Genomic DNA, 71,804 nt, shown 5'->3' with positions numbered 1-71,804 from the left:
ATAATGATCTGATTAAATATAAACAGTGTGCTCTCTTCAAACTCAAATATTTTGCTCAATCTCTAACAGTTTGTCAAAAAATATCTTGTTTAGCTCTCGTTTCTTTGAAGCATGAATTATTGCCCCCACGCTATGCAACATATTGAAGATGCAGCATCATAACGGCAGTAGATTCAGTTTTAGTGTTTGCCAGATATCCACAAGTGGGGAAAACTTAAAATGCATTTATGACCACTTTAAACTGCCAGGAAAAAGTACTGGCAGTAATCAAATACACTTAGTTGGAGTGTGGTTTAAAAGTGAGCTGGGAATATCCATAGCCACAATTTAATGTTGCTATTTGCACACTGCCATTTACAGTCTGTCTGTTACATATTGCAATATTATTTTATCCAAAGCCTTGTGTTTTTTATATAAATATTTTAGACTTTTGGAAGTCTAAACTATGGAGACTTTGGACTTCTTGGCAAGATTTGGATTACCATAATCTGAAATCCACCTTTGATTACAGTTAACCTTGTTGCTTCAACAAAAATTTTCATAAATACTGAGGCCCTATCCACAGTGTTGTGTATGAATGCATTCAATGAATGGCATTCACTGAATACGTTCATGTTTTAGTGAACAGTGACCTGAACGGATCAGTTTTGAAGTAACTCTGAGAATAACGAGAAACACACATTCGCATTCAATTGACGACACTTTTTGATGGATAACGTCAGGTTTTAAGGCATTTATTATGGCAAACAGCATGGCAGACCAGCATGTCTACTGCTTATACTATTCTGCGCAATTCAGACTCATTTGCTGGTCTGAATTGATGGCAGTTTTGCAGAGCGCTTGGAAGAGTTTTATGATCTAACAAATAAAAAAAAAAAAAACTCACATTTTTGTGTAAACTGTGCCCACCAGGACTTAACCAGCAAGTCAGTAAGTCAGGCATGTCCACTTCAAATTTAAAGCGAAACATCAAGTTAAAGCATTTCAGCTATCTTCGGAAATATCTGCTACTGAATGAGATACGTAAGAAATCATCGGGTTTTTTCCATTTCTTTCGATATATTACGATCACACATTTTAAAGGCTTAGATATGAGGTTCTATTGTGTATGATTGTAGCTTAATTTACCAAATGAACTTGAACTAGTTAATTAATAGGTTTGTGAAGCTTGTTCATTTTTGAAAACGTGAACTATGAACACAAACTAGTTCATTTTCAGCTGTGTGAACTGAACTTTAACCTTGTTCTTTTTAACCATGAACAGGCACAACATTGCTGACATGATAGAAAACATATTTTGTCATTCAAGCTGTGAAACCAAACATCCCCAGAGCAAATAAAACTCAGAAAACAACCCTTTCATCCCTCAGTGTATAGATGCAGCCTGCATCTTTTTTAACGATGTCATTGTAGGTCAAAAACCCCTTGTAACCCGCAAACACCTCTTCACCGTCACCAAAGGGCCTGACATTACAACATCTTAATTGCTTCATTCCAATGTGTACACTTGGGTAGACACAATATTTTACTAAGCCTTTTGTGCAAATATAGCGTGTTTGTCTTCGTGTGGACTAGGCCTGTGCCGTTTATAGTTGGGTTGTGTTGTTTGATCTCTTGCTTTTTGCAGGGTTTCACTGGCAGGTACCACAGCACTGGTATTCTAAATCAACTTCTCCCCATTTGGGCTTTATTATAGGATCATGAAGGAGGAGAACAGGTCTTCATCAGAGTGTTAGTGCTTCCAACATGGCTTTCCTTTTGAAAACTCTCTACTAGTCTTGATACTTACTGTTTTCACAATCTTCCCTCAGACTTCCTGGAGAAGTTCTGGTAGCCTTCAAGCTGGGGATTTAGTTTTGTTTTCCACAGAGTTGTCTCTGTGGTTTATTCACTCAGGCCTTCCTTCTATCTGAGCTATTTGATGCTAGAGAAGATTCTCCTCTGCTTGCTCATCCACCAGCCCCTGCCTGTCCACCCTCTGCTGCTCCCTGGATTCTCCTCACAACCATACCAGATCAGACCTCTCTTGCAGCCAATCTTGCCAGCCTCAGCGCAGTGGGTTGCCCACCGTCCCCTGGACTCTCCTCCTTCCAAACAGTAAGCCATGAAACAATCTTCAATCGGATACCATCTGCTATTTCTCCAGCTCACTAACCTCCCTTTTCCACTCTGCCGAGTCAATCTCTGTCCTGGTTCAGACCTATGCACACCAGTTTCTAAATAAACTTTTAAACTGATAGTTGTTTCTGTAGTTGCAATCATAATTCAGGAGTTCTAATCTAGAAACTTGGCATATAGCAAAACCTGTTTGTTCAATAATGTTTAACCAATCCCTTTTTGCTGATTTTTATATACAGCACATATTAATTGCTTTGAGTTCTTCTGACCCAATCTACTGTAGATTGACACAATCTAAATATTAGAGATGCTTTTTTTAGAGTATTGCATAAATTTATAAATAAAAGAGCACTTTTTCTTTTTCTTTACTTTTTTTGGATGAAATCTGAGTGTGGCACATATTGATATGCTATGTTTTGTGTTTATTGGAGACATGTGAAGGAAGGTTCCCTGCCCAATTATATTCATGACGTATAAGCAAAGAGCTGTGAACAAAAACTTACACCTTGAATATGCCAATTCCCCCCTGAAAGTGTAGCAGCAGCAGCACGCTGTTGAGTGGCTTTTTATCTGCAATACAATATGAAAATGGAAAGAACTGGAAATTGGGTAGTCCTGAAATAAAACCTGTTAGGCTGTAAATGAGTTGTAGCTTTAATGCCAGCTGACAGTTGATAAAACAATTTAATCTGGGTGCTGAATCTATATATTAAATTTAGGTGTCATTTAAAACAAAATATGGCACATTTTTGCTCTTTAAAGTTATATTCTAATTTTAACTATGCAGGGCATTACCTAACAGTATGTAAACATCTTAATACTTTCCCAAAATGTCTTTGTTATATTTATCCCCACTTGCTGTGTTTAAATGTTAATATACATCATATTACAGGAACATATACACTTACATGTTTTAATGCATCTCACTAAACATATTTGATACTTGTCTCATGAATGATGTAAATGAGCTGCTTTACAGTTGTAACCTTTTTTTACTAATTCTCATTAACATGTCCTATTCTTGTTAAACACTCCAGTAAAATAACTAAGGCCGAGCCTTTATAGTCCAAACAAAAAAAAAAAGCTTTTTAATCCTCTAATCAAATTTAATGATGCTGCCTCTAAGTGTCTCTCTCCAAACACTGCTTTTTAGTTGTAATTTATTCATGACAGAAACTTTTAGGATCTTTGCTCATACAATAAAGGAAAATACTCCAAATAAATTACAGTGGGGTCTGTTGTTTTCACTGTGCTTTCCTAAAATGATTTACCTAATTCTTAAAAATAGGGAATTGAAACAGGTTAAGCATTCAAACATGATGCAGACATTTGACAATTCAGGAGAGCAAAGGGCTTTTAGGTACAGTGATGGACATGGAGAGGCCGGAGCTTCTCAAACAAGCAGCACACCAGCTCACCAGTGGTGGGAAATAGAAGACATCTTGCCAGGTTATGACTTCAAACATGTTACAGCCTCAGCAGCTTCAGGCCAACAGAACAGATTGCTCCAATTACAGCAGGCCTCACGCACTAGAGTCCCCATGATACATGCGACGGTCTGTTGGAGTGGACTTTAGGCAGTGGCATGCTGCTCTGGAGCTCTGGGGCCAACACGTCCCACTGCCAATCTGTATTCTGTCTGAACCTGCAGACATCTCCTTTTAGCCCTGCTTTCGTTTCAGCCTCTGTTCCAACTGGTTGTTTTTGGCTGCCAGCACAGGTGATTGGCACCCTCTTTCTAAATTTATAACGAAATCAATTCTTTAGCAGCATCCCTAAGCACATCAGTCTTTGTGAGAGGCTTTCTGCTACCTTATTTTCAGCTTCACAGCCTCAAAGTGGTTGTAGATGAATCCCTCTGCACATCCTATACCCACATCAGCTGTGAGATTTTGCCTGAATTTGCAGTGTATAGTAATCCAGATGATGATAGGAAGCAGCATCAATGGGAATCACCACTTTAATTGAGGGCTGCTTTGAGAAATTGATCAAGGCCTTTACAAAGGTTGAAACACCATTGAGGGAGGAGCCTTGTCAGTGAAGATTCATTTGTCTCTTGGAGTAGACTCTCCATGGTCTCTTTTGTTCTGTAGGCGCAGCGTGAGGGGGACTGCATGATGAGAACAACCACCTTGTTTCTCCTCCTAAATCTGAATTAAAAAGGTGAGGCTGGTGCTGATAGGTTGCTTCAAATGATATAGTGTTGTATGTCTGTATGCCTCCCCAGATAGCTGCTGCACTCCCATTGCACCACCAAGACACAGGGAAGATATATAGTTGTGTTGTAATGAAAGCATGAAGGGGTCTTAAGTTGCAAAAGAAATATTTCCATCATACAGCTAGAGAGGTAATAATGCCCCTGTGTAGGGTACTCAGGAACAAAAATGAATTGTAGGGTTACAATATAAAGCTTATAAATTAAAGGAGAAGCAGAGAAACACCTGACTGAGACTGTGGACTTGTTGCGTTTAGAACACTGTCTAAAGGTTGTTTTTATTTTTTTCATAGCAAGCTGTTGTCTGGTAAAAAAAATAAGGGTGAGCAGGACTAAAATATGTGTTTAACAGTGTAAATACTGTAGAAATCAGGACAAGTGCCATGGTAATTTTTGTCTTTGTTTCCCAGCTGGCAGAATAGTTATAGAACATTCAGCTTAAACCAAGTGGTTAAAGATGTTGCAAACTGGATGCATATGTTGAAATTTAACCTGCATTTTTCTCAATTCACATTTGTCTGAATTAGAAATATACATTGACCAGATACTTGATAAGATTCATCTTTCAAACATCAGATGGGCAAAACCTTTGCATTCAAAAAAAAATTGATATCTGTTAGGTTTTTAGTTTATGAATTGTCAGAAGAGTGTTTGATCCATGCTGACACAAATCTCCCATTCAACAAAATCCCAAAGGAGCTCACTGAAGTCAGGTGACTGTGAAGGCCATCTAAGTACAGTCATTTTCATGGAAATAATCTTAGATTTTCTAAACTTTGTGACATGTTACATTGATAATCTGGAAGAAGGCAACAAAACATTGGTTCACTAAGGCGAAAAGTGAATGGACAAAGGCAGCAATTCTCAGGGAGGTCCTGATTTAAATGATACTTGGTTGTTACTAAGGAACCCATAGTGTATAACGAAGTGGGAGATTGGGGTCCTTTGGAGAAACAATGCACCATTAATGCATGGCAGGATAGAATGCATGCTTTCACATTGTTTACATTACATTTTGACACTTCCATGCAGTAGAAACAGGGACTCTTCAGACCAGACAACATTTTCTTATCTGTTATTGTGAAATTGGTTAAGCCTGTATGAACTGTAGCCTCAGTCTTCTGCTCTTAGTTGACAGGAGTGGCTTTCAGTGTGCTTCTCTTCTGTTGTAGCCAATTTGCTTCAGGGTTTGATGAGCTGTGCATTCAGATATGGCCTAGTACATGTCTGGGATGCAGTGCACGGTTATTTGAGCTGCGGTTGCCTTTCAATCATATTAATTCTGGCTCTTTTCCCTCTGAGTTTAATATTGTGTTTTTATCCATACAGTTGGCATTCTGTGGATATTAGCTGGGCTTTAAATTGTGTTTTAAACCTAAGAAATTGTTGAGTGGTAAAATCCTAGCATTTTCTAAAATATTACAACGTGCCCATCTGGCACAAAAATCATGCATTGTTTAAAGTTATTTAAATCCAATTTCTTCTCTATTCTAAAGCTTAATATGAACTTCAGAAAAACTAGGGAACAAACAAAAAATCCAAAATAAAATTTAATAACATTGCATAATTTTTTTGAATCTGGTTTTCAAACATATTTTCCTTCTTCTTTGTATACATGGTAGCTTAAATTAGTTGACTTTAATTTATTGAGTCAATATTGTTTAACTGAAATATGTTTAACTTTAGATGAGTTTTTTTTCAAAAACCCCCAAAATTTGAAAGGAAAGTGGGGGGAAATTTTAACCGCCGAAATAACCGGTTGAACAAGAATTTAAACAATCAAAACTTCCATGTGTTTCTAAAACACAGCCAGTAGGGCATGGGTTAACAAACAATATATGAAAGTCCAAATATTATCTTATTAAATAACATATTTATCACCCCTACTGGTGGCAATAAATATAAGATAGCTGGACAAAATTTCCATTAATTTCCCCCAGCAAGTGGCAGATAATACCATATAGTCAGTATTGTTCCAATTAGTGAGCTTCTGACATAGTTCTAGATTGAAAACTGCATCTGGATTTCAACTTTGAGAAACCAACCTTTTTAGGATCTTCAGCATGACAACAAAATATTTGACACTTTTGGAACACTCGTCCAAACAAACTGGCCACACAACTCAATCTCTGTCATGTCTGACCTAGTATAAAACTTTTCTTCAGGTAGCATATTGTTTGTCCTTATAGGCAGCTGCAAAAGCTGCTGCAGGTGCTTTTTTTTTTCTTAATCTGCACCATGCTTCCTTTTTTGCAGCCAAAAAGGATGATTTGATCAGACAATTGAGATGCAATTTCATGTTCTGGCTGGACAAAAATCTAAACTAATATTGAACGGATAAACCATGGATAAATCTTCTCAAATCCCTGACAGAACTTTACTGAAGATATTTGGTGTCTACTGAAAGTCCAGGAAGCCTGTTTGAATTAACTACCATTTCTGTAGGGTTGAATTGTTCAGTCAAAATAATGCCAAAAGCTTGTTAAAGGGCATGATATGGATGTACATTTAACAAAACCCAATGGACAGGGGATTCATATATTTAAGCACCTTGCTCATATGTGGCTTCTTTCAGCTGACTGAAAATTGCTGTACTATAGTTCTCCCTTGGCAAGAACATCTTTCAAAAGCCACCCTAAAGAGCCCCAGATAATCAATACATTTTTAGCTATAATGTCTTCCTGTGAACTACTAGATGTTTTACATTTAAAATGTTTAAGTATATCACTTGTCAGAGGTTATTTAACTGATGTACAGCATAAACATAGGTGTCAGAAGTATTATGTTTATTACTCAAGTAGAATTTATAAATCCTACTGTTTAAAAACACTTTTGTAGAATTTAGGGTATCAACTTAAGCATTTTACTCAAGTAAAAGTGTAAAAGTACCATTTTAAAACTACTTAAAGTGTAAAAGTAAAAGTAATTCAGGAAAAAATGTTGAGAACAGATGTTTTACTACACTAGCTTATCAACAATAACTTCCTTATACTTAGCTTTTTTAACTTTATAACTAATGGCAACAGCGACTAATTTAATTAGTTTCATCTTGAAAAAGTACTTATTTTGGTATGTGGCGAAGAATAAGTTGGTGCAGTACCTAGTCCAACCACAAAGAAATAAATTTTCTGGATGAAACAAATTTTTTTTTTTTTTTAGATACTAACGGGCTATAACAAAAATGAGCTTAAATCAAACAAAACTAACAAGTCTATTTGTAAAATGTAAGGAGTGGAAAGTAGAAATAATAGCTAAAAAAATGTAAGGAGTAGTAGTAAAAAGTTGTGTAAAAAATAAAACACCAGTGGTGTATAGATAGCCCAAATTTCTACTTAAGTAAGGTAACAAAGTATTTATACTTTGTTACTTGACACCTACATTCATTACTTATACATTATCAAAGGTCTCTAGATATTCATTTTCTTCACATGATAGATATTTAATTTGTTATGATATAACAAATGTTCTTATTCTGTGACAATGCCCTGTACAGTTTGCCATACTACTCTTAAAACTTGAACATTCTTTCTAGAGTGCAGATATTTAAAGTACTTCTATGAGCTTCTAAATTACAAGTTACAGTATATTACACCATATACGCCATCTTAATCGATTATGTTTATCATTGTTTAGTTCATATCCAGCTTGATTGTTACCAAGTAAGGCTTGACTTTTAGTGAGCTTTAGAGTGAATAAAAGTCTTACACAAAAAATAACTGGCCTTTTACCTAAGCTTCAAGAAAGCATGTGAGTCGTATTAACCTTATGATCCTGTTGAGTTAATTAGCTCTTTCACATATTGCGAAGAGAACACTGTAATAACTTTCAACCTTTAAAGCAGAAGCATTATTTAATTTTTCTTATATAATAAATAATTATAAGCTCAAGTTTACTAATTAGCATAAGGCAGTATACAGAGTGTATTTAAGGGTTTATTTGTAACATCTCAAACAGAACTTAACAGATCCCATTTTAGAACACCAGCCCCAAAAGCTCCCTGTTGAAGCTGATAATACGACCTGTAGGAACGCTGTAAAAATAGGTGACCTCCAGCAGTCATGAGAGAAGTCAGCCTAGATGTGAAATCTCTGGTGGACTGATCTACCCGGCAACCTAAAAAGTGAAGCTTTCCACTATGTGACAAATGATGTTAAAGAGTAACCTCATAACAATTTCCTTTGTATATAAACTTAAACAAATAGAGTTTTAATGAAAGAGAGCACGAACTCATTCGTTAAAATAGACAAATCTGATTTTTATTCACATTCCATAAATTAGAGGACTATTGACAAGTTATTAAGTAACCCAATTACTAAAATAAACAACTGTTACTGCTATACTTTATGACAAGCAACAAAAACAAGGAAAACAAAGCCAAATAAATAATGTATCGCATTAATTTAAAGAGACACTATGTAAGATTTTTTTGAAAATATCTTAATAATAGCGTTTTTATTTGCCTCTTTACAATTAAAACAGCATTGAATGAGCAGAATGACATCAAATTTCAGGAATTAGCTTTTTGCTGGAATATCCCACGCTGTTTGGCAGATGTGACAATAGGAGCGTCCATGTTAAATGGGTTCAAACTCACAAACAATCGAAGCATTTTATTCAAAATGGATATTGTGAATACAGCATCCAGCTCAACTGAGACACCAATGGCAACTTCATGTACGGGGAAAAAAGAAAAAAGCATGATCTAGGAGAATGAGCAGAAGAGTGCTGAGGATCTGTATTTTGGCCACAGGTGGCAGTATCATTAGAAACCTTACCAAAGCCTCTTTTAAGAAAATAGAGGGTGTTAAAAAACATTTATTGCAGAAACCCAGAATGAAGCTGGAGCGTGGTCGCAAGCAGGCGGCAAGTCTGGAAAAAATCTGCCACACCTCTACACGTCAGCTTTCTGTACGTGTGTTATTTGGGGAAAGAACAAGAGCAAGTCCCTGGCTTCTACGAAATAATGAAGGACACTTAAAGGTACAGTGGAGGATTTTCTTTTTCCGGATGGATCATCAAAATAAGTGGTCCTCTTAATTGTCAATCCTTCTGGTGATATGTTTACATAAGGTTGTCCTATGTGCTCATTCCCATTTTCTCTTACCAGTGGTGAGTCTGACATAGTGGAAAAATTGCAAATCCTCTTTTAGAAAGTAAGCTTGTATGAGCGATGCAAACAGCAACTTGTAAACAGAGCGTGCATGAGGAGTAATGGGCTCATGCATGCTCTTGCAGGCGTTTAATAGACGTTCCCTCTCAGGAGTGGGTACAAGGTTGTGCATATGCATTTTTTCTAAAAGTGGAGAGGGCGAAAATCCGCGAAAATCCTCCACTATACTTTTAAGTCAAAATGGAAGTGCATCAGCAATAACAATAAGTGCTATTCATAGTGATGTGTGCAGGAAATAAGAAAGGAGCTAAGAAGAAGAAGCAGGATGCTTCCTGTCAGTTGTTGAGCAAGCATAGAGACATCCTTTTAAAGGTTTATTTACATAAACAAATAATCACAGGTGATTCAGAGAGATGGGAATGGAACCCAGGAGACCATCTTTGTGGAGAAATTCAGGTGAGTAATTAGAGCGTGGAGCTGCAGGTTTGAATCTTGTAGTTAGCTTACTTGGATGGAGAACCTATGAATCATCAGGGAGAGTTGAATGGAGGAAAATTGGCACACTCAGTACAAAGGCAGCTTCAGGGACCTGGAAAGGGTGTGACGGGACCAAAAGGATTGTAACGATGAGGGTGGACAGGTAAGTCTCACAGTGGATGGTTAAGGATCGCCATGCGTAGGTATGAGCTCCAGGATAAATGATTGGCTCTTGAATCAATCACACATGCAATCGTACCTGTGCGCCTGTGTAATATCAGCCCTCCATTCCCACCCCCACGCCTTTAGCAGGCGTTAGAGACCAAGGCACAGAACTAGGGTTGAGGACTAGAAAAAAGAAGCAGATGTGAGAACAATCAGGAATAAGGTACAGCAGGGTAATCCAGGATCAGTTAGCAGGGCAGGCAAGGAACACTAGACATTTACTCGCCAAAGGCCTCAATTAATAGTGACTGGAATGCAGGTGGGATCCATGAGTGCTGATGAGAGGAAGCGTAGCTGGAACAGGTGGAGTGAGGGAGTGGACAAGCTGACAGGATCAGAGCAGGATGTAAACAAAACAACACTATTGGCAAAAACATCACAGTGCCTGCACAGCAGGTTACCTTTTAATAAACCTATTAAATGCTTACTTCTTTTGTTTGCTGAATTATCAGGTCTGGAAATCCTCTTCAGGCATTATGAAAAAAGTGGAATTTGCCCCCTTAAAATTGAAATGACAAGTTATATTAGCTTCCTAATTAGTCAGGCTATATGTTCAGGTAGCCAGTTGATTTACAGGTACAGTGAAGATAGATTGTCAGCTATTCTTAAGAAACAGGAATATAACTGAATGCTTGCAATCCTTTTTTTTTCTGAGGACAATGACTCTCCAAGTTTTCTATTTTCTATCAGTGTAAAGAAAAAATTTAATGGCCATTTTCCAGCCACTTAACAATTAGCGCTTGGCAACAAGGAGGGGTGGGGCAGTACTGCATTGCTAAAACTCTCATATGGATTGTAATGATATATCATAAAATTAATTTAAAGCATAATTGAAGCACTTTATGGAACCATATTCTTTAAAAGCCTTAAGCTTTGATACCTGTAAAAAAAAACATGAGGATATGAAGGCAGTGAAACCTTAAGTTAAACCGAAAACAACAATGCTCTAAGCTCTAAATCATTGCACACAGCAGGAACAGTCAAGCTGAGTGATGAATGTGCTGAGTAGGTGATGTTCAATGTGCTAAGCACATTTACAATAATAGTGTAGTGCTGCTTTTTGTACATTCATTAAAAATATAATAATAATAAAATCTAGTGATTTGGCAGATAACAAGAAAGAAATATAAGAAGACACATATTTTGGTGTGGCTCTCTTAAATTGTGTTTTAAATGGTAGTTTTTACATAACTGCATAACAAGAGAGAAGGTTTGAATTTATTAGAAAAAACACAAAGGATTTGGGGAAAAATAGTTAAATATGGAGAATTAACTCCTTTAAACTTTAATGCAACATTTTGTGTATTTCAAAGAAATATCTATTTTATGCAACCTTTTAATCACTAAGATACTCCAGTTTATTGTGGGGAAATCATGGCATACCCAGGCCAAAAACTAACTACCTATTAACTACCTTAGGCTCACTTTTTTTTTCTTTTGTTCGTTATGAGTGACCAGGTTTGTTTTTTGTTTTTTGGGGTTTGTTTTGGTTGTTTTGGAGGAGAAGTAACCTTTCTGTTTTAAGTGGTGAGGTAATATTTAATTGATAATGTCACACAGGCCACTCTCTAGCATAAATCGTTATTCTGAATCCAAATATTGCCTTTACTTAGCACTACCATCAAGATTAGAGGGAGTATATCAAGGGAGAGGCTTGAGTTTGAGCTTCCAGTCTATCCAATCTAAAACATAAAGCTTGCCAAGTTCGCCTGCAGTCAGAGAACTGCCAAATCTCTCACATCCTACAAGCAAATGATTCATCTCAGTCTTTCAGTGGCAGAAAATATGGAAACAGGATATGTTTTCTGCGGCCAGACAGAGAATCAAAGGATCTTCCCACTCATATTTTAACTTCTTTTATAGATTAGTGCACAGAGTGCACTATTGATCTGTGTACAGTGACTAAACTATCTTTACTTAGTTGGGGTTGTGTTAATGAAACAAAACATGTTTAATGAAGAAATGATTACCAATAGGCTAGCACAAAAGCATTTTTTAGAAAGTTGGGAAGACATTGAATTAGTTAACCCCTTAAAGGTTGATTTGAAGGATACAAAAAAAAACAACATTAAAATTTTGGACTATAAATATAAAATTGGAAAAAAAATCTGTTGAATTCAGTATAAGAAATATAAGAATAACTGAAATACGATAAAAAAATGTGTGATGCAAAAATCCTTTAGCCAATTCAACAGTGTCCTTGCTGCTGTTTTAGACATTTCATTGATGTCCTTTTACTGAGAAATTAGTTGAATGTAACCATGCAAGAGCCTCTTTTGAACAATTTATTAGATATTCCCCATGCTTTTTTTTTTCAGTCCGTGCAAAGTTGATTTACCACATTTCCTCCCTCAAAATATAAATCATGAAAGTTGTCAACAGTTAAAAGGGTCTGCTATGGCCATTTCAAACAAGGATACAGTTTCCAAGGTTACCAACAACGCAGTATTGTTGCCTTTTAGGTAGCAGGAAATTGGGAATAGATCATAATTTATTTTTGATTAGGAGTAAAAAAGGAGAGGACAATTTTGTAATAGGAAATATGTTGGTTAACTGAGGCTGGTGGAGGGAAAAAATGAAACAGAAAATATAGGGAACATTATGTCTGTAGATGCTGCATCATTTCTCAGTGAGACAATAAACATGAGGGCTGGCATCTGCCCACTCTGAGAGAAAAACAGAAATGTGCACTTTAGAAGGGGACACAAAATTGAAAATCAGCACCAAGGCTTTGGACACCTGACTCCAACAGATAAATCAAAGATTTATTCAAAGAGGTCAAAGTGTCAAAATGTGAACACAGAGCCTGGATGATGGATCAGCACCCATTTGACAGCTGGTTGTGATAAAAGCCCCAGGGCATGTTCTGCGATGTGTCCGTCTGCGTATTTGTTCATCAGAGAGGCAGGTGGCTGCAGAACGGAATCGCTTTGCTCTTCTTTTTGTGAGTTTTTTCAACAGCAATATATGGGGTTTTTTGAGGATGATGCTGCTTGAAAAGAACAATTTAAAACATTGACATGAACTATACAGCATCAAAGCTTATGCTGGCACAAGAGCCAGAGAGATAATCATCAATCAGCACCACATGTTTTCTAAATCAATACCATGTGCTGGCATTTTGGCAGCTCTCTTCACACCACCACCAGAGACAAAAACAAAAACAAAAACCCTGCCACTGAATCTGCAACAAGGTGTGCTCCTCTACTCCTACTTATTTACGGAGGCAGTTGTTTTTTTAACCAAAAAGGAGAGCCGGGTCACAGGTGCCACAAAAATGAACCATTTTCTTTCCTTGGCTGCAAACAAGTTTGAACATTTACGCTCCCATATCTGTGGATGCTTTTGACGTGTGCACAAATGAAGAACAGACTCCTCTTCACAGGTAAAGGTGACTGCTGACCCAGTTTGAAGTTGGTAATGTGTTCCAAGGTCACACACCCACAGTGTTTATTTGTTCACAAACAACCAGAAGGTATGTGTGTGCTCTTGTATAAGGGTGTGTGTTTACTTCAGGAAAAGAGCAAAGATGTTTTCTATACTTGCAGCAGAAGTCTTAAACTCAACTTGCAATGTTTTCCTTATGTTCAAATTGACTCTAATTCCTCTATAAATCACTTAGAAAATCAATTACTGATGACAAATACAGTTACTTGCATAAGTATTCCTAGAACTCCTAGACCTTCGTCATATTTTGCACCATATTTAATAGTCTTTTTATCTTGAAAGAGGAACATAAAAAAAGACACAAGGTTATCAAAACCTTTTAGAAATAAAAACTCAAAAAGTGCTGTATGTATTAACACTCCATGTCCTTAAAATCATCTACGTTTGCAGATACAGCTACAAGTTTAAAAGGTTGAACAGCTCTCTTTTCAAAACATCTCAAGCTCAGTCTGACAGAATGCAGCACATATGTGAATTTAACTATTCAGTCCTGCAAATGATGTTTATTCAGGTTTATGTCCAGAACTTTTTAGCAGTTGTAAAACTATCTCTGTATAACATTGTTGTCCTTCTAAAAGGTAAACCATTGCCCTCTGTTGTTATTTTCCAATTAATTATTACCTCTAACTCCATAACTTAGGCACTAGCTTTCTTTTATGGTCATTCCTAAACTGCCACACAATTTGTGAAAGTTGACAAGTTCAGTTCAGACTGAACCTGTCTATACATATAAAATTTTGCCGACACAATCTTTGTACATCACCCCACTACATGCCCTTACATTGATCACATAAGGCTTTTTTTGTTTTCTTTTTTGCAAGACAATTTAGAGTTCCTTCTTTGGAAGATCGGGCCTGAAGCATTTTTTTTGCAAGCCAAAACATTTAAAGCTGAGCTCTAACACTACTGCCCTCTCAATCACATCGAAGCACCATCTTATTCAGACATGTTGGCTTATATGGTTTGCAGAGGCTATTTCTCTTGATATTTTTCAGTAGTTCCACAATCTTAGCCCTTCAAAATAGCCAGATTTATGGAATACAACTGTTCTGTAAAAATATTGGCTGAAAATGCATCTTTACAGCTCCTTTAGTTACTATGAGCCAACAGACTGATTCTCTGGTTAATTTGGCCATATTCTCTGTATTGTGAGATGATGGATTGAACAGAATCCTCTGTTATGTTCAAACATTGGATATTGTTAAATAACCAAACTGATAAAAAATTATCTTCAACTGACCTGTACTACTGTGGGTTAGGAGTCCAAGAGGCTATTTGTTAAACAAAGTTCTTGAAAAAATCTCTGATATCTTCATAGAGCAGCTTTTTTGGATATGACATCAGAATACAACCAATTTCTAGTTGACAATTAGAATCACTTTGAAGTGAAGTTTGATTGAGCTTTGATTAGCAGTAAGAATACATCAAAAATATCTTTTTTTTCTAAAAAATAAAACAAATCATGATATTTTTAACTTAAAAAAATTGCTATATTTATGTTGATCAACCACAAAAAACACTATGAAATTTATCGTAATACATGCCTTTAATCCCACTAATCACATTTGAAGAGGTATTAATAACAGCACTAAGCTTCTATTACCCCTTTTTAAAAAACAAACAAAAAACAACTTTTGGAGCCTTTTAGTGTTCATAGCTAAAATGAATTTCTATGTCTTCACAGGGTTTTGAAGTCTTAATCTCCCCTTTACAGCGCAGCTCTGTGATGTTGAGGATGTCATTTATATATCTGACCTGATGAAAAGCCTTTGGAGTCTTTCAACAAAGAAAGCATGACAACTATCTGAATTTCCCCTTTGCATACTAAATTGCAAAGGAAGTGATAGGAAAACGTCTTTGCTGCCTCAATACTGCTCTCTGCTGGAGAGGAAGAAACCCTTTTTATAGCATTGACCCATGAATACATGCCTGACCAACGTGGAAAGAAAAACATAAAAGAATGAATGCTATCACCAAACCAGTATCGCTAAACTTTTAAGTGTGAAATGTAAGAGCTGTAAAGTCTTGATGTTAAAGGTTGTGTTCTCCTTAGTTTCTTTAACAGAGCCTTCACCTTATGACTTGTAGATGCACAGGCTTGCAAGCACAGTTTGAATGGCCACAGGGTCAAAGGACATTTGGAGCAATATCACTTTGTTCGGCTCCCACGGTTGCGTATGCTCGCTGACATGAGCACCTTGTCAGAAGCCACGCGCCTCCCGCAGAGCCCTCAGAGCTGACCACCCACCTCTTTTTAGCCCGGTTAAGGAACCAAAGGGAAATCATATTTCAGGATGATACTCTCTCTTCATCTGTGCCATGCTTATTACTGCATCCAAGAAAGATCAAAGCTCCCTAAACTACCCTCAGAGCTCGCAGCCCACTGAAGATTCTTCACAGTGCTAGAATAACGAGGTGAAGACTGCCTCCACTTTTATCCTCACCTTACTTAGCAAGTGAGTCATATTTGTCAGGAGAAAATCGTTTTCAGCAGAAGTGCCACACTCCCCTTATAAATGCGCTGAGGGAGACATGGAAGCATGGGACGATTCAAGCTGGCAAACACGCTCATCAACATTAACACTATTTTACTTCCCACATGAGGAGAAACAATTTATTTCCATGCTGCCTGCTATTGATTCATGTATCAGTATTACCCAAAGGTTACAGCTATAATAGGATGTGACCAGTATCAAGTGCTCCCATGGAGCCTCTGACTCTGAAACAGCTGTTTGAGCTCTAATTAAAGGTAAGTAGCAGGTGTCACCTGAGCCCCAACTGCAGGTCCACACCTGGCTGCATTAATTTGATCCAAAGTGGTTTTGACGCTCTGCTTCCACTCTAGCATCCCGCATTAAGCCACACAAACTGAACTCTTGTTCGGAGTGAACATGCAAGAAGACCGCTGTGCTAACATCACTCTAAGGAAGCACCGTAGCAGTGACCCAGGGGACGTCTCTGTCCTCCCTGCTTCTGACTTACTAGAAACATCTGTAAGCGAGCAGAGCTGTGATACTGACCTGTAGTCACACTGAGCTGAAGGCTCGGTGCGCTCCAGATAATTGTCTGCGGAAACCTCCCACAGGCTGTAAAAGCAGCTTGTTTCAGATCTCCAGATGATTTCACAGGACATTTAACTTTACACCTCTCATTTGTTACCTCTGCTGGGCATTTCCAAATATCCATTACCTCGTTCCCAAGGAATGTGGAAAAGCCTTAACTGCTGCTTGTTTTTTTTATGTATGCATAAATTGCCTTGGGGATAAATGTAGCTCTGGATTTGGGCGCAGTGACACGATGGTTGTTAATGTGCAGTTCTAAACAAACAGATGACCTCTTAAATTTCACTGTGAAAATTGTCGTGATGTGATTTTAAGTGCAACACTGTTCTCTCTGTCCAAGACTTAAGTTGCAAAAGGAAATCTCTGTGATCCAAGCATAAAGCACCGGTGATTCAAATAGTTACTGGTTCAGGTCACGCATCACTCTCTGTGGCAACAGTTTCATTGTGCCATGACAATACATTAATTTCATGAGTCAACAGGCTACGACTGGCAGTTTGTGTCAAGCTAAACAGTGTTTAATTGGATTCTGATCCATGGCAACACCACCAGAGGCTTGTTTCCATCTTTTATTTCAGCAGCACCTGGAGCGTAATGGTAGTGATTACATCCCTCCTGTGGCGTCCCAGTGGTTGTACCCTTGTGGGCTCCTGGGAGGAGGCTGCAGAAAGTCATAGTGCATACAGTCCTGTTTAACTGCTGGCAAACCCTGAGCTTCAGCTGCTGAGGAGTTTAGTTACAGCACTGCTGAGACAAACCTGGGTTCTAAAGGAATTATGACAAACACCAAATGAATTGCCCACTGCACAAAGTCAGACTCCTGCAATTACTGAGTGTAATTCAATAAACCCTTTTTTGCAGGAGTATATAATGAAAGCAGTTTACCTCAAGATGAAACTGAATTACAGGATTAGTGTACAACGTATTATGCTTAAAATCAATAATTCCCAATTTAATATGATTAATTCATGTATCAAGTAAATTTTATTTTATTTATTTATTATTTTTTTTACACTTGTGTAAACAAAATGACAAATAAATCTGTCTAAGTCTAAGTCAAATGTTAATCAATTGCTATGCTCACAGTGATTTTGCTGTTATTGATTAATAGAAACAAGTTAATTTCCCATATTTATTGGTGGATTTCTACATTTATGACAAAAAAAAAGAGAGCATGTTCTCATACCTTTACCAAAGAAAATTTTTCATGATAAACTGGCGCTGAAGATTGTCCAAGCCGTCATGAGAAGAGGTATACCAAGGATAAGTCTTCATCTCTTTGCAAGAGCAACACAACAAGATGCAAAAAGCAGTGCCAGTTGCATTTTGAGGCAGTTTAAATTATATTTGCTGGCAAAGTGGGACTGCTCCTTTGGTTTCAGCATCCATTTTATTTAAGTAGAATACTGCAATAAATTATCCATATTTTAAAATATCATGCATTCCTTGATATATTATATATATATATGATGATGATGATGATGATGATGATGATGATGATGATGATGATGATGATGATGATGATGATGATGATGATGATGATGATGATGATGATGCTTAAGAAAATGCCTCAGTAAAGGAAGGCTTAGTATAAAGAAGATGTAGTGACGATAGAACCAGGGATGACAAAGCACCTGAAAATGTTAAGATGCTAAGGAGGCTGTAGGTTTGCCAAATGACAAAGCTGAAGGATAAATGAAAGCAAACACTTAGAATCTCAAAACTAAAAGAGCAAGCTCAGAGACTAGCCAGAGTTCTATTCTTCTTTTTTTTCTATGTAACCAAAGCCCAAAAAGTAAAACATGCAGTTAGGTTAGGGGATGAATTTTTAATTTTTACATTTTTTTATGCTAAACTCCTTTCTAGACGGAGAAAAAATATGTTTTCCTAGATGAACTGATGTTGTAATTATGCTTGTCTACCACCACAATAAAAGCTTTTTACTTCCCCATTTTCTGGTGTATATACTGTACTTCTGTAGGACTAATTTGAAATTGCTTTTTTCAAAGATCTTAACATAATACTTCATTATGACAAGGAAGAGTTTTTTTTGGTTGTTATTCTAGAAAGATATGCAATTTATTCCATTGCCAAAAGCTTAATGAAGTAGAGTGTCATAAGGCTGAAATTTACTTGGGTATGTCATTTTACAGCCAAGATTGTCAAGCTTGTCACAACTTCATTTGGCATGTTTTTCCCTGTAGATTGTTTGATGCCCAGTCAGGTTGAATAGACATGGTTGGTAGATGGTTGGTATGATCTCATTTTAGTACTCTGAAAGCCAATACTGACAGTATTTCCGCTGTGTGCAAAGGGTAATTACTATACAGAAAAATGAGTAATAACCTGCTAAGGTCTAGAGCAGAAAGGTTTCTGTAATATTCTCTAAAGATTTCAATGCTGTTACCTTACTGCAAAAGTCAACTTAGCTGCTAAAAGCCCCGGCAATTAAAGCTCCAAGATTTTTATTTTCTCTGCAACATGAATGCTGGGGAATTTCATCAGAATGCTTTACCATTACTTTGAAGCTCCTGAACATTCAGCATAAGAGAAACTTCACTGCACCTTCAGCCCAATGGATGACATTAATGAGAAAATACAACTGGTTTTCTCTTTATTTCAACCAGCTTTAAGTAAATCCCTAAGCATAAAAAGTGTCATTATTTGACATCTAATTTTTTTTATGAACTTCCATCTGGGCAGAGTTCCTATATAACCGCTCACTGATTCATTAAAAAAAAACAAGATTTAAAAGTCTGCTATTTCTTGATAAAATTACAGATAAAGTTTTGAGGTGTACTTTCTGGCTTAAAAACATATTGAAACTTAGTTTGTGAAGAAACTAAAGGTCTGTAATATTTGTACACGCATGTTAATTGGTTGCTGCCGCTGCTGGTAGAACAAGGTGCTGCAGAGAGCTAGAAATGACCAGGGCTGTAGTAGGACCACAGCCACAGGACAGTGACAGTAAATGTGTATAAAATTGTTACCTGGGCTCTTAAAAGCCTAAAGCTTATGAATGACAATGGAAAAGGGGCTTAAGGTTCAATCAGAGCAAAGAATGTTTTTTTTCTGGTCTGAATCTCTTGTCCTCATTGGCAACATTCTAGCTGGCTGCCATTTTCCATCTGAGGAGGCACTTCTTCCAGGCTTCTCACAAAAATAGATGATTTTTTTTTAAGTGTAAAGTGCTTGAACTTTTAAAATGTTTCCTCTTGACCATTGGACCCTTTTTTCTCTGCTCTGAAAGCCCTTCTTCCCTGTTTACTCAGTCTGGTCTGCTGCCCAAATCAAGGATTTGAGTCCTAGTGTTTCACATCTTGTTCCATTTTAAATCACAGAGGCTACAGTGCTAGTCTTGATTTCCTCTGCTACTAACTGTTCTGTTTCTTTCTCCAGAACTGCATTTTGACACAGTTCACTTTCCGAGGTCTGCAGACGACTCCTGTCAATTTCATTGCATGGTTTTTGCTCCGATATACTCTGTTACCTCTGAGCCCCTATATAGAAAAGCGATTTACCTTCCATCGTGTCCAATCAGGGAAATTCAAAACAGAAAGACTGCAATCAAGCTGCAGTAGCAATCTAGAGGATTAGCAGTAAAAATGAAATGCACCTGACCTTACTGTGTAAAGTCCAAGAAAAGGGCATGAATACAAATTAACCCACCATGTTTAAATGATTACATATTTCACGGAATTACAAAAATGTCAGAAGACAAGTTTTATCCCTGTCATTATGGGGCTCCTTGTATAGATAAGTTGGTTTTAGAATAGGTCTGTTACATGAGAGGGCATTGGATTTTTTTAAGTACTATATTCTAGCTGTTTTTGTTAAAATATGTTAAAACAGACACAGTCTAAAGAGTCGAAAAGAAAGATAATTTAGATAAGGATTTTTTCTAATGCCGCAGCAAATTGGTGTAAGATCAAGATTTTTGTTCATTTTGCTCGATGTATGATATTTTAATTTGTTTTTCAGATACGTATTTTAAAGTCAGCATAGATACTTTACACCATGGGTCTTCAACGTTTTCCAGGCCAAGGACCCTCAAACTGATGGCGAGATGGAGTGTGGACTCCCAAATTATATATATTGTATGAATTGTGTTATATCAAACTGGTCTTTTAATCACTCTATTACAGATGGAGTCATGTAACGAAAGTAATTTTTCCCTGGGATTAATAAAGTTTTTCTGATTCTGATTCCTTGTTGATGGGACAGGTGTTGTGAATGAAATGATGCCCAGCTTGAAAGAGCTCCTGTGTGTCACTGAATGTGTGCATCGATGACTGAAAGACATCTTCTGCCTCCATTTATCTGTATACTACAGTCTGTTGAATTAATGTTAAAGTGTATTGAAATACATTTCAATTAGTGAAAAAAGTTGTAGGGGGGAATATTAAAAAAAAAGTCTAATAAACCAAAACTTTCGCGACCCCCATGCAGTACCTTCGTGGACTCCCTTGGGGTCGCGGACCCCCTGTTGAAGACCTCTACTTTACACTAAATGGTTTCTCATCTGAGTCGATATGGAGAATTACTATCAGAAGTACATTTTGAAAATACAATTCAAGTATAATTTTTTTGCTTAGAAAAAAAAAAAAAAAAACCTTTGTGCGGTTGTCGGCAACTATGGATGCAAGGGCTAAATGAGCCGCTGCTCATCTACATGGAGCGCAATAAGTGGGAATTTTGTGTAAAATTGCAAGGATGATTCTTTGCTGCCTTGGAGGTTTTTCATTCACATCCTACTGAGAAGATATTCCTGGAGAGACCGAAAGCTCATTTGTAGAGACTATATTTCTCTTCTTACCTGAAAACTCCTTCGGATCCCCCAAAATGAGATTCCTTATTTCTTCTGCACATTAGGGACCTTAGCTCAGATAAATGGGGGATGATGAATAAAGGGACGGACAGACATAAAGAAAGAAGGCACTAATAAAAGTTATTTTGCAATGTCTACTTAACAAAATTAAGTAAAAATTTATGCTTATGGAGTTCAGTTGCTGCCATTTTTCTTATTGTTGTCTGAACATTAAAAACTTTTAAGTAAAGAATTTATAAAATATTTAACAGCTTTCCTGTTTACAACAATTCCAAATTAAATCCTAAAATGTTATTTGAAAGACATCAACAAACAAAAGCCCCCTCGCCAAATAAATAAGACAAAGGTTGCCGACCTCTATGCATGAAGTGGGTCCTGACAGCACAGCAAGGGACAGCGTTGCCAGACTTGTAGCCTTTAGCTCGTCCCCACACTGTCTTACAGCCGCAGAGTATAACGTGTGTGAATAATGCATCAGTTCTCCTGCTGGGACCCCCTCAGTCGCTAACACAAGCAGATAGGCACATACACAGCATTTGTGTTATGGTGTGAGTTTGTTTTCCTTGTAGAGTGAAATAAAGACAGCATGTTTGACCAGCACAGGCCTGGCGTCTCTGTATAATATAGGTGCAGACATGTAGTGGCATTTTTTTAGCTGCACTATAGGCAGATTTTTTTAAACACGTCTTTATGTTTCAGGATCTAAGTTAAATCTAATTACATTTTTCCTAACCCTAATCTAATTCTGCAAGCTGAAAAGGCCTTTTCGATGAGAGGCAAAACATCTTCAATTAACAACAGAAATTTAATTGTCTTCTGCTTAAGCACTTAATGTTGTCATGGATGAGTGGGTAACCAATACCAGCATAACCTTAACTTAATTTCTAAGATGTTAAATGTTTTGTTATATTGTATCCCATGTAAAACAGCCCTATTTCTTGTTTTGGGTTTTGTTTTTACCCACTAATATAGTAGCAAAGGCATGATAAATTTCAGTGAACAAGCTGCCGTCATGGTTATCACAGTGATTTCTAACCTTTGTAAAAGCAAGTGAACAGTAGATCGAGACACAAGGATTCTGAATGTTTACACAGTGAGAGTGAATAGAAATGCTTGAGGCGTCTGGAATCCCTAGAGATTCCTGGAAAGGCAGCACATCTCTCTCGTGTTTCCGTCTGCCTTACATACAAGAGCAGCTCAGCGATTTCCACCGAGATTATTTGAATTTCACAAAGAGTTTGACATTTGATAATAATGCTGAGGGTTTATAGATTCTAGACCAATGAAGACTTCCTATTGTGTTTGTTCGTGCCACATCTCTGTGGGAAAAAAAGGCAGAGGATTATGAAAAAAAAGTACCAATGTAACATCAAAAGGATAAATCTTTTGTCTAAGATTTAAATGTTCAAGCTTCACATGAGCAGACATAAATATGTAATGCTTCAATTAATCTCTATTTGCACAACACATCATGACCAGCTGGAGTTTCGTTTGGAATGAAGAGGGGAGCAATTTTTTTGTGTAATAGTTGTTTTCCATGATTTATTATTAAAATGTGAGTTATCTTTATGCAGCACAATTATGAAGCTTGTCCACCTGTTGAGACAGATGCATCGGTGTCAACATTTATGTTAATAAGGGTGTGCTGACTGTGCTCGATTACCCTTGGTTGACAAAAGGGAAAAGACAGAATTCAGAGGAAAGAGATGAACAGATTTCCTGAGCTGCTACATGGAAGCTAAGACGTGGTGTGGACAAATGTAACTGTGTGGGAGTGTGATGTGGGTGAGTGTATAGATAGTAGGAAACTGCCTACACAAGCCAAACAAGTGTGAGCGTGAATTCATTTTGTGTTTTTTTTTCTGAAGAAGGGAAGGTTTCCTGCAGTTTTCTCATTATAGTACAAAAATGCGTATTATGCAGGGTCAGGAGTGGATTGACACGTCTGTATCTTATTTTTGACATGAATAGTTGTAGATCTATACCAGACACTGGGTTAATAATATTTATTTTGCTATCACTATAATATAATGAATAATATGACTCAAACCCGTCTATATGGTATCCAAAACATATTCATAACGCAAATTGGACAATTTCTCTGTATTCTATACAACCTGAAAGACAAGGCGGAACTAATGTTACTCATGGTCTAAGTTTCGATCGGAGTGTTTTGCTGTGACACCGGGAATCGAGCTGCGAATCTTTCCTCCGAGTTTTAAAATGGTTTTGCGGTTTATGTAAGGTTTTAACAGGTAAATATACCTTTTTAATTTGTAACGTCAAATTTTAATATTAGTATTGTGCTAAGAGGATGCTTATAGTTAGCGTTCTTCACTGATATTAATTTAAGATCCATGTTTATACGATTTAAACATTAGCTTTTTTTTAAACGGACTGTCTGTTATAATGAAATAATTTCTTTACTCTAAAGTCGTTTTTTATGTTGTTATTTCCTTTTAACTTTAGTCATTAGTCACAAAAAAAATTGTGAAGCAAATTATCCAGGTCCCCATCATGCATCAAGATATATGTCCATAACTTTAATATTTAAAAATTAATTTACAATATTTAATTCAAGAAAGTTAATACTGTTATGCTAGACCACCGTAGACATTCTGTGGATGTATTTATTTAAATGCCTGTCGTTTTGATTAAACATCTGTAGCTTTGGTCTTTAATTAAGGGAAAGATGTTGCCTTCTTTCATCCACCTGACTGTTGGTGCACAGTAGGGAAGAAAAAGAATCAGTTTTTAAAAAGTCTGTGTCTTAATCAATTCAGGTTAAATTGCTGCTAAAGGGATTCACATAGACAAGATAAGGCAAAAGGAAAAAAATGCATTCCTGATGTTATTACCATGCAAGCATTACCACTTATCTTTAAGGACTTGGCAGGTTCTGTGTATAGCAACAGGTGGAGCAGTGTGTAACTAAAGCTGCATACAGTCTGAATTAAATGTGGTATCTCCCCTTAACCCTTCAGATTAATACGGAAGAACATCATGGAAGTAGAAATAATCTGTAACTTATTTGTAAACATGTTTATACCTTGATACTGATAAGAGTCCTGTCTAAATTGATGAGGTGATTCCCAGTGAAGGGAAAGCTGGTCTGCTTTTATCACCCTTCAGCTGGTTTTTAGTCAGTAATACATTTTTTGGCTTTTAGGGGTCAAATATATTCACTGAGTAAAGTGATCTGTATATTTTTGACTATGATTGAAAAAAATAATAAAGCAGAATAGGAAACATTTTTGTCTTTCACTGGGATTTAAAGATGCATATGGGTCATCAACAAACAAGAACAATAAAATAATAATAAAACAATTAAATTAAATACGTACCAGTACACTTTTTGAGCTAGGTACACTTTAGCTCAAAATGTCTGTAACTAAAATAAAAAAAAATGAATTAAAACAGTAATTAATTGTTTTACTGTATGCTGAACATTGCACCTCTCAGACTTCAGAATCTAAAGTGACTAATTCTGTCTCTGTGGACTGTGTGAGATATTTTAGGGGGTTTTCCCCTTTTTGTGTTTGCATTGGTGCAGTTTGTTCACACCTAGTTTAGATAAAAAAATGAATCAAAATGTTTTAAGATGTTTTCTTATATGCGCTGTATGCTGTGAACTGATACCCAGGAAATGTAATATTCTGAGGAGATGAAGTGGCTGTGAACCAGATATCCAAGTTATTGGTAAATTAATTAATCTAGGTTAATTGATCTTATCGATCTACTATCAAATAATTCATAAGCAGCCATTTTCTTAAAAATCTGTTTCTTAGCTATGAAGAGGATCTTTCCATATACATGAATTTGTTTTCCATGTACTGAATAAAAAAAATAAAAAAAACATACAATATTATATTCTAACTATTTATTGTGAAACTTTGTTAAATACTGAATGTTTAAACCAAAAATGTTTTGTAACACATTATTAAACTAAAAGGTAACCTATTGGTTTACTGAATACAGAAATATGAATAAATATTTTAAACACTTCATTTCCAATGAAATATGTAAAGCTATCGATACAAAAAAATATTTTTCTTTGATATGCTGTCAGACTATTTCCCCTTTGTTCGGTTAAATGAGGTGGATGGTAACTGTAAATTAGCTTGCAGTTTTTAGTGTAATCTAGCCATCAGTGTGGTGAGAAACCTTTAAATGGGAGACTCTGGTTGTTCTCAGAGGAATGTTAAAACTTGGCTCCATGAAGTAGATTAACCAAAAGCTTCCCCCATCTTCCATATTCATTGTCAACATCATTTTCTGTCATGTTAGAAATGTTTAGCATGATGCCCTCAACTTTTCTCTCATCACAAACTTTCTTCCCAAACACAGCTGAGAAGTTATCTATATTTGATTATGAGGGCCGCAGTTCAATACTTAAAAACCTTTGAATAAAATTATTTCAATGTGTCTTTATTTTATTAAAACTGGCAATAAAAACTGAATTTAATAAATATAAAATTGATAATATGGGCTTCAGTTATATATATAGTTATTTTTTAAAGAAATAAATATAATTACTTCATGTTTAAATAAATGATTTAATTTTTCTGTGCTGAATTGAATTTTAATAAAGTTTAAATTGATTTTAGAAGGTCACACATCAGTCAAAGTCAAGACTAGGACTAGGGCTGATTTCATAGAAACCCTGCCATCTGGTTGGGTACTTCTCACTGAACAAGATAAGACCATTTCTTCCTGTTTATTTTACAATGAAGTCAACATTTTGGCTAGAAAGGTTCTCAACTTTATGAAAAGTGTAGCCATTTTATTTACACCACACCGGGCAAACAACTTTTGCCTCTATATCCCTAGTTTGGTCTGAAATATACAGTCATATTAAAAAGTTTGGGCACCCCTATTAATCTTAATTATTTTTATTTCTAAATATTTGGGTGTTTGCAACAGCTATTTCAGTTTGTTCCAATCTAATAACTGATGGACACAGTAATATTTCAGTATTGAATTGAGGTTTAATAGACTAACAGAAAATGTGCAGTACGCATTAAAACTAAATTTGACAGGTGCAAAAATATGGGCAACTCAGCGAAAAAGAGACATTAATATTTAGTAGATCCTCCGTTTGCAAAAACAACAGCCTCTAGCTTTTAATGTAATGAGTTCCTGGATCCTGGATGAAGGGATTTTTGACCATTCGTCTTTGCAAAACAATTCCAGTTCAGTTAAGTTTGATGGTCGTCGAGCATGGACAGCCTGCTGAAATCATTCCACAGATGTTCAATGATATTCAGGTCTGGGGATTGGGGTGGCCATTCCAGAACATTGTAATTGTTCCTCTGCATGAATGCCTGAGTAGATTTGAAGCAGTGTTTTGGATCATTGTCATTAATGAATTATCCATCCCCGATGTAACTTCAACTTCGTAACTGATTCTTGAACATTATTCTCGAGAATCTGCTGATATTTAGTGGAATCCATGTGACCCTCAACTTTAACAAGATTCCCAGTGCCAGCATTGCAATGCAGCCCCAAAGCATGATCGACCCTCCAGCAAATTTCACTGTGTGTAGCAAGTGTTTTTCTTGGAACGCTAAGTGTTTTTGCCGCCATGCATTACTCCTTTTTTATGACCAAACAACTCAATCTTTGTTTCATGAGTCCAGAGAACCTTATTCCAAAATGAAGCTCACTTGTCAAACAGAATCGATTTTGCATTCTTCAAGTGCTTCTGTTGGTGGCGTGCTTGCAGAAAAGGATTCTGTCGCATCACTCTCCCATACAGCTTCTCTTGGAGCAAAGTGCGCTCAATTGTTGAATGATGCACAGTCACACCATCCGGAGCAAGTTGATGCTGCAGGTCTTTGGAGGATGTCTGTGGGTTGTCCTTGACCATTCTCACCTTTCTTCTTCTCTGATATCTTTCTTGGCCTGCCACTTAACAAGAACTGTCCCTGTGCTCTTCCATTTCATTACTATGTTCCTCACAGTGGAAACTGACAGTTTAAATTTCGTAAACAACTTTTTGTATCCTTCCCCTGAATGACTATGTTGAACAATCTTTGTTTTCAGATCATTTGAGAGTTGTTCTGAGGTGCCCATGATGAATCTTATGAGGAGATTCAAACAGGAGAACAATGAAGTAACCAAACCAATTTTGTGTTTCAGTAAGTCAGTGAAAAGTAGTTAACGGTATTCAAATCAATAAAATTATTTGGGTACCCAAATTTTTTCACATGTCAAATTTCATTTTAATGCGTACTGCACAGTTTCTGTTAGTCCAATAAACCTCAATTCAATACTGAAATACAAATGTATCCATCAGTTATTGGATGTATCAAACTGAAATGACACCCAAATATTTAGAAATAAAAATAATTAAGATTAATAGGGGTGACAAAACTTTTTCCTATGACTGTATCTAATAAACTTACAAGTCAGCTTGCTGTGGTCTGACTTGGTGGGAGCTGCCAGAGACTTCGGCAGTATCAGCGTGCGCCCTGCAAATTTACTACTACCACTTCACCTTTTAGAGGCTACACTACTTATATATAGGCTGGAGCTGCTGCCCATGTTGCTGTAAATGAATGGTAACACCTTTTAGAAATGTATTTACACCATATACATTTGCAAAACTGTTGATTGTATACTAAAAGAAAACCAGGAAGAAATTGTCTTATCTTTGCTAGTGAGAAGCTTTCAATTAGAGGCCAGGGTTTCTACAGAAGCAGCCTTAGTCCCTCTTCTATGACTTTGCTCAACGTGTGACAGTTTCCATTAATTCATGGTGTTCTTAATAATTATATACACTCCTTTAAATAAAATCTATATATTTAACTGAGGCCAATATGATTTATTTTGTATTTGTTAAATCAATTCTGTATTTATATGCAATTTTACTAAATTAATGACAGATTGAATAATAATTTCATAAGGTATTTATGTATAATACTGCACCCCTAGCCACCATCCATAGTTATGCTTCTCTTATGATTAAGATGATAACTTAAGGTGTTTATGGATTGTTGATATTTCCAAAAAGAGCTATATAATCTCCGTTCTGCATCCTTGAAGCATTAAACAGAGTAAAAAAAAACCCTAGACTTGGACTCTCGATTCCTGTTTCTGCTCTAGTATGCCTCCACTCTGGCAGTACTTCTCGTACAAATACCAGTTACATTCTTCTTAAGGATGACCAGCTCTGCTGGACATTAATCAATTAATAAGTTAATTGATCAATTAATTGGATGTAACAAATTTTCCTTTTATAAATAGTAAGTCGATTATTTGTTTACATCCCTGCTGAAAGCATTCCAAATAACCTTTTATTTTAGGCTTACTGTTTTTCATTATCTTTTGTCATTGGCTGTTTTTGCTTAGATGTGTATTTTAATGAGACTCTATAATGATCTGAAGACTGCTGAAGGCCAACAGAGTATCTTATTAAACCGTGTGGTTTAATAACAACAATAAATCATTCAGATGAAGGCTGTTTTTAGGTTTACAAGACTGTGTCTCCATTTAGAAATAAATCAGGTGCTCATGTTTTGGCAACATCTCCAACGACACAGATCGTCCAAGTATGGACTTATTGACAATGAGGCATTTTTGGCATTTCCTGCTGCAAACTGTCATCATTGTGCACGTGTCACATGCGCAGACCTGGCTCAGGCTGTCCTCACCTGCATTTTGTGTTTGCCAGTTGGGAAATTAGGTGCACACACTTCTGTTTCCATGTTGCATCAAGGATGTATGTGTGTGATGAGGGTGGGCAGGTTTTTGCACATTGTTACACTGATGGGCCTGTAACCTGCCAAACATAGAAGTGATTACGTTCCAGCTCTAAATAAATTGCATCAATGTGCTCCAAGTAAGTCTGTGCATGGGGTGAATTTAATTTGTTACAGATTAATGCTTCATTTCTACCTAAATATATTCTTCACTTTGCAGAACATCGGCTGACCTCCATCTCATCCATGACATCTTTGTGGTTGAAAATCTCCGCTGCTCTGCCTCCTAATGAAGAACAGTTTCCGCTGACCTTTAGTGATAAAGTACCGTTAAGTGTTGTGGAAATGCTGAAATTGGCCCGAAAGCAGCTGTATGGCAACACGACGAGCGCCAGCCAGATTCTCAATGCTCAAATCATCGTGGACTATTCATGGGAGAGACTCAACATGGGAACATGGCGTGATGTGGACAAAGAGTGGAGGCGAGTTTACTCCTATGGCTGCCTGTTTAAAGCTGTAGCACTTTGTAGAGAAAACCCATTAGAGGAGGAGATCCTGCAGGCGATCAGGACATGTGACATGGCTTTGCTGATGGGCGCAGCCATTATGGAAAATCTACTTCAGGTCATCGTTTGTATTCTACAAACTGGAATAAGAAAATTGGCGAAAGAAGAAGATAATTCAGAAAACATTGAGGCTAAGGTTTGTAATTTTCTTTTTTAACCAGTGTCATTGTGTCCTTTCATAAAGTAATAGTTTTATACAGTGCAGCCAAGATATTTTTCCCTTTATAAAATGTCTCTTGTATTTTTATATTGCCTTACAAAAACTCAAAGGTCAGACCACTTTGTTTAGACCAGATCTGTCTGACTTTTTTTTTCTCCTGATTAAATATTGCTTCAACAAAATGTAAGCTTAGAAATTCTTAAACATTTTAACAGCCCACAAAAAACTGAGTAAGAATTAAACAACTGTAGGCCAATGCTGCTTGAGATATTTGACATTAGAAGAAAAAAAGATGGCGTCACCTTCTTCTACTCATAACCACCTCCACACTAATCAGTGCCCTGTTAAAGATATGTAAAACTTGCATATTCTTACAGTATAGATAATTTAAATGCATGTGAGGCTGTTTTTCTCAGAGTTTCTTAGAGTTGCCCGACATGCAGTTTTTAGATGTTTATTTAAAAAAAAAAAACAATATTTATCATGTTAATGGGAGAAGTCTGATATTTCTTCTATGAAATCGAAGATTTTAGAAAACATGCCTTGTATGCATTTATCAATAAAGTTTACCAAAAAAAATTGCCTTTCATCCGAAACCTACTTTATCTATTTAAAATAATTTTTTGATGGTAACAATAACTGGAACTTGGCTGAATGGTTGAACTTGGCTGAATGGTTGACCATACGTGGGAAGGAAGAAGCTTAGGTTTAGAGAACTTCAGCAAAGACCGAGTCTACAGTTTAAGTGCTTGGGTTTTTGTTTTAGATTGTTGTAAAAATTTATAAATAAGAAATGTATTTTGATAGCCATCTAACAAGGATGCCAGTAAATGTGGATAGTGTTGTATACAGTGGTGAAAAGTAACAAAGTACATTTACTTAACTACTGTACTGCAGAATTTTTTTTTAGTATCTTTACTTTACTTGCATAATATTATGGGGGATATTATAACTTTCACTCTGCTTTACTTTCTTGATATGTAACTTAAATATGGCAGACAGCAGCCCTTAGGACTGAATTTAGACACAACCGCTTTAGACATTTGCATATTTTACAAATGTAAAAAAACTCAGGGCGGATATAATTTATAGTTTATACATTTTATCAAGCCATGAGTTGTCACCATGTGGCCACGTTGTTCAGTAGGATGAGTTCTCGAATCAGAGTTACGGTTTGTTTGTGCTAATAGATTCAACCTTAAACCTCTAGTCCATAGTGCAAGTGTGAGGAGATTTAAGACTCTCCTGTTTTCTTGGTTTGTTTTTAAATGAGAAATAATAATCAAAATAGCTGTCCTTTTTTGTGGCATTTTTGTGCTGAAGTTTAGAATCTGTAGCAGGTAGTTCTGTGCATTAATACATATGGTGGTTTCTGAAAGTTGCAAGGTTCTTTAAAATTACTCTGAAAATTATACAGAAATGTACTGATGTTAGAACATTTTATTTTTAGTTTTGAATACTCAAGTACTTTTAAATCCATGTACTTTTAAATACTTAAGTGTTTTCAAAGTAGTACTTATTGACAGAGATTATTGACTGAGTAACTTTTATTTGTAGTTGAGTACGATTTGACTACGAGTATCAATACTTTTACTCAAGTACGACTTTTATGTACTTTATCCACCACTGGTTGTATGTTATCCTAATTAAAGGAGGTTTTACTTCACTATCTTTATTTCAGTGACAATTAAATGTTTTTCGTTAAAGTAACAAAAAAAAAAAACAGATTACTGAAATCGCAGCACTATATAAATAACAGTAAAGTATATGATGTATAAAATCCCTTTTGGTTTGTATCCTCTGGAGTTTAAAGTTTCTTTTCTTATTCTTTTATTTGGCTCCACTATCATTAACAGAAAAGAAGGATTGCAAGCCCACATGTTGGTCTAATCAAAGAAGACTTGTCCGTTCCCAGAATTAAGTGTCCTTCACTGGAAAGCTTCAGTGCAAACCACCTCCTTCCTCTCAAACCCGTGATTTTAGAGGGGATAATTGACCACTGGCCCGCCTTCAACAAACATCCCTGGAGGTTGGTTTTCTCAGAATCAGCTCGGACTGAATATTGTGTTTATTAATGGTGTATCCTTTGCATGTTTTTTTTTTTTTTTAAGCTGTTTTAGACTGAAAACACTCCTGAATTTGTGTGAAAAGAGTTTTGAAAATGTACATATATGCTGTCAAAATAAGCTTTTATTATTACCTTTATCCTCCAGTAAGATTCATTCAAGCAAAGTAATCATACTGATATACACTTGTAACAAGAGCTGAGAGCTCTTCTTAGGCTGAGAGGGAAGCTGGAGGACTCTTATATAGAAGAACAACTGACTACACAAACTTACATTTTTTGAATTGTATTAAAATGAAAGTTTTAGCTTCTTTTAATTTAAATAAGTGCAAATGAAGGCAACAAACAGCATGTGGGTTAATTCATCAAGTCTTCACATGTTAGTTTATCAGTAGGACTGCTGTCCTCTGTGTATTTCTGTTGCTCGCTCTGACTTTTAACATAAACCTCTTAATGTCTGATTCATATCTAAAAGGACTGTTTTACCATGTTGCTGTACACTCCAAGGATTACAATGGCTGTCCATTTTTTGTTGTGAGCAGTAATTATCTTTCTGCTCTCAAAGCATAGAGTACCTGAGGTCTGTTGCCGGCTGCCGGACTGTTCCTGTCGAGGTTGGGTCCCGCTATACAGACGAGGACTGGTCACAGACGCTGCTTACGGTCAATGAGTTCATCGACAAATATATTTTGAATAAAGTGAGTGCCGCCTCTTGTTTTGAATTTGCATTGTGATTCCAGTCATGGACAAGAAGAGTTTTTATGCCTGGTTGTTTGCTTTCCAGGTTGGAGTGTCTGAGAGTGGACACAAAGCTGTGGGTTATCTTGCACAACACCAGCTTTTTGATCAGGTATGCTTTCAGTTATGAGGGTTATTCTCTTCTCTGTCATGTGTTTTTTTTTATGTCAAGATGAGTGGAGGTTTGTAGAAAACCCAAATGTAGAAGAGATGGTTTCCTGTGGATTTAATTATGGGGGTTGGTGGCAACAGAAGCATAAATCCAGAAATAACAAACCAGGGAACACAGGAACCAGAACAAGGGCTGAAAAAGAACTTGAGGAGGGGATGAAGAAAATCCATCAAAGAGTAACTGCAGAGGAAGAGTGTATATAGCAACAGAACAATGAATAAAGTAATCAACTGATGGGAGCAGGTGTGGACGGAAGTAGCTAGAAGGGCGCTGACCCCCAGATTCCACATCCTCAGTCACCGCTCCGACCTGCTCACATACATCGTGCGGAGCACTCGCGCAGTCATATTAATCGATGAGATCTGTTCCACATCCACCACTACTCCGCACATCACCGTCCACGTACGTCTTCTCTATCCTTCACCTTCAAAATACGGAGCCAAGCAATTTTTTTGCTCCGGTCAGTTTATTCACTATTGTTCTTTAACAGACCTCTTAAAATAACTATAAGCTCAAATTCTCTGTTTACTAATTAGGGAGCTTCAGAAGCCTGTTTGTTTGATTGGTTTGATTTAGGGTTGTTTGGGTAAAGGGGACTAAATGAATGCACAGCCTTCATTTCTGATCTGTATTTGTAATAAAAATTAAGACTCATGTATCATTTTCAATCTGCTTCAATTATACCCAAATTGGTGTCTTTCAAACATTAAAGTCCCAAATAAATACATTGAGTTTTTATGGTTATATTATGAAATAATGTGAACAAGTTCAAGGGTTTTGACTACTTAAGATACTGTAAGTTCTTTGCAGAATGAACCAAAATATTTGTCATGGTGTTAATATATTTACCTCAGGAAACACTAAAATGGTTGAGCGCTTCTCTAGGGGGTTTTATTATCTTCCTAATATTGTCACAATTAACTGATTTAGGTCAAATCTGCACTTTGGTTTGTTTTGCTCATTTTAAAAGAAAAATCCAACAGCTATCTGTTCTTAAACATTTATGATTAATCTACTTTTTGATCAAAGTAGTAAAGAACCTTAGAAAAAAAACAAACTAATGAAAACTATTGAAAGAAAAACTACTGAGTTTTTCTGATATACTTTATAAGGAAAATAAGCCTTCCTTTGTATTTAAAAGCTTGTTAAAAAAATCAGATACAGTCACAAATATGATCAATGATGAGGCTCATTTATGCTTGATAAGTACAAGCAGCGTTTGATGTAAGGTGTTGCACTTTGGATAAGGCTTTGAAATAGGAATCATGCATTATTTATATACTCTAGACATTATCAAAACAGAAAAACACTCCTTTTGTTTATATTACAAAGTCAACTATTGACAGATCCAGAAAAAAAAGTGATTTAAATTAGTTTGCATGTTTTATATATTAGAGATATATTAAATTCTTCATAAAGTACAGATTGGAAGTTTAGATTACCATTCTCATAATAATAAAAAAGAGGTTATGTTCACATTTTTTAACACCTATATTGTGGGACAGTTTCTGTTCTACAGTGTGAAACTTTGTGTTGCAGCGAGATGAAAAAAAAGAAATAAAGCAGACCATTGGTAAAGCATTATAGAGAGTTGCTGGTATAAAAGAACCAAAGGGGATCTCGGATTGAATTACTCTCAAGAGGTCAAATTAAGTAACATGAGAAGTTCTACATAATGCTGCATTTTTGTGACCAAAATTAGGAAAAATCAAATTAAGCACAGGTGGTTATTTTGAGAGCTTTAAAAGCCTGCACTAAAGGTGAAAAGTAACTCTGCATCATATTGGAAAGAAACTGTAATATTTTTGTTCCACATTCATACATTTCTACTTCTTCTCCCTCATATCAGTGCTCTGACCACTTTCCTAGAACTTCTGATTTCCATCACTAGGATCTATAGCAACTCTAGACTTGAGGAGTTTTATTGCTTATAATTTAAAAATTCAATAGTCTACAAAAAATGTTCATCCTGGAAGTTCTTAGCAAATGTTGCACACATTGATATTACCATGACAACTGCTATCCAGATGGAACTGTGAAAAAGTGTCATCTTATAGATATTGCCTCTTCACAAAATGTTTTAGTTTGTCAATCAAATTGTTCTACAGGACGAATATGATGTGTATTTAAATTCAATCAGGGGCTGCTCAGTGCTGCATTGGTTAGCACTGCTGCTTTGCAGCAAGAAGGTTGCGTGTACAATTCTTGGGGTATTTCTGCAGTTTGCATGTTCTCCCTGAGCATGCATGGGTTCTGTCCGGGTACCCCGGCTTCCNTTAGTTTGTCAATCAAATTGTTCTACAGGACGAATATGATGTGTATTTAAATTCAATCAGGGGCTGCTCAGTGCTGCAGTGGCCTGAATATGCTTTTCCTCTTCAGGACTTAAACAACTTGCTTTAATTGAAGGTACCGTGAGTTCTGCTCTCTACTACAGGATTCTGAAAGTGAAGATCCTACTATCTAGTTGTGACCTTAAGCTCGGGTGCACTTGGTTATACAGCTGAGCAATGATCCAAAACACACAACATCAACCTCTGAATGACTTGGATATTAAACTGTTTTAGAGCTGCTTGTTCAGAGTCCAAATTTAAATATGATTACTTTGTCCTTGATATCTATCCTTTTGGTCAAAATCCCTTCTACATGGCTAAGATAAAATAATTTGGCAAAGATAGGTGGGAAATATCTCGCCAAAGCCATGGTAAAAAATTTCTTTCCAGAAATTGTTTGAAGCCCATCTTGCTGCCAAAGGTGTCTCGGCTAATTAATTTTAGGACAATTTCTTATTTGTATAGGGCAAGGCTGCTTTTTACAGCTTTTTTCTGATAGTAAATAATATTATTGTTTGAATACATTTTTACTGAAATTAATTTAATTATCTGAAACGCTGATGTGTGACAAAAACAAATAAATGAATTTGTGAATGAACTCAAAGGACTGTTTGCAGCTCTGCTAGCTGTCAGTGCCATAATTGCATTGTAAATGCAAAACTAATTTATTCCGAGAATGTTTTGTTTGTTTCATTTTCTCTGTAAGATCCCAGAGCTTAAGGAAGACATCCGCATCCCAGATTATTGCTGTCTTGGTGAAGGTGATGAAGATGACATCACTGTGAATGCATGGTTTGGACCCCAGGGTACTGTATCTCCTCTTCACCAAGATCCTCAGCAGAACTTTCTGGCTCAGGTGACTACAACTATTCTCCTAAAACGTGTGCCATCTGATCTGAGTATAACCACGTGGGATTTCCTTTGCATATCTAAAGGTTGTGGGAAGCAAATACATCCGGCTGTACTCCCCAGAGGACACAGCAAAGCTTTATCCTCATGATTCTCAGCTTCTTCACAACACCAGTCAGGTACGATTGACAGTCAATAGACAAAGCTTGGGTTTTATCTGCCAAGAAAAAAAAAAAAAAAATCCAGGTTTTCCTGTTTCTAAACTCATCCTTGCAGGTGGAAGTGGAGAATCCAGATGCTGAACGCTTCCCTGAGTTTGTCAAAGCACCATATCAGGAGTGTGTCTTACAGCCTGGAGATGTGCTGTTTATCCCTGTCAAACACTGGCACTATGTCCGTTCTTTAGAAGTCAGCTTCTCTGTCAGCTTCTGGTGGTCATGATTTAATTTCATAATAAAGTATTTTTTAATTTCCAATTGTGTGCAGGTGATAATTTTATTCATTTTCCATTAATGTTAGATCACATAAACCTTTGGATGCTGAACACACACTGCTGAACAATTAGCCTAATTCAGCTGCTGATGACTGAAACATTTATTCCGTGCAAAGCTAACTAGAGCAAAAAGTAACTCTAACACTACAGATATTAATCTGATTAGATATTATTCTCTTAGAAAATTGGCTTATTTAATTGTCTACTCCACCTCATTCATACAAATATCCTACAACATGTGATTTCCATAATTCTCGGAAAATGAGACAAGTCCTCAAATTTAATAAACAAGCGAGCTACAGGTACAGAACAGTTGTAACTCTGAATAAACCAACAGGCTGTGGCAATCAAGCAGGTCACAGAAGAAAACGATTGAAATAAATGAACCAATCTCTTGAGCGTACACAGACTTCGAAATTAAAACAGCCTCATTGGATAAAAGCCCTAACAGTAAAACTCATTCTCTCGCACCCAAAAACACAATAACTGATGAGACGGAGTGCATGCTGCGCTTTTCAAAGCCCCAGCCGTGCATGCCGCACGTCCATTTCAATCAGATCTGCCTATTAGGATTGCAAGGATGTGGCAAAATGAAGCAGATCAGCCCCAGTGTGCACATTTGTTGACGTTATCATCCAAAGGTGTGAGTGGTTGAAGTAGTGCTTTGGGAAATCAAACTGGTTTTCGTCAGGTGATGCTGAAGGGCTGTGGGGATATTCAGTTAAAGCAAACGTTCAATAAACACACACAACATTCTTATCTGATTTGTCAGTGTGGCCCCTGACTAGACTGAACATACGCTGAGTTTTTTTTATAACCTACATACCAGCATTCAGGTAATACAGTTCTCCACACTGAGCCTCACTCCTTACAAGGTTACTTCGGTGAAATAATAACACAGCTCATGCTGGGATCTAATTCTGGGGCCAAAAGTTGTATACTTTCATTAACCCTTCAGTGCTTTGTTGAAATCAGTAAGTGACACCACTGACTTAAGATTTCACAAACCTACTAAGGCTCATTTTAATCTAATCAATACTCAATTACTTTTAAAGTAATGTGGGGCCTGTGGGTTTTTAACCTTTTCATTGAATCTGAGCTATGCATTCTCCTTTTTTGATTAATAGTGTTATTGATTTTTAAACAAATCTGACAAATTGGGGTTAGAATTAAGTAAATTAGGCTGGTGAGATTGGTCACAAGGGTAGGATACATGTTTTAGTAAATTTAAGACTAATGTAAAAGATCACAACTCACAAAAAACAAAAGGTTTGCAGCCCAATTATTAAGAATGTTGACCTCACAGGTGTTTATTTATAATGCTGAATGAATAAAGAGAGTTTGTCAAAGTCCATCCATCCTTTTTCTGTAACGCTTATCCCTGCTGGGGTCGTGAGGGGTCCTGGTGCCTATCTGCAGCTGTCTATGGGCAAGAGGCGGGGTACAACTTGGACAGGTCGCCAGTCTATCGCAGGTAAGCACAGAGACACACAGGACAAACAACCATTCACGCACACACACCTAAGGAGAATTTAGAGAAGCCAATTAACCTAACAATCATGTTTTTAGACTGTAGGAGGAAGCCGGAGTACCCAGAGAGAACCCAGGCATGCATAGGGAGAACATGCAAACTCCATGCAGAAAGACCCCGCACCAAGAATTGAATCCGGAACTTTCTTGCTGCAAGGCAGCAGTGCTTCCCTCTGCTCCACTGAGCAGCAGTTTGCCAAAGTCAAGCTAAAGAAATCTCTAGTTAGTTTTTCTTTACTTTTATACCATTTAAGATTGATCGAAAATATTTGCTACCGATACATAAAGTAGTGAATGGAGTAATTAAGCAATATTCTAAAACTACCGTATATCATTATTATAAAAAAGGGTCTAAAGTTTTAGTCACCTATCTGTAAAACACATTCCCTCGCAAAAACAAAATTGTATGCTGCTTTTATTTCATACTAGTTTGTATTTCAATGATTCATTTAAAACACTGTATGGTATTGAGATTTAATTAGAAATGTGAAGCTTTTAATATTATTTTTTATGAAATATTTAAAATTTCTTAAACTTTAAACTAAACCTAAAAGTTAAACACTTCCATTTTATTGTAAAAAAAAAAAAATGAATTATTTAACTTAAGAAGCCCAACAATATAGTAGTTTATTCTATTGCTGCAGGATGAGATGAAATTATTCTGGAACATTAATTAGATATTCATTTCACATGGGCCCTAAAGGAAAGATTTAAAAAAAAATTTCTGAGGGAAATTAGTTTGCTATTATGTTAAAAACAGGAGAAATACATCAAGCTGCTGCAACGTTTTTCTGTCTGAATATATATATATATATATATATATTTTTTTTTTTTGTTATGTGATGCTAAATGGCTGATTCACTTTAGGCACATGACTCCGCCGGGTATTAATATTATATATATATATATATATTTTTTTTTTTTGTTATGTGATGCTAAATGGCTGATTCACTTTAGGCACATGACTCCGCCGGGTATTAATATATTTTATTATTCAAAGATTTACCAAAAGGAAGAAACATTGACATTATAAAGCAAAATGTACAAACATAACAGAAAGTAGTGATTGTCAGGCATTACTTAGTGTCACTGATATTCACAAAGACAGATTAGATACAAAAATTATTTCATTAAAACAAACCTGAGCTAGAAATAAAAAATAGTATTAAATAAGATAAGTGGTTAAGATTTGATAAAAAGACCCAATTAGGTGCAAGTGTTTATTGAAACTTATCCTACAGAGTGAACTGATAAGGAAAGTCTCCTAAACATGGCTTATAATTGTTTTTAATACATTATGACACTTAACATGGTTTTAAGCTCTCTGTTGTTTTCATTGCTTTATTAGAATAATACATTATTAAATATAAAAATACAGGACTGTTTCAGGATAATTGTTTCCAGGACACAAATGGTTATGATCACAATCTCCTGTTGTTCAATAATCCTGTGAATCCATGGAGTAGTCCTGCATCCTCTCAACTACGAAGAAGCAGAGAGTTCCAATAAAACCCAGGAGGACCAGAAGCAGGAGCTGCCACGTCAGCAGAAGGTAGCCGCTGTAGAAGAACGCCACTGCTGCACTCACAGACTAACACACACACACACAAAAAAAACATTTTATTGTTTCTTATGAGAAGAAAGAACCGCAAGCTTCCCAACATCTCAACTGTAGAGCACAGCCATGTTTTTCAAACTCTGGTAAATGTCATAATGGTGGTATTTGAGCTACCTCTAGTGGTACAAAGAAGAAACTTGGTATTGTGTGCAAAGTATATAAATATGTGCAAATTAATTGTGAGAAAGTGGACAACAGTAAACCAGGTGTTATTTTTCAATTATCTCTATAGTTAAACCTTGACTCTGAAAACAGCTGAACCATATTAAAGGCCAATGTCCACAAAAACAGCCAAATATAATATTTGATATGCTCTGTATTTTAAAAAAAATATATATATGTATAGAGATAAATTTAATTGTTCACTGAATCCTTTTTGAGAGGGGTGTGCAAGTGAAAGAAAATACAAAGACATTTTCAGAAGTTGAAAATATACAATTTTCCTGTTATTTATTGTAACAGTGCCAAATCTTTTACATGGAAATCCACCATAGTGAATTCTTCCTCGAAATTTAACATTTAAGATAATTTTTTGTTTATGTTTACAAAATGAAAGATGTGTTTCAACATCTAAGTAAAAACATAATCCATTATTACTTTACTATAACTACAGGGTTTAAAGGGAAAGGTTTCATTTTATTCTACAATTCTAAAAAAAAAAAATATCAAAATGTTGGCATTGGACGTTATCTGGCTGTAATGAACTGGAAGTAAAGGTAACAAATTAATGTGGACCACAGATCTTTATTGCTGCAAGGTCTTAATTAATGTGTTGCAATCAGGAAAGTTGTACTTTCTTTATCCTGTCAGTTAGTATTAGCATTGGTACATGTCATTCAAAGAGAGAGAGAAGTGCGATTCTAGTCCAAGATCTACCAATAAAAGTTTTTTTTTTAGGGGAAAAATACTGATTATTTAGACATCAGTCTGACCAATCACTGATTTGTGCTTCTAAAGTTTTTTTCTTTTTTTCTTTGGGCGGTTTTTGTTTTTTCCTTTTCCTTTTTTTTGTTAAATTTCCAAATTATTATTAATAAAAAAATCTTATCGGCTTAAAACGATACATGAAGAAAAAGAAAATATTGGCCAAGAATATCATCTAGCCAATGCATCGGTCTATCACTACCACTAAAGCTTGCATTCAGGGGAAAATGCCAACAACAGAAACAGCTAATTAGGCATTGGAGGTAAAAGTTAGCTACACCAGAACCTGTTTTCAGAACTGGACAGCTCCTTCAGTGACAGACTGCTGCACCCTAAATGCACCAGGGAGCATTATCACAGATCCTTCCTCCCAGCAGCTGTAAGGCTTTATAAACTTCACTGTTCCCAACAGCCTCAATAAGGTGTTACATTCATCCTGTTTTCTGCACAGTTTCTGGCTTGGTCACTTAAATAAAATGCTGCTATTTTTTCACATATCGATTACTTTAAAAATCTCCACAGCTAAATATTGATAATTTATTTGCCAGATGCACAGTATTTATATTGTAGAAACAATGTAAAATTTTCTCTTTTCTTCCATTTTCTATTTTTGATGCACTAGCTATAGAACACAGACAACTGTTTTTGATGATCACAAAAGACCAGCAACAACTCAAACCCGACCAAAGTGCTGTTCAAAATCACTTCACACATTTATAACTCTTACACATTACGCCTCGATTGGGCTCAATGAAACTGCTTTTTTGTTTTCATATTATTCTTATTTTTTATCATTAGTAAACATTTAAGATTATCTAGCAAATTGTTCTGTTTGCTAACCAAAGTAAATGCAAAACTGATTTAATTTATCCTGATTTGTGAAAATAAAACTACTGTCTAAATCAAACCTTCGGTTCTACACCAGCAAGACGTTTTTGGGAAAGATGAAAAAGACCTATGTGTTCTTTGATTAGCAGAGGATTTCACATTTGAAGTCTCCCATAGGTGACAGTTTTGCACCGTCTCTTTAAGTGTAAATTAAAACTAACTGAAGTGAATTGACTACTTACAACATTTAGATTGACAGATGTGATAAACCTTTATCTAGTTTTATTATATTTAAATCAAGCATGACACGTTTGATATTGTTTAGGCACTTCATGTTGCATGGCAGTATAGAGTTAAAAGCATGGGTGAGTTTGATGCCTTGAGAAAAACAAAAAAAAGGTTTCATTATTCCAAAGACAAGCTTAGAAAATATCACAATTTCCTAGGGGTAATTTTTTTTCAGAGATCAACTTTGCAGCAAAGAAAAGAGGGAGGGGTGAAGATTTTCCTCTCTGACACCTTCCATCCCTATTAATGAGGCTTCAGCTGAATTTATTTCACACTTGACAGGACAACATTTTGACTGAGCTTTGCTTGGCTCTGCTAACAATGTCTGAGAATTGGCAATCGAGGATTACCTGGATGAATTTAAAGATGGCGAAAGCAGGCATGCTTTGTTCGGCGTAAACATAACCCAATATGCTGTAGAGCTGCGTGTTAAAGCAACTATCTCCAAGTCCAAGCAGGAAAGAGCACAACAGGGCAATGGATGCACTGAGGGAGAAAACACAGCGCTTATTAATAACATGACATGAATAAAAACTGCCTTTCCTGAGGCCTGCTTTCCCTTCTGTTAAATAATAAGACAAACTACTTACCTTGGACTTAGAAATGGATTTTTCTGGGTGGTGGATTCAAAGACGACAGGCGCATCCTCTGGGATGTTTAGGAAAATCAAGTAGGAAGCAATAAAATGGACAACCATTCCCAGAAACACCACTGAGGTCCGTCTGAAGCGACTGTTTTTGCACAATAGTCCAAACAGACCTCCACCTGATGGGACAGAGGACACTAGCATGAATTAAACAAACCTCTTATGGTTTTTTAAATCTCTTAGAGCAGTAAATAAACTCACCTACTATTTCTCCGATTCCCACCACAATCCCAGAGATGCCAATCAAGCCTTTGGCTGCTTCTCCAAAGTGAGCAGTTGCTCCAATGCACGTTCCATACACTCCACTGTAGAAAGACAGCTCAAGTCCTGGAAGACAGAGACAGTTTGTTCTCCAACTTCAACTATTTCACTAAAGGAAAAAACATCTAGTCATTTTCCCTTACCACTGTATACCATGCAGGGACTCAGAAGTATTATAGTTTTAGTCTTCAATAGCTGCAGGATCGTTTCTGTAAAGAAAAAAAAAAAATTAATACACTAATTTAAATTGCTAATAAAATACCATATTTCTTGAACAAACGTGGCTCTTTTACTGCTCCACTAAATGTGGATTAAAAGCAGACTTTAAAGCCCTATTTTCTTCTTAGAATTAAAGTTCAGTGCTGAAAGATGATGGGGAAAATGAGCCAAAGAGCCACATTTAAATGCAGAAAGGCAAGCACCCAGGAGAGGCTTCCATTCAGGTTGTTAGAGAAATTTAGATTTTAGGGCAGAGATCCCAGCAGGTTTGTTTATGTATGCCTTGATGCCCTTTCCTGACATGAATCAGCATGCATCTTTGATAAACCTGATATCTTTCGAGGCAGGTGCACACAAGTCTGCACGCGCACAAGATACACACGAGACAAAGAGCAATCAGATCATCCAAACAACCTGGGGCAACACCGAAAGCAGGAGCAAGTGCAGCAGAGTTTCCAGTTGACAAACACAGAGATAATCTGAGATAAACTCGCACTAAGGCACTGTCTGTGTACTCTGTCGCGAAGAAGGGAGATTTCTATCCACATGAAAGCAAGTTTTACTTGAAGAAAAACAAAACTGCCTGTGACTTCCTGCTAGTTGCAGAATGGAAGCAGTCAAATGTGACAAAACCCCCAAAAAAGAAAAAAAAAAAATCATATTATGGGGGTTTTAGACCTACAATATGATGGTTTAATATTAACTGTAGAAACTCCGGGGTGAAAAAAAGCACCATATTGTAAAATAACCTGGCCTTAATAATAAACAATGAAATGATTACCATAAAAAGGTATGTGTAAGATGTGTATTAAAAGCAGTATTTATTGTTTAAACAGACATGTTCCGCAAATATCTCTTAGTAAATATAATAGGAAAAGCATAGTGTGCAAATATAATTTCTTATTTAACTTTAAAAACATTTTTACAATTTTAACTTTTCTTATTCTTAATTTTTTTAATTCTATTACGTTTTTTTTGCCAATAACAATTGTGGCCCTAAAAACGGTGGGGATTGCTTAGCAAACAGAGTCTTTTTAATTAATTTCTCATGTGTCAAGCCAAGACTTTTCACCATTTAATCATCGTCCATCCCTTACTCAGTGTAAAGGTGCATCTCAATATTTTTAATTACAATTAAAAAAAGATTTTTCATGGTATTTCACTTCTAAAACCATAACACGTTTGTACTGATACTGTCTATATACTATATGTTATACAGAATGATCAAAAATACAGTATGCTCTGTTTTTGTATTCATTTAACTCTAATCCTGCCACCATCATTCACTTGAATGAGTGAATGACATATATAAGTACAGGTCATTTCCCATTACCTTAGTAGAGGTGCTTTTAACATTGTCTCTGGTTGAAGAGTTGCTCAATGCAATCAATCTATCTGCTGTTGCCAGGGTTCAAAGTATCTTTGTGTGGAAGCTCTTCAAAGTGTGACTTTGGCCATGGTCTATCTCTGGTTAATCTCTTCCTAACCCCTGAATGGGCTTTGCTTTACAAATCCCTCCCTGCTGTTTTTCTACCTGCCTTTTATTTATTTATTTATTGCATTTTTTTTTTTCATTTCCTAAACTTTCCATTAATATGCCTGGATACATACAGCACTTTGGGCCTGATCTTCAGAAGGTTTTGAGCATCTTACAATACGTGCACACGTGTTTAAATGTACAGGGCAGATCTTTAAAGAAACCGACAAGCGATTTGCATCTGAAATTCACTCAGTTTTTCAAAGCTGAAACTCAGGCGGTTTTTGCATCTTTTTTACAGTAGCACGTCTGAAAATCCGGTTGTAAAATGCAAACAAACATTTCTGATGATAGCGATATCTCAAGGTTTTTTGGGTTTTTTTCTACCCTTGTTCCTCACACCTTGAGATAGACTACCTATGTGAAGTTCACTATACATTATATTTAGTATTATCATGACCTAAAAAAAATGTCATTATTACCTCCATCTCTATAGCTTAAAGCCTCATCTGCCTGCATCAGAATCTGCTTATTTTGAAAAAACTGAACCAGTTTGCACATCTTAACATTTGAACAGCAATCTTTGTAGATTACTTGTAACATGCACAATTAATGCACAGGCGTTTAGTGTAAAAAGTCTGTTTCTCTTAGCCTGTCTTCAAAATGGGGAAGACAAGAGAGTCACCATATCTACAGTCAGATATAATTAGTAGTAAACAAACAAGACAGGATGATTATTTTGCAGAAACAAGAAATACCAAACTATATGGAACTCAAGTCAGAATCAGAATCAGAAATACTTTAATAATCCCAGAGGGAAATTACTTAATAAGTGTTTTTTTTTTCCATTTAAACTTACGGAATTCAGTCTTGGTATCCTGCAAGGCAGTGTTTGCCCTGTTCTTGTACCTAAACAGCAGGAAAAAAAAGTGATGTTACCTTCTACAGTACTCAAATCAGCCAAAGTAAATTAAACAAACACACTAAGTAATAATGGATATATTCCAGAAAGAAGCATTAAAAACATATCTTGAAGAGAGAGTGAGAGATAAGATCTTTCTCTGCAGTTTTTTTTTTTTTTTTTTTTGCTCTGTTAGAATCAGAGTTAAATTTAAAGGTTGACCAATGGGAAGGGATCAAATTTCGTATTTCTGCCAGGTCACAATGTGTACCATCACAATGTATTTTTTTCCACTAAACTGACTTTCAGTTGTCCTTTTTTTATGTATAAATATATATCTCGTCGACAATCATAAGAATTAGAACATGTCTAAAGAAAACGGGGGGGCTGAGGGCTTTTCTTGCCACACTCAATGCTTTTCCATCGTAGCTGCCCAAGATCTGCCTGATTGCAACCTACTCTTCTTAAGTGCTGTGATTGGGCTTGACTGTGTTAAAATTGCAATAATCATGGCAAAAATGTTCAGTGTCATTTTTTTGAAGGACAAAACTCGTTCAGAATGCCTGCCAAGCCTTAAGTTCATCTTGACAAAACACTTGGAAAATCCGAGGCGGGCAATTTGGAGGAAAATAATTTTCTGGGAGGATTCATCAAGGGAAAGAACAGTTAATGCATAACTATTTCATTTTTGATTTTATCTGTTATTCCTGAGGGCTGATGTTGCTATATTCTGGTTGATTTTGTAAGACCACAAAGAAAAGGGGATAATTATCTAAAGGAGGATCCTTTACATTGTACGAGTTGAGAGCAGCGACTGCCCTTCCTCTTCAGACAGCATTTCCTCTTCATGGTGGCTCGTCCTCAACACCAAGAAGCTAAGAGTGCCAAGAATGGAAGCGACCAACAGGAACAGAAAAATGTTCCTCCTGCTGCTCTCTGAGATTTAAATAAACAGCTTTATTTTAAAACCATCACACTAAAACAGATTCAGAATGATAGCCACTCGTTTAATCCTGTCTGATTAAACTTAACTTCCACCACCATGCAACATTTTCCTTTTATTCTCCAACAGTTATTAACCAAGTCTAACCTTACCTGATATTTCAGATTTTCCATTCCAGTCCAGGTAAATGTAAAGATTCCCAAACAGCATACTGCAAATAAAAATGACACTATAAATGAATTGAAAAGGCTTGTGTTGTTGTGTGTTTTCTAATCATTAGCAGAGCTACGCTGTTTGTTTTCACTCGACATAAATATGCAGCCCACCTTTCCTTTAGGGAGCTTTTAAATCTAACCAACCTCAACCTGCTGCACAAACACACCCTGCTTACAATAGCTCTTTACATATTATATAGTGCACTATATATTCTCTGTATGCCATGTTATCCCAGTGTCAGCATTCTGTGTGTGAAGTTTATGGTGCGTAGCATCCACAAAAATCCACACAATGGAATGCAAAAATGAAGTATCTGCCTGTCATTACATAAAAGAACCGTACAAATGTTGTCTCCTCTAAAAATCCTATAATATGACATCATGCAAAAAATATGCTGTGCAGCATTAAGTCTGTGTCATCTTGAGCATGATTACAGGTTAAGTTCTATGCTTTTGTAGTATTTTTATTGTCTGCTTTAATGTGAACTAAAGCTTTTTTTTCAGTAGAGAAAAACAAAATATAAACAGGTTAAACAAAAACATTTTATTTCTTAAACTAGCCTAATATACCTGCATGTTGATTTGAATAATAAGCATTTAAATATATAATCTAAACTCATTTTGAAGATAAAATAAAGACTGGAAATATAATTAAATGGATTTTAAGGTATAAGAAATCAGACATCTTATATCTGCTTTATAGGGTTTTTTTATATATATATTTATATATATATATATATATATATATATATAGACATACATTTAAGAAATAAAATGCTAAATGTATATATTTCTTTGTCCTAACATGATTTATACTAGTGGCATGCAGATGTTTATATCCTGTTATTGCTTGAGTTTTTGTGTGCCTCCCTAAGATTAAAATTGTGCATAACCTTCATCTGGGAAGCACTTTTGAAAAACTTGTGAAATACTCAAAACCTAATTGGATTTTAACCACATATTTTTGCAGAGGCGTATTCGGAAAATGAAAAAAAAAAAAAAAACATTAATATTGCACTTCACCGATCAGTAGTCAGACAGGATTTCTTGAGAGGATTGCAAACCACTGCTGCATTCAGTTAAATGGGTTTGACTTAAAAATCTCCCCAAGGCAAAGATATTTCAATAAACAATTAATGGACTTTAATGTTTGGAGCTATGCCATTAAGAGAGAACTAAACATGAATACACCCAGAGCTGCAAAAAAGCAGTATACAGTTGTTCCAAAAAATAAGCTTGTTTGCTGTTTTAGGTTTACTTAATATCATGTGGTTATGCCTTAAGGTTTTTGAACAAATGTTTGAAAAGTTGAAACTGTGAGAACTGAACATTCTGGTTTTAAAAAAGAAAAACTTATCTTAGAGGAAAGAGAAAGACTGCACAGAGCTGGTCCAAGGCATAAGAAAACTACATGACTGCTTATGGCCCCAGGGCACTAGAGGCTCCCTAAGAGCAATTCATTCTTTAGTCTTTTTTAGCTTTACAACTTCTATATTAATACAAAAAAAACACAATTTCCTGATCAAATGGTCAATTTTCTTTACATAAATATATATATATAATCATGTATAAATCATTCATGCACAAAATAAATTTGAATTGTCTGATAGAAAGCTTTCCAGATATATATAACCTTATTTATTACCTTTTCGCTCAAAAAAGGATTTAAGTTCTACTTTAATCTTTTGTCAGTTCTGAGGATGGCCTTCACTCTCCGGGTCACTGTTGAATCAGCAGAGCAGAACTTTTTAATGCTTAAATTAATAAAATACTACCAAAGACCTGTCATGGGAGAAGGATGATCAGTGGGCTGACATTGATTAGTATTAACAACAAATTTGGCTGTCAGATTTCTTACAGTGATGTCATTAGTGACAGAAAAGCTGGTAATCTCAGGTTTTAAGGAGTGGCTTCAATACAGGAGCAACAGAGTAACCCATAAAAGTCATACAAGTTAGTAAAAGTGCTTTTTTGTTTTTTTTTAAACATAGCATCTGTGGTTGCTTACATTTACACAGTTTAAAAAGCTAATTGCTCAAATTCAATTTTATTTTTTTTCAATTTTATTTTCTAGCTGGTTGCAGGGACATTTAAATATTCATTATTCAGTAGTATGCTTGATATTCTGTTTGATTTTTATTATCTGTTTCTATACAGCTTATTTTTATTTAACAAACCCATTTTATTTGGGGGTGTTTCTGGCACTACAGGTTATTTTTGCACATGGCTTTTGCAGTTGAAGCCAAAACATTATGAACCACATGACACTTTTAGTCTAAATAAACAACATTCCAGTTTACTCTAATATGTTTGTTAATACTAGATGATGCATCCAAGCAGGAGGCTGTAAACAACCTTGTTTGGGCTGCAATGAATTTATAGTAGATCTGATGATTGGACTGTTGATTGCAGCAATCAATATTTTTGGAACAAATAGAGGGCCTCAAAGTGTAATTTATATTGGGAGAGCTGGTTTGAGAATGTTTTTCTTAATTTGGGACAGATTAGCTTACTAGGACTTGAACTTAGCAAATGGAGTTCTGAAATGTTTTAGAAATATTTAAGTTTTCTATTATGAATATATAATTTCTTTTAAGGCTATGTCATTTCTCAGTTTCAAACTTCTCAATTTGCTTGTATTTTCTCTGTATTTAAGAAGCAGCTGACCTTGAACAGCCAACATATTTTGCAAAATTTGCCTTCTTAAAGTCATTTGATTATCTGTTCCTTTTTTGGAGGGGCTCTTTAGGTAGCATGCTATGACTGAACAACAATCACAACTTCACATATGAATAAAAAATGACGCAGGCAAATCATAACTGATAAAAATTCCCACCAAGCTTCATGTTAAGTAGAGCCGGTTTGTGTATGTATGTTTAAATATTTTACCCTTTGAATATGACCCAGGTCTGCAATTTTAGTGGATTCCAGAATTTGCATGAATTGAGCCTCTTTAGGCTTTTTAACGCTTAAACGCTTTGACCTTTAATTTATGTGTTTTTTTCCACTTTGAGGATTAGTGTAATAAAAAAAAAAAAGACGATGAGCGGGGTGCTAAGTGATCCATTTGAAAAATGGAGTGAGTGGTACAAAATGTTCCCTAAATTAATTTTTTTCAAGAAAATGAATTTCTGTCTGTGATGAAAAATACAACAAAATTTAGAGTTCAGGAAAATAAAACCTTCCATCAAATATCTACACCTATTTCTGTCTTTAATTAAATATCCATATAAATGTGGTTTCCTTCCCAGGGCCCCAGTGATGGGAGGCAGAGGTTATTCATTAATACTAACAGCAGCAAACTGTGTTTGTGTTTGCAGCCTGTGAGCAACTGAATCATAAGTTTATTACAGCCGCGATCATCACTGCAGAGTCAGATTAGCATTGGCCTATTGGGAGCTTTGGCACAGGTGACAGCCAATGTAATTATAATACTAATTCAATTTGCAAATTGGAGCAAACACAAATTAGCTGTCCAAGCCAGCATGCATGAGAAATGGGCCAGATCCAAGAAAGGAAGGGGCCAAAACTTGCCTGTTGCAGATTTAAGGAGCTTTTAATATGCTCAGGCTGAGCAGGTAGAGACTAATGTTGTCAAAATGATTTATTAAAATCTCACTATGGTAAATGAGGAGCAAAGAAAGATATCCTGTCAAAGTGTTATTTACTCTGGACAGAAAATGTTGCAGCTTAGGTTAAAAAATAGTTTTAACATTGGGTATTTTATATAAACACAATGAAATATATAAGGTTCTGATGCAAGCCAACAGAACTGACAAACACCCCTGGATAGATGTCGAAACGTGCGGTTGCCTTCCAATTTAAGCCTGTTTGTGGTTGCCGTGACGCGGATGACTGAGAACACAGGCAATGAAAAATAAAGTCCTATGATGACAAATGCTGGAAAATAATATTAGGATAGAATAGGATAGAATGGTATCAAATTTTCCTTTATTGTCATTACACTGTCACAAAGCAAAGCAATGAAATATAGTTTGCATTTATCCAGAAGTGCTATATAGGATATAAATATTTATTTACATGTGTACAGTGACTATGAATGCATGGACTCTAAATAGTTTATATATAAACAGAGAGTCATTTTAAGAGGCTATAAAATAAATAAATGTGGAATCTATATACAGATTATACAGGAAAGGGTATAATACAGGATATATAATATCTAATATGGACTGATTAAAAACTTATTTTTAGTTGAATGTGAAAGCATACAGGTATATTCTTAAATATCACATGGATGATTTATAGATATATATGTTTAATAGAACATTTATGTTAATTTCCATAATAAATTCCACTTAATTAAATATCTTTATATAAATTAATACTAAAATAAAGGGTATTTTCAGCTAATTTAAAACCATTTACCGGATTTAATGCATGAACTTATTTTGCGTGAGCCTGGAGTATAACTTTCCTACCTGCACTGTAGAAGAGCCCAAAACATCCCGGTGTTCCTGTTGATAGTGGAAGCTTCTGAGTTTTCCACCAGAAAGGACCCCTGAGCCGTCCAGAGCACTGTGGGACGATGCGGGGGAGGAAAAAGATATATTCACCACTCAGATGCCGACAGGAATGGACAAGTTACACTGGTGCCTATGTAAGTTATGCATCTAAATATAAAATAGCCCAAAGCCTTGATAAAACTGAAACGTACTGCAGTGATTTGAGGCTACACCAAAAAACAACTGCTTTGAATATATCTTTTTCCTCATGTTTTGCCTTCCAATGCTCAGGAGGGGGCTTACTCTGGATTTTCACAGTTTTTGAGCAAACTCAAGATGCACTGCTTTACTTGGAGACACAGTTTCTAACCCATTTAAGGTCTAATTCAGGAGGTACTCTTAATAGCATCGTCGTATCCCAGGCGCAATAATCACTGCATGCATGATTAAGCAAAACTTGGATTTTGTGTTACGAGAGAAAAACAGGGCTTCTATGGAATGCAAAGACCTGCGGCAGTCACACTAAGCTATTTACAAGCTTTATTATCTTCAGCTGTTTTAATGCACTGTAGGCTCCTTCAGAGTGTATTCTCAGTGTGAGCAATTAGGCTAAGAAAAAAGAACAAATTTATAGCTGCTTCAGGTCAGTGGTATTTATGTAAATGTGGTAAAAGTGAAACTTTTACATACACTCATCTTTAGCAGATTTTTTTTTTTTTCCGGCCATTATAAACTTCCCACAATTCTAGGAAGATATCTGACTGCTTCTGTGAAGAAACTCTTATATATTTTTTAACCCTCTGCTTTAGTGGGGTAGACCTGGCGTTGATTTTCCCAACAGATATAAAATCAAGGTTGAGGCAAAACCATTTCAGAAGATAACTTATCTGTTCATGATTTAAAACCAGTTTTATTTGTGTCCGAGATCCTTATCCTTAGGTTATGATGTTCAAGAACAACCAGAAACACTAACGCCTATTATAATGTGAAAGCTTTGGAATCCGAGGTAAATCAATTTTGGAATAAGATTAAGTTTCTAGAAAGACTCTAAATGTAGTGCATGGACAATGCTTCAGGGTTATATTGGTACTGGAAGCTATGTGTTTAAAACAAACCAATCAGTTCAAAAAGAAAAACTCTACACTAAAAGTTAATGAATCCTTAGAAAAGAAAAACGCAATTTCCCTACAACATTTTGAAGAGCATTTCACCATATGTCTTGCTTAGTATATCCAAGCTTGTATGTATATTTTTTACCCTGTTTAGATTAGATTAAGTGACAATAAATTCAAACTTTTGCAGACTTTCTATCTCCGACTTTTTAAAATGTATATATATTGCATAGTTATTTCACTCTTGGTGAACGGACTCAAACAACATATAACTCTTAATGGTAAGAATTAGGGCTGCAACTAACGATTATTTTGCTAATCCATTAATCTGATGAATATTTTTTGGATTAATTGATTGATAATTAGATAAACAAAGGTTCCATAAAGAAGATTTTTTACTAAATTAAACCAGGTGAAAATAAAATGTTTCCACTTAAGTTCTGCATTGAACATTGAACGTTATTGAACATATTGACAGACAGTTTTTTTTTTTTATCGTAAATGCAAAATGTTTACATTTCTTTTACAATTTTGGTGTAATTGCTGCTCTAAGTTGGTGACTCTGTCAGCTATAGGGTATGTTTTACAGTCTTCATACTCCATTTAACCACTAATAGATTATTAAAATTAGTTGATTATTTCAATAATCGATTAATCCTGATTAATCCCATTGATTGTTTCAGCCCTACTAAGAATATGCAAAAACACTTGCTTTTCTTTTTTAGGGATATGAAAGTAAACAAGTCGTATTTTCTGGCTTTTTCATGCATTTTTTTATCTTTGTAAAATACTTACTTTAGAAATTGTTTACACAATTTAAATGTTTACATTGGTCAATCAAACATTATGAAAAATAGTAGCTTAAATAGTACAGACAACAAACTTAAGTGTGAAATATAAGGACACAATTGGTGTAATGGGAACTTACAGGCTGCTCCTACGCCGATGAGAACAGATGTCAGGTAAAATGACCAAGTAGAGGGCATGATGAATACTGCGATGTAACCACTGAACAAAAGCACAGTCATGATGTGTTTAATTATTTCTCACTGCAAATTCTATAATCAGGACAGAATAATTTACCTGTAAAGTAGGCCACTTAAAAACATGGTCAGTTTTGCTCCAATTACTGTGACAACAGTTGGTGCAAGCAGATTGGAGAATGAAAAGACCCCATAGATGATCCCTAGACTTTAGAAGAAGTAAAATAAAAATAAATAAAAAACAGTTACTGCATCTACATGTTTTTCTATTGTAAAAATGTTTGGGTTTTTTTCTTTTTACCTGTGGTAACCACTACCACTGAAAGTTGAGTTTTTCAGGCTTTTCACCACAGTTTGCTGCAATGAAAATAAATAAGAGTTGAGTTTATCAAAGGAGTAGAAATCAGCCAATAACAGCGTGGGGTCATGCATCCTGTTTGATCATTTCACTGCCATTTAAGAAAATCAGAAACACGAGATGCGCCTGACTATCTCCTCTTTCCTCCTCCTCAGAACACATCAGCAGACCAATTTTCTTATTTGTTCTATCCACTAAACCTAAAACTTAACCATAACTAAAATAAGATATGTCAGCTGGCTCGATTTATAACACATTAAGAGTTTAAAGATGTCTGTTTTTTTTCTCCTCAAACGTTAAAATGAGTACTTGGGGAAATAGACTGTAAATAATTAAGAAGCACCAGGTTAGACAAATTGATTTAGGTTTATTTTACTTACTTCCACGTTCCCACAGGTGGTGAAGGCGGTGAAAATAAACAGAAATCCCACACCCAAAATCACGACGTTGTAAGTCCTTCTGTCTGCCATAGTTCTATTTATCCTCCTAATACATTTTAAAAATATATTTTCGCTTTTAAAGCTCCTCTGTCGATGAATTACCTAAAATCCTAGAGGATCCCCTGAGGACCCAAACGTCTCCATTTTCTAAAAGTTCAGTTACAGTTTAGTTCCAGTTTAATGCAGCAGAGGAGCAGCAGCGAACAGAAGGCAATAGATCCGCACTGTACTCCACAGACACTTCCTTCCTATTATACACAGCACACATGACAACTTGTGACTTTAATTACAGGCAGTTTTTTCCGCTCATTTTCCTTTTTCACTCAGACTTTTCCTTCGTCATGAGGACAGTCCGGACAGTCCTAACAGTTTTCAGGCTTTGCTTCTTCTTCCGTTCGCCTCATTTCTGCTCATTTAACTCCTTTGACTTTGCTGCCGTCCGGAGGTGACGGCGAGGAACGTTCATTTAAAAAAACAAAACTCACACACACACACATATATATATATATATATATATATATATATATATATATATATATATATATATATATATATATATATATATATATTCTCCTCTAAAGGTAGAGGAAACACAAACATTCAAATGAATGTTCCACTAGTTTTCTGCCTCTTCGTCACATTGGGGGAAAAAAAAACACAATTTAGGAAAGATTCACAAAGATTCCATAAATTCCAAAAGGGAAGGTCCTCTTTGACATTGTTGTATTTGAATGTAGAAATGTGCCTTTAAGAAAGGGCCAAATGTTTGATGTCTTATCAATTTGCCCACACATCTACATCCATGCACAAGGTGCGTCACTATGTTTCCATAGCAACGATCGTTTTCCTTTTCCGTTTTTGGGTCTCATTCTCATTCATGCCCCCTAACTCCAATCAAGGCGCCCTCCACCGCTGCGAGTGTGAATTCATTGGGAGTGACACTCAATAGTTAAGGGGTAGTGCTTAGGGGGCGGTTTGGGAATAGAACCAAGAGTCAGCCAAGATAGATACCTGCCTCTTACTTCCGCCTTTAGCTCTAAGTTTCACAGTTGTGGCTACGTAACAGCTGGTCATTTCGAAATATATACATGGAAATCTTTTTTTTTTTTTTAGAGTCCTTTACCTCTCCCTTATATACACAGAAGTAAGCTGACAAAGATATCATATATATGTGTTTTTAAATATTTCCAATGTATTTTTTGATACGCATGCGCTTTTTTTGTCCTACCCGTTTTACGATTAAATGCCTACAAATTGCTTTAAATAAGTACAAGTTTGTGGGAAAATATTTAAAATATATTTTCACCATTTAATAGATATTTCTTAATCTGTGCCGTCCATTAAATTTATAAATGTGCCCAAAAAAAATCGATATTTTTCGCCTTGTGTTTTAGTGTCGGAGTCATCCTGCTTCCTGTTTCCTCTTTGCCACAAACCGACAGATTGTACACAATCATCATGGCGACGCAGGACGGTGGGTAGAGAGAACATTTAGCGAAAATACACGGAATATTTTCAGTCAAACTTTATTAAGTAGCAGTAAAATTCCACACGTCTTTAATGTAGTCTTTGACGTGTGCTTTGGTTAATATGCTGTGATGTAAATGTTCGTGTCTTTGCTACGTTGTTTTTTTTTTCGTAAAAATGTTGAGGAGATGGTACAGCTAGCCAGTGTTAATGATTGCTAACATCAGTTACGTTTATCTACATTTTAAGACAACTGTCGTTAAAGTTGGAAGCATTCGCAAGTTTTAGCTTTAAAGCTCTAAATTATCTTTATTGAATAAATACAGTATCAAGGATGGTTAACAAAAGTACCGGAGTGTAATAAGAAGCAGCAGCTAATTTAAAATTAACTGTTCGGGTTGTTTTGTTTAAAACAAAAATGTCTTCAGCTCCCCATCCGTTGTTTGTTTAGATTTTTTCTCCCTAATCTAATCTCTTTCCTGACATAAAAAAAAAACATTCTGTGGATTTTGAATAAAAAAGAGCGATAGAAAGTGCTAGAAAGTTCACCCAAATGTTCAGATTAGCATGAGGATTGGAGACTATGCACACCTCTACTGAAATGGAGACCATGTAATCTAGTAATACGTTTGTACTAAATAACAATTTAGAAAATATATTGAATGGAAAGTATAGGAATCATTAAATTATCATTTTTAGGAGAAATTTAAAGTGTAAGGAAACTAATGAGAATTTTGACAGAACGTTTATAGTATTTTATTTGATTAAAGGCAGTAAACTATTCCTAGAATCAGCATCTGACCTGGAGGTCAGTGGTTCAGGTGAGTTAGTTAAGAAAAAAGTCAACATAATAATAATAGTAGAACTTTATTGATCTCACACTAGAGGCACAACAATAGGCCCATAAGCAACATTATCTGGGAGGGCCCCATACGAAGTACAACACAGACGTCCTAGTCCACAATTGCGTAGGGGGCCTGCCAGGAGACAGTGACGGGGCCCCTAATAGGTCGGGGGCCCCTAAGCAACTGCAGACTCTGCTTACCAATATTTACGCCATTGTATCTCTGCATTTAACCCATCTCCTTGGGGAGCAGTGGGCTGCCATTGTGCGGCATCCTGGGAGCAGTTTGACTTAGACAGATTTATTTTGTATACAAAAGTGTAAACAAAAATACATTTCGTTTAGAGCAGCTCTGGTTTGTGGTCAAATTGTTCTGCTCATGGACCCAAAGTGAAGGCTGCAGGGATCGATCCGGGTACTTGCAACCCTCTCAGAGTACAAGCGCACTGCTCTAACCACCAGGCCAACACTGGTGTTTAAATGTTGCTGAATAGTATAGCTGTATTCATTTTCAGATGCTTAACTACATTTTGAGAACAATATGCTTAATGTGTTTAGAACGTCTATAACGTTTTGTAAATATTGTAATGCTTCTGGTTGGTTTGTTAATTGGCTCTCGGGTATTTTTGCAGTTGTTGTCTTTCCATTCCGAGCTTTCTTATATAAAAAAAGAGGCGTTGCCAGAGGACATTTCTTACCAACCTGGAGGCAACATCGACCTGCTTTAATGACTGATAATATCAAAAATTTTCTGAATCAAAGAATCTTCCAAAATGCTACTCTTTTGTAGAATTCCCAGTTAATTTGGCGATATTTATGTACCACTCTCTTTGGTTTAGAAAGGCATTTTACCTCTTATAATACAGGGTAATGTTGTACCTTACTTACTGCACATAGTAACTGCTTTCGCTTATATTTTCTAATATAGATATAGATGGTGCTTGGAAAATAATTGCATCTGCAATCTAATGGCAGCGGCATTCAATTTTAGTCCTTTTACATTTAGCATGATTAAAACCTTAAATTTGTCACTCCAGCTCCTTAGGTAGCAGTAAAATGCTTAAAGTGGAATTTCAACTACGCAGAAAGGTCGAGAGAGTTGCAGTTACCATGCAGATCCATGCATGCCAGTAGAAGTAAGCACTTTTTCACAAAAAGGTTGCACCAAAATCCAGCAACAATGGACTCCTTTAAAGCAAGCTTTCAAAACTGAAAGCCTGCAGTGAAACGTCTACAAGCTTGGGGTTATTGTAGGGAAAAGATTGAAACAAAATCTTAATAGCAATATTGGTGGAAAAATAATCACATTTTGAATTTTTGGCAAAATTGTTAAGCCCTAGATAGTGATCAGATGTTTGGATTTGCAAATATTTTTTATTGGAGTTCAATGTTAATCACACGAATTATATATATATTTATTTTATTTTTAATTTTTTTTTTTTTACCTTGTTTATAATTCCAGAAATTCCAAATATGTTCCAGTATTAGAATTATTTTACTAAGAAGAAAATGTTATTCTTAAAATTTGATCTTAACACTATTTTTACTTTACATTAGTAATCTTTTTTTCCATTCTAAAGCACTAGTTGTCATTAATGTATGCTACTAATTTACATTTTAGAAAGGAAAGGCTATTTCTGAAACATTTCAATCAGTATAAACCAAATGCTTTTGCAGGTAGTGAAGGAGCCATAATGGACACTGAGGCGAAGCCAAAAGAAGCTGAGACACTCGGTGAAACTGCTGAGAAGGCCGATGCAGACGCTACGTCTCAAACTGAGGCAGGGAATGCTACAACTCAGGACTCTAGTATTAGCAATGGCGACGACGCTGACGACAAGCAGGAGACGGTGGACTTGAAGATCATCTGGAACAAGAACAAATACGATCTGAAAATTCCTGTCGATAGCACCGGAGCCAAACTTAAAGAGAGGATCCACGCTCTCACTGGTAGGGGTTTACGATTCTTTAGATTACTTTTATAGGATTTAATAGAATAGATCAGGTTAGAAAAGAACTGAAGGAGCTCTCTATATGTTTTAGGTCTTCCACCAGCAATGCAGAAAGTGATGTACAAAGGAATGCTTTCAGAGGACAAGACGCTACGTGACATTAAGGTTACAAACGGGGCAAAAATAATGGTGGTAGGATCGACAATAAATGATGTATTAGCTGTTAACACACCAAAAGAGGTCATTCAGCAGGAAGTTAAAGCAGAGGAAAACAAGAAAGAGCCTTTATGCAGGCAAAAGGTAAGATTTTTCTACAACACTTTAGAGTACTGTTAAATATCTCAAAAAAAAAAATCCTTGTCTTTAACCTACAAAATGTGTTTCAGCAACACAGGAAAGTACTGGACAAAGGTAAACCAGAGGATATAATGCCAGCTATCAAAGGAACAAAGGTGAGAGGCGATGTTGGCTACAGCTGTCCAACATTTATTTCTTCTTCTAAATCAACTTTCGAGGCATTGATGGCTCCTTTGTCGCACCAACAGGAGCGACTACCAACAGTGCCTTTATCTGGGATGTTTAACAAATCCGGAGGAAAAGTACGACTCACATTCAAACTGGAGCAAGATCAGCTGTGGATCGGAACAAAAGGTGAAGTCATGGTTTAACACTGAGGTCTCAGCAGCGCAGAGATGCCGGATATGTTATGGATTCATAACCATTTCTCACTTTCAGAGAGAACAGAGAAAGTTCCAATGGGCTCCATTAAAAATGTAGTATCCGAACCCATCGAAGGCCATGAGGACTACCACATGATGGTAACTGCTATTCTTACTACATGTCAGATATTTGAAATTACTTATATAATGCCCAGAGCTTGCAGATGTGTATTTGTGGTATACTGCTCAGGGAGGTTTAGGAGTCACATTTTTATACTATGTTTACTTAGAGAAAAGGGTGCAGATTAGTGCAGCTTGGCTGTATTTTATAAGACAAAGGTGAGCCTTAGGGAGTTTGTAGATCAGAGTGATTGGTTTACAATTTTTGGTCTTTTAGAGAGGAGCTTTCTCAAGAAGAGGGGTTTTTTTTGGGGGGGGGGGTAGTGAGTCATATGATCAATAGTCATGTCAAAGACAAATATCTCATAGCTTTGCACATATGGAAATTATAAACCCCAGAATTTGTTTTATAAATCGCAGACAGGGCTCATTATGCTGTGACGACTCGGCTCAGAGCGAACCATGACGCCTCATATCTGTGCATGAATGACTGAGGATTTACTAATCTACCATAGTTCAGTTATCAGTTGCATTTGACTGAACACTTTAACAGTATAATTGATTATAACACGATTATTCCTCCTAAGTTTAACCATCTTTGGATATGTATGACAGTATCAGTGCAGTTCTATCACAGCCTTATCTAAATCATCACATGGTTGTTCTTCCAGTGCAGAAATATTGAATCATTTCATATTAGGGAACCAGAATAGTTCAGCTTTGTGTTTAAATGATTTGCTAGTGAAAAGAACAGCTTGTTTAGTGGGTCTGATTCAGTTTAGCGAAGTAAATGTAATTTTTTCCGTTTAATAATCTGGTTTAGACATTATACAGACTGTTGATCAGTGTCTGATCAGTGTCAGGATGCATGACGTAAGCAGCACAGTGTTTTTAAAGATAGAAGTTTACAACAGATGCTGCAAAGTCCCAATTCAGGGAAGGCTTTCCTTCAAAGGACCCCACCCACACAGACAAGGTCCTTCAAAGGCCGCAAAAAAAATGACGAATGGAAGTGATCAGCTGTGAATTGGGACTGTCTGGCCGTCAGCAGCCGTCCCCACCCTCACCTCAGCATAACTTTGGTCTCCTGGCAACCATGACAGCATAGATCTGCGCTCTCACTGATCACTTGAAGAGCTTTTCCACTGAAGCCCTGAACACACCCAATCCGATTTTGCATCTGATCCGAGAGAAAATCGTCTGCATCGAGAATGTGGCATTTAGCTCTCATTCAATGTCAATGGGTTTGATCACACCTTACACGAGTTTCTCCAAGGGGGCTTGTGTAGCTCTGACTATTTTAGTCAGACTCTCAGCCATTCAGCGGCAATTTTGTGGGGCTGACAGGAAGAGAGACGCAGTTACAAAGTAAAACACATCTACTTTGTTGGAAAATAAAAACTAAAATCTGTTAATAGCACGGAAACAGGTTTGGAGTCGCACAGTGCGTATATAGCAGGCGGGGCAGACTTGTGCAAAAACAATCAAAACTTTAAAAAAATAAAATAATTTACCCATGATGAGAGTTCAAGAGAACAGCAAATGGATAAAGTAGTGATAGTACAGGAAAGCCCAGCTTATCACGCTCTTTGGAAAAAAAAAAAGTCAACAAACTTCAGGAGGACAGAAAACAGATATAGTAAAATAGTGATCCTCTTTGAGCCTCACAAAAAGCAGAGATCTCTCGCTGATAATCACCTCTCAATATATCAGTCAGCATATAAACCGCCCTGCAGCCTTTATTGCTACGTTTTCATTTTCTTAAAGCATGGTTCCCATTATGTCTTTAATATAGGGGTATAAAAATTCTCTACCTTCATGTTTAAGAGATGCTGCACAGACTCATAAAGTGGGAATTTTACTTTCTAGCTGCGGCGGTTGTTTTTTGTTTTTAATTCTTTTATTTTTTTTGATGGGCCCAACTTTTCATAAGTCACTGTAAAATGTGGGAAATTGTTTACATGTATATGGGACAGAGACATAAGTGGAAAAAAAAATCTGCACAGATCAGCTCGCCTTGCCTAGTCGGAGCTTCTCTATACACAGTCAGTGCGACATGGGAAAAAATGGGATCAGAGATTAAAAGTCCTACACAGCCAGTGTGACTTTAAATGATTAAATTACCACTAATATATCCTTTGTTTTGATCCCCTAAAGTCTGTGTCTTGACCATCTGATAGTACTGATGATTGATTTGACACACAATGACATTTCCTGTTATTTACTTGAAAACAGGAGACTTTAGGTGTGTGAAATTAGAACTTCAACCTAATTTAGGTGCAGCGTATATAATACAGGCATTAGACGTGTGTTATTCAGCTACTATAAATATTTAGTAACATCAAAACAGAAAAGCTGTCACATGTGTAACGTACACATGAGTGTGCAGGGTGCTTTCCAGCATTTTGTGCTGTAACACTTCTTTTGTATTTTCTCCTCCAATTGTTTCCGGTTATCAGACTACTTGTTGTATCAAAGATAAATGACTATTTTATTTATTAGGAGGAAAAAAGCTCTCCAGACTACACACAGCAGGCCATGGTCTAAATAATCTAATTCAACAACAAATCAGAGGATAGTTCTGTCTGCAAAAGGTATCATTGCTTAATTAAGACATCGGTAGTCCAGTCAACTACAACCCTTTCTAGGACTTTCCAGTCAACAAACATTTTCTCCCAAGATCAGCATCTCAACAATTAGATCACTGCAGATCTAAGGACTAACTAACTGTCTGGAGACAAATACCTCTTTGAATTAAAAAAAAATCAAAAAAAGATCTTAAAAAGGTCTTGGTGATCCCCAAGACTTTTCCATGCACATTGGACTTGTCTGGTGTGACTAGAGTGAGACTTAGGGAGTGTGTGCATCCTGTTATGATCATGTGGAGTAAAACTAATGCAGCATTTCCGAAAACAGAACATTGAGTTGACAGTCAAATGAGATAAGATGGTCTGGGGTTGCTTAACTGCTTCAGGACCTGGAGGCTTTGCTGTAACTTATAAAACAATAAATTCTGCTCTGTACCAGAAAATCACAAAGGGATATGTCAGTCCATGGGTCATTCTACAACTTGGATGTTTTGTTCTTTTTAGCACCACCATGTACTTATCTTGGGCCTGATAAGGACCCAGATTGACTGTAAACATACTGTGTTTTGTCACATTTTCCTTTAAAGTTTTTCTTTTCTTCCTCTGAAGACCGAAACAAAAGGTGTCATATGTCTTTGTATCCATCCCATACACACAACCAGTTAACTTACCGGTTTATCTTCCTCTTCTGCAGGCTTTTCAGTTGGGTCCAACGGAAGCGTCTCAGTATTGGGTTTACTGGGTGCCTGCACAGTTTGTTGATGCAATCAAAGACACAGTCCTTGGAAAATGGCAGTATTTCTAATGTGCCTCTTTTTGACAATACTGGAGAGGAAGAGCCGACGTAAAATCAAACTGGAGTCTAAAGCGAGGCTTGAGGAACTGATGGGAAGCTATTGGAAGGAAACTGACAGATGCCTGTGGACTAACCATCTTGTTTTTAGATTAAAAGTGCACTATGTGGCAGCATAAAATTTGTCAGCCCTGTTGATCAACATTTTCAGCAAATCCAAGGGAAAATTAAAAAAATGTACAGAAATTGCTAACACTTTTCTTCAGTTATTCTTAAAAAGGAAATAAAATTTATTTAATGAAATAAAACGATCATGAGTTATTTGACTCATTTACTTGTTTGTGAATTGTCTCTGTCTTTTTAACAGGGGAGAGCTACTGTTATTGAACAAAATAAAGATCTTATCGACATTTGATATGGAGCAGACGTTAACTTTTAAAATGATTCCTGTTTGGTTCAGTTGTTTAGATCATTATTTAGATCATTGCCTTTTTTTGAAAATAAAACATTCCAAATAAAAAGAGGAAAATGACTGAATTTCTGCTTGAACTACATACAGTACTTTTGTTCCATTTTCTTTCTTTTTTTTTTTTAACCTCATGGAGAGAAGAGGAATCAAACTAGATTTAAAACCATATTAGGAAAATAAGATTAGTTTAACTTGTTTCTCATCTTTTTATTAGAGAAATGCATTTATCAGGATTAAAGTATCAAACAAACCATTACAGTTTATTCTTTTAGTGTGGAATAACAGAGTGCAAAACAATCCAACATTTTCACCAGTCCTGGATTTTTAAAATGAGATTAAAGGAAATTGGTTATGGTTTTATGTGTAAAGCTATTCATAAGAATTTATTATAGGATCATAGTTATGTATTGTATTATATGCTTCTAAATAAATTTAACATGTGAAAAGTTAACTGAACGATTTGAATAAAACTAAATTTTTTCAGTCATATATTAAAAGGGTTTATTTCTGTTATTATTTTTTTTCCAGATTACTTTGGTTTACAGGTGATTAAAAACCCGAAAATCAGCCTGTTAAAAAGAACAAAAACTTTTTCTTTTTTTTTTAAACGTCAACATACAGATTTATAGTAAATGCGTTCAATACGTCTTTGCTGCTACTTTTGCTGAATCATAGTCAATGAGCACAGGTTGCCTTAATGGCAGCTTTCAATTCATCTGTATCATCATAAGCAGATAAAATTTTTTAATTAACCAAACATTACATGTGATAAACCTGACTCACTAACCATTTAAATTAACTACTTTCATTCATTTAAGACACAACTACTTCCATATTTGTATTATATTAAACTGTATTTACAATATTCACCTGATTTCAGGGATTTCTAGTTCAGGAGTTCCATCAGGCTTGTTTACTTCTTGTATTTATTTTCTATATATACAAAATCAATTTCATAATTCCAATTTTTTATTATTTCTATGAATTAATTTTTTTCAATTTCTTTTGTACTGACAGCTGTTTGTTTTCTGTCTTTAAAAGAAGGGTATGTAAACAAGCACAATTATATATGCTAATGTCTATATAATGTGTTTATGTCTAAGTAAGGTGTATATGTAAGGTTTAGAGGCATATGTTAAATATTTAACGTCCTTTCACCAAATTTTTACATACAACAGTGTTATGGGACAACGAAAATAAGTGAGGCTTTTGCAAGCTTAATAAAGTAATACAAAAAATGTATTTTGCCTAATTACTGCAAAGAAAAAGATGCAACAATACCCATAGATAGGCGAGCTAAGCTTGTTGGATCAGATACAAAAAGACTAAGGCTCTCAAATGCTGTCCGTGTCTTCATACTGTGCTGTATGTAGAAATTTGGGGAAGGGAGCTTAAATATTTAACATATACACCTAACAGAGACATAAATAGCACTATTTGAACCCAATATGCCAGATCAGTTTTATGTATGTTGTATGCATAATCAGAAAAGCCTCAACTCACTTCAGCTGTTTGTCTCTATCCTCTTATTTTGGAGCACACTTTGATTTTCTAAAAAACAAATCGGCATCAAGAGGATAACTTACAGAACAGACCGTCAATGGTCACTGTGACATGTGTGTGTTGCACTTAAACAAAACACATAAGGAAACTGACCATGTTTAACTTTAAACATCTATGTTTCTGAGAGCTTAAATATAAAAAATATATATATTTCCTGTCAAAAGCAGAGATGTTTTTCTGTAGGTATTTAATGTGACGACTGGGCCTACTTATTTGAACAGAGCAGCTGCATTCATGGCTTTATGTTAGAAACGGCCACTCTCAGATCTTAGGAGTCATGATATGCATTTGTTTTTCATGTATGTCAGCACAGAAAAGGTCTTTTCAGACAAATATATGGATGCAAATGGAAACAGTAGATGAGTTACAGCTTTTGAGAGACCTGCATACTCTGTTGCTACTGACAACCAGAACGCTTCCAGCATGCTTTATGAGAAAACGGTCCGATTTGGGATCAGAGGCGACATTGAGCAGGGCATCCTGCTGCTCTGATGACAGGTGAAAGGTGGTGAAAGGCCTGTCCAGTCGTTCTTTTGTAGCGAGTCATTATTCAGGAAGTACTTATTGAAACTATCAAGCAGGCTCCTGAGGAGAGGCAATCATTTGCTTGATAGTTTGAATGGTTATGTCATACCTCCATAAGTTCTCAACATTTCCCCCATCCACTCACACAGCCCACCACTCCAGCTTTCTCTTAAATACTGTGACCTTAGTGGACAGTTTCTTTGTTGTAGTTTTGTTGAAGCTAACAGTACGGCCAACAGTAACTGGATTTGAGTAATAAAATGGTTGTTTTGAGACCAACTGCTCACTGTCCTTCCAATGTCCACTCGGAAGCTACATTATTTATTTGTTTCCCATAATGATTTGGTGACCCCAGAAATCATCTCACGACCTCAACTGGGGCCTGGACCCTTAGGTTGAGAATTGATGGTCTAATTGGCGCTATAGGGATAAAGACTGATATATATTTAAGAAACTCATATTATAACTACCTTAAAATATATTCAGATGGTTCTAAGAATTTAAAAGGATATGTGTGAATAGGAATATATAGATACCAGAGTTTAAAATGTATATTTCTAAAAGATCAACTATCTGTTTTCAAAGCAGAAATGGTGGTAATTATACTAAGCTTACAATGGGTAGAGGAGGTTAGACCAGACAGGGAGAAGGAAATGATAGAAAATATTTAGTATTAGAAATCCAGCACAATCTATTTAGATTATATAGGGGGTATTGATATTTTGCTATGTTGGGTTTCAGCACATGCACATTGCACAAAAGGCAATGAAAAAGCAGATATGTTAGCAAAAAGGGGCTTTAGAGGGAACAATTACGATTACAATTCCTTTTGGGAAAGGTGAAGGTAAATCACTTATTCAGAGTAAATAAATGGAAAAATGGCAAGAGAGATGGAACGAAGATAATAAAGGGAGAGGATTATATAAGGTACAAAAATCAGTATTAAATAGAATCATTAATGAAAGAAACAGAAGGGAGGAAGTAATAACATTAAGATTAAGAGTGGATATTTATATTCAATAGGGAGAAAAATTAATAATAAATGTGAAGGATGTGGAGAAAAAGAAAATGTAGAACATGTACTGATGAACTGTTAAACTTATGTACATTAAAGGGAGAAATTAAGAAGGATGGTTGGAAGAACAGGCAAAGAATGGCATTTTAAAGGAATATTGGAAAATGAAGGAAGTATAAAGGATATTCACATATTAAGGAAAGCATTAATTATTTATCTACATAATACAAAAAAATAAAGAATTTGATGTAAAGTATGTTGCTACACACTCATGTACAGTAGATGGCGGTATGCACATTAGAGCTGCTTGCGATGCGCCCTAATAAAAAAGAAGAAGAACAACAAGCAGCAGAGGAAGAAGAAGAAGGCTTGGCGCGCCGTCAGACTTCAAATGAAAACCTTTTGGCTTGAGCCGCTCTTCCTGAAGACCTCCTCATTTCTCCGAAATGTCCAAACTGGAGCAAAGCCACTGTGATGGAAAACGTCCCCCGCCGGTTAAAGTCCTGTCCGGTCAGCTAAGAGCGGCGGGGATCCGGGGGGCCGCTGACAGCGGGGAGGGATACCTGATCAGAGCGGGCAAGGGTCGCACTCTGCGGGTGTCTCTCGTGTGGATGCAGGGCACCGTGCTGGAGGTCCAGCTGGACAGTAACACGGTTCTGCTGATGGATGAGACGGGGACCTTCATGGTCCAGGGCGTTAACAGCATCCCCAAAGGGAAACCATGTTTGCTCCCAGGTAATGATGACCTGATCCTGGTTATATGCAGGGGCGGAACTAGATTGGGTGCCATGGCCACCCTTAGCCAATCATTGGCCCCCCCTACCATTTTTTCCCTATAATACAGACAGTGGCAGCAATAATACTCTGAAGGAGAAACTTATTAAACATTTACATTTTTCATATATTAACAACCTCTTGACAACAGAAACACTGGTTAATTATGCACATCAATATACAAACATTAAAGATGATAGAAACATAATCCATGCTCTTTTCAGAATAAAATTTGTAATTTTTGGGGGTAAATATAAAATGATGTGCCTCTGCAAGTCATCTAAGAGTCTTCAGTGAAATCATAGAGAAATAACTACTTTAATAATAACACAAAAATTCATTAAATGTGGATATTTGTAGATTCAAATATCATTTTTTTGCAGAATGATTATTCATTAAAGCAGGTAATGACAATGTAAAATATGTTCGCCCCAGAAAGAATTTTTTTCCAATATACCTTTTATTTACACAAAGGATAAAGGATAGTTTATCTTTATTTAGAAAATATGGATGTTGTGGTGATTCCTGTTGGAACAGTGTAGATTCCCCCTGAGGTTCTGGTGCCTTTCGGCCCCCCCTCAATGTACATTGGTTATTGACTGGCCAACCCTATTATGATTTTCTGGCTCCGCCTCTGATTGTATGATGTGGTACATTTGGTTAAACAAGAGCAGCACGTAACTTAAGAAAGAAATCGACCTAAAATGGGGTACATAATTAATTTATTTGCTTATACACCACCTTTTTTTGTAAAAATTAAATTGTCTATTTGAAAATAAACATGTTTTAATGTCGTTTTAGCGAATCACTCTGACATAGATTAGCCTTTACTGTTTACATCCGAAGTAGAGAGAAACAGACAGAGAAAATCTGGAAGAGTAAGGAGGCAAACAAATCTAAGCAGTTTGAGATGCAGTAATCTCCCTCAGTGGTGATTGAGCGAGCAGTGTTGATCCATTATATTTATCCTGTCAGCAAAACCATCTACCTGGAAGCTGTGTAATAATTTACATTCTGCTGACAGCAGGGCTGCCAACTTTTCACCAAACCTTGGAGTGAGATTTTGAAATAGTTTGGACAGGAAACCCTTGACATGGTTAGATTAAAAGGCTTTGAGGACAGGTGCAGCTATAGGTTGGAGGTTTTCAGAGGATTTAACTGAAATATATTTTCATATTTGCGAAGAACTTCTTTTGGTTGATCATAAAGCCAGCCGTATGTTCGGAAAAGTAGCTTGAGGCGAAGAAAAAGCTAGAGAATGGGAAAATGCTAATTTCAACAAAAGTTGCTGGTTATCGAGGTATTGCAGCCTGCGGCGGTAAAGATGAAGGAATTTGCCGTATATATATATATGATAGTAATGGATACTTGTTGATGGCATTAAAATTATTTCTAAGAGCATTAAAAAGCATTGAATTAGTCATCCCTGTATAAACCCTGCTATTCTTACCAGAGGCGTAGCCAGAACATTTTTATATGGGTGGCCAGGCAATAACCAATATACATTGAAGGGTGGCCGAAAGCGGATCGGCACCGGAACCTTAGGGTCAATCTATGCTGATCCAACAGGAAAATGAACCATAACTTCCATATTTTCCAAATAAAGACAAACTATACTTTCTTACAGCCTTTTGCTAACAAATAGACGCATACATTTAAACATCCATCTAGATAAAAGTCCCTGTGGATAAAGTTCTTTCAGGTTTGAGTTCTGGGTCGAACATCTTTTCCATTGTCATTACTTACCTACTTTTATCAATAATCATGCAGCATAACTAATGTCTACAAAAATTGTTTATATAATAAGTTTTTATTAGAATAGTTATTATTTATCTGAAGACTGACTTGCATTTTCTCTTTACCCCATATAACAAAAAATTTAACTATGAAAAGAGCATAAATTATGTACTTATCTTTAATGTTAGTATATTGATGTGTATAATTAACCACGGTGTTTCTGTGGTCAAGTAATTGTTAATCTATGATTTTTTTTTTTTATATTGAGAGTATTACTGCTGCCACACTATATTTAGCTATAAAAAAATGTGTGCATGTTGATGCAAATCTTAGAATGTTTTCCTTTTACAGAACAGATGCAAGATTACAGTTCTAATAAACACAAATTAAACAAAGTTGATATAAAAAATGTGTTACCGGTAATTTCAGTAGCTACACGGGTAGAAGTCACACTATATCTGGAAGATGTATTGGGATTTGAGCTTAAATCAGATTTTCTGTTCATGTAGGTTTATTAACTTAATATGCAGCACTATTTACCAAATGCATTGATATTTCTTTTTCCCCACCCTTCTGAATCTTAGTATCTATGCCTCCAAAATGAAGCATCCTGTATTGCCTTTAAAGAAGCTTCTTCATCTAAACTGCCCATTATATGTACATGAAGAGTGTTAAATTCTGACACCAGTAATCTAACAGCAGATCAGATATTGCATGCTTTTTTTAGCACACATTGTGTAGCTGTAGCGACTACTACCACTACACCTAAAATATGCTATTTTTTAAATTCATTTTACCAGAAAGCAATTTTTTATTTTATAGCTATTTTTTCATATTAAAACAGCATAAATTGCAAACAATTTGTTAGTCAGCAAATGTGAAATATTTAATCAACACAACCAAAAGCTGCATCCGTTTCTGTACATTAAAGCTTCTTCCAGTGATCCCATTTTAACCAGCTGATGCTGTTGCAGGTAAATATGTAATGGTGATGGGCGTCATCCAGGCCGTTGCCCCGGAGCCAGTTATCCGCGCTGTGAAGATGGCAGACCTCTCAGAGTTTGCTGCACTCCACAGGAAAATGTGGAAGTTGGAGGTGGAGGAGCTGCAGCAGATACTGGCATGAATCCTGAGCTGATTATGTGGACTCCTGACATACAAATACGGGTACAGAGCAACTTAGAAGTTCCCACATCTCCAATGTTCTGTATCAAGTTTGTAAATATTTTTAATAGAAGGGATGTATATTTAAACTTCATAAAACTGTTTTCAAATAAAAGATAAAAGTATTTTATTTGTTGGGTGCCTTTCATACCAGTAACACTATAAATAAAAAGAGAACTTATTTTGTAACATTCCAACCTGTTATTGTTGATCAATGTTAGATGATGAATCTGCACAAAATTGAGAAAATAAATGTATTTTTAAAAAAAGCTGAACTTGACATGTTCATATGTATCCACCCTCCTACTCTAAAACCCTAAGAGTTTGGATACAACCAAACTTTAGAGGAGTTATACAATTAATGAAGTCCAGCAGTATGAAAGTCTAAAGTCACATCTGTCAGTATAAACCTGCCTTTTTCTAATAGGCCCTAAAGGCTGCAAAACATCTAAGCATGAAGCATCACAGACAAGACCAAGGAGCTTTTTCAAATGCCAGCAAGTTTTTGCCGTCCTCCCGAATGGCAAAATAAAAATCACAAACCAGACAAGGGGGGGCATTAACCAGAGGCACAGACCAAAGAGATCCACTGCAGTATCTGGCCACATAAGCTGGGCTTTATGGAAGAGTGACAATGAAAAAAAAAATAAAAATCTAATTCTTGGTGCTAAAGTTGTATCTATGAGAGCGCTTGGAGGATAGTGCTATAGTTAGGTGAGATTAAAATGCATCTTCTCAGCAATTAAGGGAGATCTCTGTCCTGATCCAGTTATTACTCAGGAAGAAAAGAAAACATGGAGGAGGCAAAATCATGCTGGGTTGTGCTTCATCAGCAGGAACTGCTGGAAAATACAGATATTGTGAAGCAATCTCCCCAGTTTAGACTGTCTGGATCAGCTCTGAAATCCACACCCACTGTAATCTATGACAGCATTCACAGTGCCTCCAGTGCAGCCGCATGAGGACGGTTATCAGGCAAAAGCAGATCAGAATCCATTTTTGCCAGGTGCTGGTAAGTCTACACAAATGACACTAAAAATAAATTGTATATCTGTATTTCTAACATATTTCACCCAAGAGGGACTCATTTTATCTTTACTATACTTCAATATATTTATGTGTGTAGACCAGCCATTGTATAAATTAAATCAATTACTACATCTAATGCATTACATAAGTTAAAAACATCTAATACACCAAATAAAACCTTTCTGCTCTCTGTATAGTAATCTATTTCAGAAACCAACTAATGAAAGCACCTGGATGTAAAAACATTTGTATGCTGGGATAAAGGTTGAGCTTCCAGCAGTATGATCCAAAGCAAACTGCTAAAAACAACACAAGTGATTTAATGAGGCACACTTAACTGTGCTGGAGTGTCCTAGTCAAAGCCCAGACTTAATTTCACTTGAAAATCCCAGGCAAGATTGGAAGATCCATTTACAGGCAAAAACCAACCAAAACCAAGAATCTTCCAGAGAGTTGCAGCTTAAAGTGCTGCTAAAAAAGGGCAATAGAAAGAGCAGACTATAGGAAGAAGCTTTTTTTCTTACTTTGGCATATTGCTGTTTGCTTCACAACAAAGAAAATAATACATCTTCAAACCTGTAGACATATTCTGCAAAATAAATGCAGCAAATTTTAATTCCAGGTTGTGAGGCAACAAAAGGGGGAAAATCCTAAAAGGGCCGAGCACCTTAGTAGTTTTAGTATGTTGACTGATTAAGACAAGAATTTCAACACTCAATTTAAGTAGTTTAATACTTAAACAAGAAAGGTTATTGACATACAAATGTTTTGAAAAGAAAATTAAATTTTTTATGTTAACTAAGCATTGGAACATGTCTCTGATCAAGGTTTATCACATGCTATTATTGTTACAGTTTTCAGGTGTTCTACTGAACAATGCGTAGCAAAGCTTCAGGGTTCGCTCGCTGAAGATTTGCCATTAATGACAGCCACCAATCAGAGGGATGGTCCTGAACGCCCTCCTGGAAAAATCATGCTGTGATCAGGCTACTTCCTGCTCCCAGCAGAGGCCTTAAAGAATGACCTGACTTAAGAATGAATACTGCCGTATTTGAAAGTGAGCATCCGTGTTTCCAGCCTGTTATTATTTAATGTCTTTAAGGAGAAAACTGTATTTTCCAAAATCATTGTCATTAGGAGCTATAAGATGGTCTTTTCTGGCTTTGGCAAGTTTCATCAAAAGGAATTCCCTGCGCTCCATCCATTCTCTCAGCTCATGCTCCCCATGAGCCAGTTTACACAACTCATCCTCTGTGCATGTCCCTTTGAGAAATCTGTTGAAAACACAACATCAAATATCAAAATCTACAGTAGAGAAAACAGGCACCAGGAAGA

At 36.1% G+C, this 71,804-nt stretch overlaps 5 protein-coding genes across 7 annotated transcripts in view; 3 read left to right on the top strand and 2 right to left on the bottom strand.

The window, feature by feature from the left end:
* Positions 1-23,650: 23,650 nt before the first annotated feature.
* Positions 23,651-36,533, top strand: kdm8 (lysine (K)-specific demethylase 8). Of its 2 annotated transcripts, XM_015371982.1 has the most exons (8): positions 23,651-23,737; positions 29,406-29,887; positions 31,768-31,940; positions 32,542-32,674; positions 32,761-32,826; positions 35,926-36,075; positions 36,155-36,247; positions 36,345-36,533. In XM_015371982.1, exons 2-8 carry the CDS (start codon positions 29,432-29,434, stop codon positions 36,507-36,509), a joined length of 1,236 nt encoding a protein of 411 aa, XP_015227468.1. In that variant the 5' UTR covers positions 23,651-23,737; positions 29,406-29,431; the 3' UTR covers positions 36,510-36,533. The 2 variants fall into 2 exon arrangements, with proteins under 2 accessions (XP_015227468.1, XP_015227469.1); XM_015371983.1 differs by lacking the exon at positions 32,761-32,826.
* Positions 36,534-39,426: 2,893 nt separating this feature from the next.
* Positions 39,427-54,173, bottom strand: LOC107083102 (UNC93-like protein MFSD11). Of its 2 annotated transcripts, none has more exons than XM_015372086.1 (13): positions 53,711-54,173; positions 53,274-53,329; positions 53,073-53,180; positions 52,918-52,997; positions 50,854-50,950; positions 46,349-46,407; positions 46,045-46,189; positions 45,212-45,261; positions 42,800-42,865; positions 42,597-42,722; positions 42,340-42,514; positions 42,100-42,235; positions 39,427-39,682 (listed from the first exon to the last, which is right to left on the bottom strand). In XM_015372086.1, exons 1-13 carry the CDS (start codon positions 53,798-53,800, stop codon positions 39,530-39,532), a joined length of 1,341 nt encoding a protein of 446 aa, XP_015227572.1. In that variant the 5' UTR covers positions 53,801-54,173; the 3' UTR covers positions 39,427-39,529. The 2 variants fall into 2 exon arrangements, with proteins under 2 accessions (XP_015227572.1, XP_015227573.1); XM_015372087.1 differs by having other exon boundaries at positions 53,873-54,173.
* A 996-nt stretch (positions 54,174-55,169) lies between these two features.
* ubfd1 (ubiquitin family domain containing 1) lies at positions 55,170-62,421 on the top strand. The gene is made up of 7 exons (XM_015372088.1): positions 55,170-55,244; positions 57,759-58,031; positions 58,125-58,333; positions 58,420-58,485; positions 58,579-58,684; positions 58,769-58,851; positions 62,095-62,421. Exons 1-7 carry the CDS (start codon positions 55,229-55,231, stop codon positions 62,203-62,205), a joined length of 864 nt encoding a protein of 287 aa, XP_015227574.1. The 5' UTR covers positions 55,170-55,228; the 3' UTR covers positions 62,206-62,421.
* Positions 62,422-66,106: 3,685 nt separating this feature from the next.
* rmi2 (RecQ mediated genome instability 2) lies at positions 66,107-69,662 on the top strand. Its single transcript, XM_015372011.1, has 2 exons — positions 66,107-66,500; positions 69,251-69,662. Exons 1-2 carry the CDS (start codon positions 66,212-66,214, stop codon positions 69,400-69,402), a joined length of 441 nt encoding a protein of 146 aa, XP_015227497.1. The 5' UTR covers positions 66,107-66,211; the 3' UTR covers positions 69,403-69,662.
* A 1,521-nt stretch (positions 69,663-71,183) lies between these two features.
* Positions 71,184-71,804, bottom strand: part of zc3h7a (zinc finger CCCH-type containing 7A) — a 22,282-nt gene continuing 21,661 nt past the window's right edge. Inside the window, exon 23 of the mRNA XM_015372108.1 lies at positions 71,184-71,743. Coding sequence (XP_015227594.1) covers positions 71,554-71,743 — 190 coding nt within the window. The 3' untranslated portion in view covers positions 71,184-71,553. The remainder of the gene's footprint in view (positions 71,744-71,804) is intronic.

Source organism: Cyprinodon variegatus, unplaced genomic scaffold (genome assembly GCF_000732505.1).
Source record: "Cyprinodon variegatus isolate N-32 unplaced genomic scaffold, C_variegatus-1.0 Scaffold68, whole genome shotgun sequence".
Classification (NCBI taxonomy): Eukaryota; Metazoa; Chordata; class Actinopteri; order Cyprinodontiformes; family Cyprinodontidae; genus Cyprinodon; species Cyprinodon variegatus.
The sequence above is the reverse complement of the archived record's forward strand: the minus strand, read 5'-3'. Positions and strand labels throughout refer to the sequence as shown.

What these genes read in the sequence shown, in the direction of transcription:
- kdm8 (XM_015371982.1), top strand. Translation starts at nt 29,432, where the DNA reads ATGACATCTTTGTGGTTGAAAATCTCCGCTGCTCTGCCTCCTAATGAA. An exon ending in CAGAAAACATTGAGGCTAAG is followed by an intron (nt 29,888 to 31,767) that starts GTTTGTAATTTT and finishes TATCATTAACAG; the next exon opens with AAAAGAAGGATTGCAAGCCC. An exon ending in AACACCAGCTTTTTGATCAG is followed by an intron (nt 32,827 to 35,925) that starts GTATGCTTTCAG and finishes TTTCTCTGTAAG; the next exon opens with ATCCCAGAGCTTAAGGAAGA.
- LOC107083102 (XM_015372086.1), bottom strand. Translation starts at nt 53,800, where the DNA reads ATGGCAGACAGAAGGACTTACAACGTCGTGATTTTGGGTGTGGGATTT. An exon ending in TCCCTGCATGGTATACAGTG is followed by an intron (nt 42,723 to 42,799) that starts GTAAGGGAAAAT and finishes TCTGTCTTCCAG; the next exon opens with GACTTGAGCTGTCTTTCTAC. An exon ending in GGGAATCGGAGAAATAGTAG is followed by an intron (nt 42,515 to 42,596) that starts GTGAGTTTATTT and finishes CTGTCCCATCAG; the next exon opens with GTGGAGGTCTGTTTGGACTA.
- rmi2 (XM_015372011.1), top strand. Translation starts at nt 66,212, where the DNA reads ATGTCCAAACTGGAGCAAAGCCACTGTGATGGAAAACGTCCCCCGCCG. An exon ending in GAAACCATGTTTGCTCCCAG is followed by an intron (nt 66,501 to 69,250) that starts GTAATGATGACC and finishes ATGCTGTTGCAG; the next exon opens with GTAAATATGTAATGGTGATG.
- ubfd1 (XM_015372088.1), top strand. An exon ending in AGCCTTTATGCAGGCAAAAG is followed by an intron (nt 58,334 to 58,419) that starts GTAAGATTTTTC and finishes AATGTGTTTCAG; the next exon opens with CAACACAGGAAAGTACTGGA. An exon ending in ATGAGGACTACCACATGATG is followed by an intron (nt 58,852 to 62,094) that starts GTAACTGCTATT and finishes CCTCTTCTGCAG; the next exon opens with GCTTTTCAGTTGGGTCCAAC.